Here is a 72,089-nt window from a genome sequence, read left to right as displayed (position 1 = left end):
GAACAGCTCAGCAGGGGAGGCTGGAATAGCCTGGACCTGGGAAGGAGCTGGACAGGGCCTAGTGTGTCCCTCCCAGTGCTGAGCAGGGAGCAGTCTCACAAAGGATATGGCCACCTTCCCAACCTTGCTGGGCTGTAAGAATTGCATGCAGCAATTGAGATGACTGACTTCAGGAAAACACAAAGAACCTTAATTTCAGAGATCTCAAAAGTAAGCACTGGGAACTGGGGCTCAGGGAGAGGGGTAAGAGCCCACCTGAGATGCAGAAGGCAGCACAGGATAGCTGGAGGCCGGAATCTGGGTGATGTTGGTGTGGACTGCAGGACATATCCATAAATTCAGTGGGAGACAATTTCAGCCCAGGCAAGGAAGAAGGATGGTGAGTCCAGCAAGTGTGGAGCTGCCAGCAGAGCTGGGCAGTGTCAGGTGGCAGGAGGAGAGCTGTGCTGCCTGCTCCCAGCAGCTCTACCCTCAATAGCTGGATGTGCAGCATCCTGTCATACATCTATCTCTAAATTAACTCAATTAAATGGGCCTAATGATACAAATTGGCATATGGCTCTATTTCTGTTTCTGTTCTCAGTCCAAGTAAAACACGTTATTACATTTCAGGGAAGGTTTTGACTTTAACCTCTAGAAATCAGAATTGTAAGGATTTCCAGCTACTGTAGCCTTGTCTTTCTCAAGAGCTGTACAGGAAGGTTTTCTGTGCCATCAGGTTTAAGAAAATGTACATGCAGGAACTGAGCAGCAGTGCTTGCACAGGAGAGCTGTGGATGTTTGGGGACATGGCGAAGGTGACAAGTGCAGCCAACACCTGTCATGGTGAACACATCCGTGCTTCCTACATTTCAGCACTTTTACTTAGAAATGAAGACATTTTTAGGAGTTTACTTTAGATATGACCACAGGGTAAGAGCAAGATCTTCCCTCCTCACTGAGACCAGGCAAATTCTGTCATTTTGCCATGATAATTATGTATTAGCTGTGTTAGATGAAAGCACTCAGCCTAGTAGGAAGGACAGGATTTCTGACATTTCCATATATGAGGTTACATCCTTCAGCCTTCCAAAAACTATTTGTGCAAGCCTGGTGGAAGCCTTGTTCAGCTGGAGATTGTAAATATCGTGTAAGGGAAAATGATGTCTAACTGAAAAATAGTGGAAGCGAAGAGTGAAAGTTAAAAAAATCCCATATACACTTGCATCATCCTACTCTAATTTATCTAATATGTGTCTGCCAAAACTGTCTTTCTCAGCTGTCAGTCTAAACTCATCTCCATGAATATTAGTTTCCTCTCAACATTCTGTTATATTCAACTTTTTTTTCCCTTTCACCAGTGCAGCACAGCTCTTCTCTGTGGATGTTTCCTATTCTACAGATATTCTTTGTAAGTAAAATATGCTGGTCTTGCTCTTCAATTCCCTAGCTGCCATAACTCCTTTTTGTCCATTTTGATGGAGAAATACCTTAGAACTCCAGGTCACAAAGTTGTTTGTGCCTCAGTTAGTCTTCCATAACATCAAAGAAAAACACATTTTAAATGTCAGAGGAGATGTTTTTATGTCTATGCTCAGATATATGTCTGTATCTAAATGGAACAAATCTTTCTCCCCCAAAACAAGTGCATTTTATCTTCTTTTGGACATAAGCCACTTAGGGAAGAAAGTGCTATTGTGACACAGACCAGAGAGTGTTACTAAGGGAAGATAAATCCTAAGTAATAAATGAATAATATAAAGATAGGGATATGAAATTGTGGTACCTGAAAAAGCCTTTTTTCCACCCAATGAATGCTTTTCCTTCAATACACACTCGTTACTTCTTTCAGATAAAACCAGGAAAATAGATTTGAAGTTAAATAGTGAAACCAGAATATTTTTCCTTACAGAGTACCCATAAACTAATTTGGAATGTATAATTTTACAGTTTTTTAGTTCTATAGCAATTTATGTTAAACTTTCTAATGAAAATTGTTTAAATCTAAATTGTGAATGTACCTGGAAATGTTTTTTTTTCTACAAGAAAATGTGCAAAGCATAAATATGATGGAAAGTCTGCTTTCTTCCCCTTATAATTAGAAATACAAGTCATCACTCTTGATGCATCTCTCTTGATGATTTTTGAGCATTCTTTGGAATCCAGAGCAGTCCAGCTGATTGGAAGCTGGCAAACATTGTCCAGATTTTCAAGAAGGGCAAGAAGGAGGAGCCCAGAAACTGCAGAACTGTCAGTCTTACTTCAGTGCCTGGCAAAGTTAAAGAAAATATTATTCTGAGAGATATTGAAAGCACCAGGAAGACAATGCAGTCATAGGTCACATCCAGCATGGCTTCATGGGAGGAAAGTCCTGGTATCAAACCTGATTTCCTTTCATGTCAGGTAACTCACCTAGTTGATTAAGGGAAGCCAATTGTTGTAATCTTTTTGGATTCCAGTAAAGCTTCAGCATTCCTGTCTCTCACAGGATCCTTCTGGACAAAATGTCCAGCCCACAGCTGGACAAAGACATCGTGGGATGGGTGAGCAACTGCTGATGGGTCAGGCATAAAAGGTTGTAGTGAATGAGGTGACATCAAACTGGCAACCTGTCACTCAGGCTCTGTGCTCTTCAGCATCTTCATCAATGGCTTGGACACGGGACTGCAAGGGGCACGGAGCAAGTTCCCAGATGATACAAAACTGGGAGGGGCTGTTGGCTCCCTCAGAGGCAGGGAGGTCCTGCAGAGAGACCGTGACAAATTAGAGGGCTGGGCAGTCCCAAACAATGTGAAGTTCAGTAAGGGCAAGTGTCAGATCCTGCACCTGGCACGGGGCAGCCCTGGCTGTGTGTACAGACTGGGGAATGAGAGGCTGGAGAGCAGAGCCATGGAAAGGGACCTGGGGGTCCTGGTGGATGGCAAGTTGGACATGAGCCAGCAGTGCCCTGGCAGCCAGGAGGGCCAACCCTGTCCTGGGGGGCATCAGGGGCAGCATCACCAGCCAGGCAAGGGAGGGGATTGTCCTGCTCTGCTCTGGGGCAGCCTCACTAAATGTGAGGCTGTTCTGGGTGACACAATTTAAGATATTAAGCTATTAGAGAGCATCCAAAGCATTCTTCACTCAGAGGATGGCTGGGCACTGGGACAGGCTCCCCAGGGCAGCGGTCACAGCACCAAGCCTGACAAAGCTCAAGAAGCATTTGGACAATGCTCTCAGGTGCATGGTGTGACTCTTGGGGATGGAGCTGTGCAGAGCCAGGAGTTGGACTACTGGTGGGGGTCCTTGTGGGTCCCTTCCAACTCAGCATATTCTTTGATTCTGTTTGCTGGGGAAGAAGGTTGACTATGGCTGAGAGGACAATGAAGCACAGTTTCAATTGCAGTATCCAATGGGAACACAATAACTTCAGTGCTTTATCTCTCCATTCCCTGAAATTTATGGCATCTTGGGTATTTCAGCTTGTGCTGGGTGAAGAGGTTCAGCTGAGTTAATAAACGCTACCCTCTCTTTCTTCAAACAGTGCATTGAAATTTACTTCCCCAAAGCACATCAGGTGTGATGAACAGATCTGCTGTTTCTAATGACCTTGTTTAAAGGAATAAAATGGTTCTCAGAAAATTTACATTTTCCATGCTAGGCCTGTTGTTGCATGAAAAAGATCTCAGTGCTAAAAGGAGGCAGGCAAGGTGCAGGGCTAGTCTGCACAATTCAGTAGTTCTTGCTTCCCCCAGTCCCTCTGTGTGAGCTGCCCCCTGTGGCACCAGCCAGTGCTAATAAGGTGGAGGGAATGTTTCTCTGTGTCTGCAAGAGCTGCTTACTTGCACCAGCAGAGTAAGCTGAGGTGGTGCCCTGGCATCACCTCAGCAGCCACACAGAGACCATTTCAACACCATCTCTGATCTACAGAAATGTCCTATTACACCCAGGCATTCCTGCCCACTGCTGGGAAAACAGATGCCTTTGAGAGGCTTCTCTTTCTCCATGGCTCTCAGAGGGTCTCTGGCAGGCAGCTGCAGAGTGGGGTGTTCCCAGTTCCACACTGCATGGTGTGGGGCACCCCATCCTGCCCCCAGGGGCATCAGCACTTCCCTTTGCTCACTGGGAGTCTTTTGAGTTTGTCAGGTTTTCAAATCAAGGTTAAGTAAAATGGACAAACCCCCTCCCTGGCCAGCAAGACAGCTCTGAAAAAGGTGGAAATATGTATCTCCAAGCGCTTGGCTCTGAAAGATTTGTTTGCTTCTGGGGCTGAGGCCACATTTGTTCATTAGTTTCATTTTGTGCTTATCGTTATCCCAACGTTCCTCTGAGAGGAGGAAGAAGGGTTGGAAACAACCTGTCTCAGTGGTGAGGAACAAAATGTTCATTCAATGAATCTTGTTGATTGCAATCTACTGGTTAACTTCTGCACATTTTACTTTTAATTAACTACTATACATTTCCTTGGGATTAGTGACTTGTCAGCATTTTTGAAGTTGGTGCTAGGAATTTTAAATAATAACAGCATTTATCTTCTGCATGGACACATTGCGGTTAGGCTGATTAAAATAGGTGAGGAGTTACAACAAGTTTTTTTCAGTCCAGAAGTGAAAGGTGGAAGAAGTTTGGGGTATTTTTATAAATATAATTTCAATTTACAATGATATTCCTTGTATTATTGGACATAAAAGAATGTAGTATCTTTCTCATAAGTAAATATTATGAAATAAGTTTTCTGTCCATCCAGGCTTTTCCCTGATGAATCCTGGCCTTAGCTGCTGACCAAACTCCTCATGTCTTCAGACACAGGCACTCTGGTGCAGAGAGGAAGAATTTAAGTTGCTATCTAGGCAGGCACATCAGTACCTAGTGAAGTTTATTCCTGTTTAAGGCCAAATTTACACCCATCCTCTCAGCAGGCTCCAAAAGACTCTTAAATCCCACAGAAAGATGCTTTACCAGGAAATAGACTAGTTCAAATTAAAAACAAGGTGCCCCTCTAGCCCTTGCCAAACCATAAATAATAACAGCACTGGTTAGGAGTCATTGTGGCAACTGCTCTTTCCCACATTAAACCTCTCGCTCTTTCTGGGGCATCTCTCTGGAAGTGACAGTGCTGGCTCACAGCACTGGTGAGGTGACACTGTGCTCAGGCTGGAAACTGATGCTGGCGTGATGGAAGTCACCCAGACTCAGCAGCTCTGAAGATTTGTTGCTGCAGTTCTAGTTGTGACTGATGAGTATGTAAATGAGGTTGGGTTTTTTAATACAAAACCAATTTCTACAGATTTTTCTGTGTGCTAATCTCTGAGATAATGGGGACAAAAGTCTTACCATAGCTCTCAGAGATGGGTACTGAGCCCCTGGGTCTGGAGGACAGCTGCATCCAAATGCTGAGTGGCACCATGTTCCCTGAGCAGTGCTTGCAGACCCAGTCCTCAGTGAAAGTCAGGATTCCTTTGAAGTTGTGCTGCTTTATCCCATTGGAGAGACGGGCACTGAAGTGGGCAAGATTCTTTGTCTGCAAATAAAAATCAACACTGGAAAATGTTTTTAAACAAACAGCTGCATTAAACTTGCCTACATTTCTAGACTGAAATGATTTCCATTAGCTTTCAGTCCTTGTAGCTGATCATTGTTTGAAAATGTGGGGAGAGAAGGGGACTTCTCTTCAAGCATTAAAGAAAACCATGTCTCTGTGTGCCAGTGAGATTTGGTAGGTGAGGAAATAAAGCAGAATAGCTTCATTCAAATTTGAATGTTAACCTTATTTTTTAATATTTTCATATTTTTAAAAAATACATAGACATTTCTACATTGTATTTAACAGGCTTCTCTTTTAACAAGGGATGTTGATGCACAGATTTTTTTTTTGAGAAATTATTGCAATTAAACTGTTGCCCAAAGAACTGCAAAGGAAAATACTCTTTCTCAGTATTTTTTTAAAAGCCTGCTAGAATAGCAGTTTTCTTGATTACCGTCTCTTTCCAACAATGAAACAAATGCAGCACTCTGTCCTTTTTCGGTACTCTGGCAGCACCTAGAGGCTCTTGACAGAGATGTCACCTCATTTCACTGCTCAGCACTGCAGACACACAAATAGAACTTAATAGCCATTGTCACAAGCACCTAAATTTTTAAACACTTGCATCAGATGGTGTGACACTTCTTAGGACTTCCCTGAAGAGAAAGTTTCCTGAAATTGTCATTAATCTATCTCTTTGGTAATAAATGGTTATTAAGTGCTTATTGTTATTTGATATTAATGGCTGATTCCTTTGTATCAAGGAACTGACACAATTACAGAACTTGAATAAACAGCAGCTGGTATGGCTTGAAATGGTGGATAATAAATTATTTATAACGAAAACAACTAAGAGTATATATTTTCTGCCTGGCAGCAAACACAGACAGCTTACCAAGTACATTGTTTTTGACTTTCAACAGAAACAATATGATCATTGTGGTGTCAGATGCAGTGCACCTGTACCTGAGTTCCTCTGTTCTCTAAGACTTAGACATCCTTCTCTGAGAGAAGCCACAGCACTTTTAATGGCTGAGTTCACTCTATTTGTCCATATTCCTTTTGATAATGTCTAGAAGAAGAAACTTTGCTGCATGTTGCTCTTGAATGTGGCAGATTCAGAAAAGAAATCACTAAGCTCTCTAAGATGAAACTCATTTTTTCTAGCTTTAAATTCAGCACTGAAGGATACAGCTTTGTCAAGGTTAACCTAGCCCTGCACAGTGATTTGGATGGATTGGGATGTAAATCTTTAGGAGTTAGCAAAGATCTGAGCACAGACACAGAGGCAGTAAAATAGTCAATATGAAACAGTGCCAGTATTTGTAACCTTGTCTCCTCCTGCCCTGTGCTCCTGTGATGTGATCACCAATGGAGCAGGGGAAGGACCATCAAACAGATCCTGACACTGGTAACTAACACTGAGTCCAATTTTTGATTTGAACAACAGCAGAACTAGAACTGCATCTAAGAAGTACTGAGTTGTCATGTGGTGAATGCATATTAAACAGATTTATAGCGTTTTTCCTCCAGCTGTTATTAGTAAGAAAATAAAGGCAAGATTGCCTAAATACAAAAGAGAAATTTAATCTTCATCTAACCATAGTGATGCATGGCAGGGAGAAACACAATCCATCTGTGCTTTCTCTGACAATGCTTTCCACAATTTGTTTTAGAGAAAGACATAAAGTTCTCATAATGCATCTGGATAGCTATGAAATACTCTTGCTACCGTGAGAGAGAGAAGGCATTTCTTTCTGAGTTCTGTCAGCAATGCTTCTCGAAACATGAAGATTATCTCTTGTAATCATTATCCTGCCAAGGACAGCTGCAGAGTCCATGTTCAGTCAGGGACTGTATGTGCTTAAAACCTGGAATAGCTGCACTGGGTAATGGAATTACTGCAGATTTTTCAGGAGGGGAAAGCCTTGACCCCAAATTAGCTAATTTTTTTGAGACTGCACTGTGCTTTTTCTTCATATCTCAAAATTTTGGCCACAGTATAGGGTAGATTCAGTGAGAATTCCCTTTTGCTCACTCCAGATAAGTTGCCTCTGACTTTCTTGGCAGGTTATCTCCCTTGTTTTGACATAAAATGGTAAAATGCTGTGGCCTGCTCCATGCATCCATGGTGATACTCCTCTTACACTTCTCACTTTCATGTAAAGATAAACCCAGGAGCAGGCTCAGAGGTCAGCTGAGACACCCTATCTGCTCAGTGTTGGGGGACTGTGCAATACAGCTGGCCTGTGTGGCCCCAATTCAGCCTCAAGAGTGGAGGTACAACTCTCAGTGAAGGGAATTTCCTGAGGGGAATGCCAGTGGCATCCCATTCCTGATTGCCATTTCTAGTTCAGGGGCTGGACACATCACAGGGCCGTGTCCCTGTCTCCTCTGTCTGGTTGGTTCTATCAGGGCACCCTGCAGGGAGCATCAGCTGAAAGCCCCTTTAGTCTGAACTCTTTTGGTGACTTCCTGAACATCTACTGGGCAGATAAACCCTTCCACAAGTGTTTCAAAACCTGTACCTTTTGGGAGGAGAACTCAGAAGCAGACTTGAGGATTATATAGAAGAATGAGAAAACAATTAAGAGTCCAAATTTGGGTTGACACTGCCATGTTTAATAGAAATTTTTGCTTTCTGAACAATCTAAGGGCTGCTCCCTTGCAGGTTTAACTTCAATTAGTCTCTTAACCTATGCACATAATTAGTGTCCTTTAGCTAAACAATGTATATGCAAATACTGGATTGTTTTAATTATTATTCTAACAAAGAGCTATAACCTGAACTTGCTATTTCAAATCAGGAGAGGAAATTAAAGGTAAGTACAAAATGTCTTCAAGTAATGATCAAAGAGAATCCTTTGTGATTTTCTCCTAGTGTTAATTAATACTGCTTAGTTGGTCTGGTTTGCACTGACAATTTCATTTTTCGGAACATCGGGGCTTGCAAAAGATTAAAGGCTAATTTTAAACATACTTGGATTAAACCAGGCATGTACAGCTATTGCATAATGCAGAAGGCTAGTTCTAAGTCACTAGGGATATCCACCTTGATTTACAGCATGAAAAACTATGCTGGCCATCTTGCAGTGGGAGCTTCCCTTCCCCTGGGTAACTTGTATGGATGAGAGTCCCACAGCAAAGATGAGGCAGGTCTGGAAAGGTTTGCTCAGGAGAGGAGGAGCACATGGCTTTAGTGGTTCCTGTAGAGTCCTCAGTAAGAACCTTCAGCCTTTTTTCCCCCTGTCCTCTCTCTTTTTGCATGTCATCTCCTGGCAGCATCAAACTGGAAGAGAACCCAACCCAGACTCACAGGATGAGAATTATTTGATACAGGCAAGAGTGGCAGAGTTGATCTTCAAAGGAGCAGCACAGAGGTCTTCAGAGTCTCTTTGTAGATAAGAAATTACAGAGGGAGATAAAAGCAAAATCCAAGCAAAGTAAAAATCCTATGAGAGAGGCACTTGATCAGCCCTTGACCTGCTCCTAAAGCCAAACCTGTACATGAAAAAGGAGAGTAAGGGATCAGAGTAGTGCTCAGTGTGGGGAGCAAAGACCAGGTAGAGGATGCTCCTGTGTCTACTTTGCTTTGCTGAGAGTGAGATAATTCTGCCAGAACAAATAACATGTATTTCATTTGGTGTCTTCACTCCTTTACTGTTTTCATTCAGTGAGTAGACAGCTGAAATACTGCCGATGAAAGAAAACAGATTTTATGATGAATAGTCCTGTCCCATGAAAAATGAGATTAGAGGAATGCCTAAACTAATTTCAAGTTATTGCATTACAATCTTCATTTTGGACTAATTCTCAGTAGTTTTATTCCAGGTTTATGGACAGAAATTTAAAGACAGTACATTTTATCATCTGTATCATTCAGTCCTTTTTTCTTTTTTTTTTTAAACTGAAGATTTGCAGTGTTCTCTTTAATTTCCAGGAGAATGAATTTCACCTTTTATAACATTCAGAGACAATTATGCTGTCTTTATGATGAATGATGTCACTCTGATCCCAGCAATAAAAGAGAATGTACTAATGCCAATAAATATATTAACTGTATCAATCATTCTCCTGATTTTTTTTTACTTCGTTGTTCAGAAGAAATAGCATGCAACCTTGAGCTTTTAATTGGTTAACACTTCCATAAACACCATAATGACTCTTTAAATCTTTCTTTTTGTCATGAGAATGAGGAAAACATAATGAATAAATAATTGAATACCACAGCAGAGCTCAGCACTGATCTATGGGTCATTCAGGAGGTGAACTTGATCTAAAGATTTATTCAAACTCCACAAGCTGAGCGGTTTGTGCTGGAAGCAGCTGTATAATACAATGTATTTTTACACGCCCTTCTAATTACAGAAGAGTTCCTCAATGAAATGCAACATTGCAGTTGAACAGTGGTATAAAAACACGGGCTGAATTCCACTGCAGTCAATGGACGTGGGTCCTCTCTGACAGAGTAATTAAATGAGAAGTAGAATTTAAATGCAGAGATTAAACCGGCCGTGCATCCCCGGCAGGCACAGGCGGGGCGGCCGCGGCTGAGATCGGCGCTGCAGCCGCTCCCTCGCTCCCTCCATGGGAGCCGCAGCTCCCGGGGCGCTCACAGCGGGAACCGTCCCCGACTTCCACTCGTATTTATCCTGTACGGGCCACTGACGAGCAGCGAGCTCCTGAGAGCTCCGGTTTGAAGCTGAGCAGCTTTCCCGAGTGGGATTTTCATTTTCCCTCTCACCGCATCACACTGAAGTGACACGTCTGGCTGCAGCAGAGCTCGAAGCGAGGGCGAACCTGGCCCGGTTCTGTTCCCAGCGCACGGACAAGTTAAGCGCAGACCGAGGGAGAAAGGCCTGTTTCTCCCCTCTTTATCGCAACACCAGTTTTCACAAAATGGCTGGAAAATGAGGTGCAGAGCACCTTGACAGAACAAACGGCAGCGGCGGGCCCGCGGCAGGGAGAACGGAGCTGCCGAACGCGGGCCGCTGCTGCCCCCTGGTGGCGCCGAGCGGGACCGGGCCGGGCTCCGGCACAGCCCGGCCGAAGGCGGCGGGGCCGGCCCGCCCAGAGCTCCCGGCACAGCCCGGCCGAGGGCGGCGGGACCTGCCCGCCCAGAGCTCCCGGCACAGCCCGGCCGAGGGCGGCGGGGTCTGCCCGCCCAGAGCTCCCGGCACAGTCCGGCCGAGGGCGGCGGGGTCTGCTCGCCCTGTGCTCCGACTCTGCCCCTGCCCGCCCAGAGCTCCCGGCACAGCCCGGCTGAGGGCGGCGGGGTCTGCCCGCCCTGAGCTCCGCCTCTGCCCCTTCCCGCTCCAAGGCTGGCCGGGTATGGACGGCTGCATTCCTGGCCACGGGCAGCTGCTCAGACAGCGAGGACACGGTGGAGCGGAGCGAAAGGGCGATGGAAGGGAAAGGGTCTTGTTAGCCAAACGTGAGCCGCGCAGGGAGGGCAATGGCAGTCTTGTGAGGGGCGCTTTGCTTCTCTGAGCATTTTCAATAACGCGAGCAATGCCCCAGGTGCCAAAACTCCTTTACTTCATAGAGTCACACAGCTGTTTGGTGGGAAGACACCTTAAGGATCATCTCGTTCCAGCCCCGTGCCATGCCTTACACCAGCCCAAGTTGCTCAAAGCCCCATCCCAGCTGGCCTTGAACACTTCCAGGGATCATCAACAACGACCATGGACAACCTGTTCTACTACCTTACCACTCCTGTAGAAAATAATTTCTTCCGTATATCTAATCTAAACCTACTCTCTATCAATTTGTCCTTGTCCTTTCACAGCGCACACACTTGTCAAAAGTTCCTTTCTGGCTTTTTTGTAGGCCACTTTAGGCACTAGAATGCTTCTATAAGCTCAGCCTGGAGCCTTCTCCAGGCTGAACAACCCCAACTCTCTCAAGCTGTCTTCACAAGAGAGGTGCTCCATCCCTCTGATCATGGGATCATGAGGGCCTCATGGCCCTTATCTGTACTCACTCCAACAGGTTCAAGTCCCCTTAGCATCTCAGAATTGGATGCAGCACTCCAGGTGAGGTCTCAGGAGAGCAGAGCAGAGGAGAGAGTTTCCATCACTGACCTTCTGACCACACCGCTTTTGATGCAGCCCAGGACATATTTGACTTTTGGGATTGCAAGCACACATTGCTGGGTCGTGTCAAGCTTCTCATCAACCAACACCCCAAGCCTTTCTCCTCAGTCTGTTCTCTGCTCAGCCTGTATTTTTGCTTGGGATTGACTTGAAACCATTCTCCAGTGGTTTATGCCATTAAGGTTGAAGGAGGGAGGCTGTGCATTTCACACAGCCACCAAGCATGCCAGCTGGCTCGTGCTTCTGTGACACATGGGCTGCTGCAGCAGCAGCTGGCTCAGCCAGGTCCCAGTGCACTCCCTCAGCCAGGCAGGACATCCCCCAGCAGGCTAACAGCACCAGGGCAGGGGCACAGCCCAGTCAGACAGGCAAACTGGTGCTGGCACTGGGAACACTCACCCTGCTCTCTCTCCATTCAGAGCATCAGGCAGCTTTTCACACACATCCCTCTGCCCTGCTTACCAGTCACACCGTTTGGTTGCTCCCATTGCAGCCCTTGAGCTGTAAGGTTATTTAGAGCAGAAACCTTGTTCCTCTGCAGTTCTGCAAAGTGCCAGGCACAATGCTAATTGTGATGACAGTCTAAATTTTGAGAGCATAATTGATGTATGTAATAGGACTAAACAATTTAAATAGAACTGGAGAAATACTGAATTATCTCTTAGCTGTAAGAGAGCCCTCATATTCCCTCCTCTAAATATGGGAAAACAGTGCTAAGTAACTGAAACCCATACTGAGTTTTTTTTATGGCAATCAATGTATCTGTGGCAAGTGGCCCATGCATGATCTTTCCTTAGAGAAGATAAGAAGCAGCAATTATCTACTGGCAAAACCTAACAAAATGCTGCAAATATGCACAGAATAAACAGTCTGCTTGCCTAATAACTGGGCTCTGAAACAAGCTGACAGTTGCTATGGATAATCACCTTATAACTAACCATTGCAAGTTTTGACTGCACATCTACAAGCATGTTGATTTTACAGTCTGTATAGGAGTTCCTATCAATTTTTACAATAATGGTGATAAAGTAAAAGCAAAAAAAAGACAACTTGGAAAACAGCACATCAGTAAGAGCTACAAACAGGGTACAGAATGTTCTGTGCTTCTTGGTGCAGGGAAATAAGTTGTAAAGAGACAAGAATAAGGATGGAAAGTCTTGGAAAGCAGAGAAGAAGGATTATGGATATGCTTAACTATATGTGTATTTCCTAAAAGAAAACTGCTTCTGCAAATTAAAAAAAAAAAGAAATTGGATAGGGCAGCACAAAGAATAATTGTTCAATGAATTCCCATACCTATGGTATTTAGGAGAGTGCAGAAAGCTTTGGGCAAAATGCAATACTCTGAGATAAATCTTGAATTAAAAAAAAAAAAAAGGAAGGGCACATGGCTTACAATTTTTTTTTTTTTTCTGGAGACTAATAAATCTCTGGGTAGGTTTTTATGAAATATTTCTTGGTTTCTTATAGGAGCAGCTGAAGGGTGAGTCACACATATTGATATTACAAGGTATGTGTGTGGGAGGTAAGCCTGGCTCTCAACTCACACTGTGTGCTGTAATATAAAGCACGGAGAATATAAAAATTATTCACCTGCAGCACAGATAGTTTTTTGCAGTCAAAGTATGGAGGTGAATTAACTGTGTGTGGGCATCCTCCCTGCACTCTGCTAATACAAGAAAATGTGAGAAAGCAGAGCTGACCACTGATGGGGTTTGCCTTGGCCATCAGGCATCCCCTTTGCGGTGTTATATGTTGCTGGTTTCCATCTCCAGATGATGACTGTCAGACTTGGTGCAAGCCTTACTTCTGGAGCCAGCAGCCATGGTACCTGTGAGGTTTTGTGTCAGTTATGAGCAATTAGTCAAATGGGTTATGATTTTAGGTACATATATTAGGATTGGATCTCGCTTTTGAAACCTGTGAAACTCCTTGCCCCCATGTGTGACGAGGAATTTGTGTGCTTGCTTCAAAGGGCTAGTCCATGAAATCCACTAAAAAGACTAATCTGTCAAAGTGCTGGCTGGGGTCCATTAAGATTGATTGGATACTCTCTGTGCTCATTAATGTCAGTCTGCTGTCTGACTGTGAGCTCTCCAGACCTGAGTTTCCTCAGTTTCCTTTCCCCTTATTTTTAGAGTATGAAGTTAATTTCATAGCCTATATTAAAATACAGCTTAGTCTCCCTCCTCTGGTGGTTTCTCTGGTCTCCTTGGTGGGTCTCTAGGTGGACTTTCACCTATGTCCAGAGACCTCTGGCTCTCCCCCTCAGTGAATGGAAGTGTCATGGAAAAGGCTGCTTCCCACCTTCCCACCTCTTGGCTGCTTTGGAGTCCTACTTGTGTTCCCCTCAGGGATCTCAGTGCACTATTCTCACCAGTGTCTCATCTTTCCAGCTTATCCACACCACTACAGAGTGTTATGAATATTATAGCCAAGCCTTTTGATTCTTAGTGAACATCCATGGGATGATGCTTCTGCAATGAAGACTGAACTGGCTGTCCATATCAGATCCAATCATTTCTGTTTCCTGACTCTTCTTTTTCCTGTTGTATTCTCCAGTTGGTTCCTTTTGCAAACATTGACTGAATACAGCAGCCCTTGACTGAAAAGTGAGTGTACCCTTGGCAGAAGTGATATTTGTCGAGCTGGGATTTCACAATATTGCACAGGACCTGACAGTACTTTTCTGCTGCTCATTACATGACTCTGTGTACACCTGACACTGGCCTGTGCACACTCTTGGGCCATTCATTCCTGAGCAGCAGCTGATCTCTGGTGTATCTCTGTGTGTTAAAATCAGTTCAACAAGCACTGAAAGCCAGCAGAGCTGCTAAAAGAGATTGTATTGTCCCTTCTCATCCCTACTCAACCACACTTCTGCTTCCACGTTTTCCTGGACTGTATCAGGAATAGTTCGGCCAGCAGGACTAGGGAAGTGATTCTTCCCCTTAGCACTACACCTTGAGGTGGCTACACCTTGAGGACTGCATTCATTTCTGGGCCTCTTAATTTCGGAGGGATGTTGAGGTGCTGGAGAGTATCCAGAGAAGGGCAACAAGGCTGGTGAAGGGTCAGGAATACAAATCCTTTGAAGAATGGCTGAGGGAACTGGGGTTGTTCTTCTGGAGAAGGCTCAGAGGAGACCTTAATGTTCTCTACAGCTCCCTGAAAGGAGGTTGTAGCCAGCTGAGGGTCAGTCTCTTCTTCCAGACATCCAGCAATAGGAACCAGAGACACAGTCTAAAGCTGTGCCAGGAAAGGTTTAGATTGGACATTAGAAGGGATTTCTTCACAGACAGGGTGATTTGGCATCAGAATGGGTTGCCCAGAGTCACTGTCTCTGGAGGTGTTTAAGGAAAGACTGGATGTGGCACTTAGTGCCATGGTCTAGTTGACAAGTTGGTGTTTGTTCATAAATTGGAATTGGTGATCTCAAAGGTATTTTCCAACCTAGCTGAGTCTGTGATTCTGTGGTTATCTCCTTCCCTGTGTTCAGTTCCAGCCCCAAGCCATCCAGCTGCATTCAGGTGTGATTTTGCTGTTAGTGATGGAGAATGACACAGGTAACCACAGATGACTCTGTGGCACCCCAAAGAAACCAGCCAGTTACAGCTTTTATGCCTTTTATTCCATCTTCCAAGTCTGTTTTTCAGGTGCTCCAGGCTATGTGTGTCTTGCTGAGGCACCTGATGTCACCTCTCCCTGTGCCACGGGGACTCTTGACATCCAGAGAGGGACCTTCTCTCCTTAAGGTGCTTTGAAAGAGACTTAATCTGAAAAATAGGAGAAGTACAATATGAAAATGGGTTTTGATGCTGTTCCAACCAAATAATCCTCGGGGCTCACTAATGCAGACATATATTAAAATATTGTGCTATTTCTCTTTTCTGGAGGAAGATGCTCAGTTCTCTGAGAGGAGACAAATAAAATCACCAGCTACACAGTGTGGGCAAACTACTTGAAACTTCCTTCAAGCTCTGGCACTGCTCCCTTCTGATAAGAAGCTGTGTAACACTGAGAGTAGGGGGACAGGTGGGCCCATTCTCCCCATAAAATCATTTAAATTCACCTGTAGACCCTAGCCAATGAAGAAAACTAAGGGTTTCAAGTGTTCACGCAACTCAGAGAACATTTATTCTGAAAGTTCATCCCTAGGAGTGTAACCTGAATTTTCTGCCGAGGTCACGTTGACTCTGAAGACACAGGAGCTGTGTGGCACGTTTTCAGTTGCACAGTGGCTGCTGCCCATCACTGCTTTTTTAATTCAGTAGACAGCTGAAGTGCCAAGGTTCTTCATCAGCCATATATACATGACCCTTGGAAAGCAGCAGCATGATCTCTTCCACACCATTACTTTTTATTGCATTCACTGTTATCTCTCTGTGAAACACGGAGACAAAATACCCACAGAGCTATTTTCATTCTTTGACAGAACAAGTCTGTTAAGCCTCATGTGTGACGTGAAGAACATCAGTCATTTAGAGCCAAACTGCAGTTGAAAAGGTCACAGTCACTGTGGCAGAGTAAATGAAATGTTTAATTCAAATAGAATATCAGTTACAGTTGCAGTGGTGTTTGAAGTCACTTGCGTTTTCTTTTCTTTTCTTTTTAAAGCTCCTCAGAGTATGATTCAGCACCAGCTATAGGCATCCTTGTGTTAAAGAGCCCTTCCAGAATGTACTTTCTTTTTATTTTAGAGGTTCTATAAACTGAACAGCAGGTTGCAGCTGCAGAACCCTGCCTTGTCTCCATGGGTCACAGAGGAAGAGAACTGGGGAAAAGAGGGAATGTATTTGTATATTTTTGTACATATAGTAGCATCACTCACAGACCCAATTTTGGATATTTTTTTTCAGTGAAAACTATGTTCTTTAGAAAATGTGAGTTATTTAATTTTTTTTTTTTTTAATGCAGGTTGTTTATGGGAAATAAAAAAAGTTTTGGCTGGAGATCTCATCCCTGTCCTACAGCTAGGCTCTCTGCTCAAGGCCCTGGCCAGCACAGCTGTAGACTAGCCTGGCCCCACCAGCAGGTACTCTGGGGTAGACTTGAGGCTTCCATGCACATGGGCACTTAAGCCTCTCACTTTTCCCCTCTTTATTGTGGGGATTTGTCTCTATCACAGCCAAATTCAGCAGCAGCCACTCTATTTATGTATTCATATGGTTGAGTGGAGAATTTTGTGTTCCATGTTCCTGGGGAAGCTCACCACCATAACCTGTCTCAGCTACAGCCACGTCCTGCATTCAGGTCAGTGCTTAAAACTACCATGGGCATCAGACTCAAGTGCTGGGGCTTCATCTTAGTTCTTAACCTAGCAAAAATACCTCATCCTGATATGTTAACTCCAGATAGCACCAACAGGATACACTGTCTTTTTGAAAATTTATCAAGTGCATCGTGACTGTCAGCCTGACAGAAGAGGCCTGGGAAGGCTCAGCAGCATTAGTGCTTTCTTGACTTGCCAGAGCTTTTATTTAAATGAGAACTGGAAGAGCAGAAGAGGGTGACATTCCCTGGGACCAGGAAAGTTCACTGCACTGGCCTTTGCTATGGGCTTAGACACCAGTCAAGCTGCCAAGTGTCTGTGGATGATGCAGAGTCAACAGGCAAAAAAAAATTATGCCCAAAGCTGGGTCACCAAGGAAAAATGCCCAATAAAATGATGCCAATTTCATATGTGAATTAGGAGATGGTGAAGAAGAGATTGATGCTGCTGTTCATGTAATGTTTAGTAATGATTTATAAAGCACACAGAGCAGTGCTGGCTCCTTTGGAGCCAGTGTGGCTCTCTTGGCTGCTGTTGGCTTGGACAGTGCCCAGTCTGGTTAAGTCACTCACAGGTGCTCCAGCCTTTGCTCCAGCTCTGCACAGCCCAACACTTTGCTGGTGGAGCTGAGCTGTGTTAGCTCATGCTCGCTGAGGGCTCAGGGAATGCAAACACCTGAGCCACAGCATCTCTGTGAGCCCTGGAAATGTGGCCATGAGTTTCACCAAACCCTGCCCTGGAGCCTGGAGTTTGCTGCCTAAATCTGTAATGAAGCTGCACAGCCTGTAGTCCAGAGCCTAGTTCAAGAGAAGCATTCATGAAGAGGGCAGGAAGAAGGGCTCTGCCTCCTGGGAGTCTCTAATTTTTCTCTAATTGACTTTGAACCTCAGTATAAAGCTCTGTGATTTTAACACTGGCTGGTTATCCATGCTTCTCATTTTTGACATGCTGAGACTGTACATTTCCTGAAAAAAAAAAAAAAGACTGAGGGAAGCAGACTTGCAGAAGGCATTTGGAGGTTCAGTGATTCGCACACAAAAATCTCTCTTCTCCCAGGCATTCCTGCCAAGTTCCCCATTTTCAACCTCTGATGCCTTTACTATTAAATTACAGCCACTGAAGCAGATTCTGAGTTGGTTCTCCCAAAGACAACAGCAGTTTCTTTGCTGAATGGCAGGAGGCCTAATAGCAGCCTCAGCAATCACAGGAACAGCAATATCTGTGTTGCCTCTTTGTGGATATCTTCTTGATTTAGGCTCCAAATTTCACTGCTGTAGAGAGTTCCTTGTTTGGTGTTTCTGCCCGCTAATATACTTATAAAACCAGTTCCTTTCCTTTCTCTTCATGCTACACCTATTTCACAACTTCCCACTTATAACTAGATTTTGTGTGGCTTTTTTTACAGGGTGCTTGTTGGCTTGAGTATAAAAAGAGCTCTGGTGCAATTGGGAATGTTTACTGTGAGCTTTGCGTGGGACCGCTCCGAGCAGAGCATTTGGGTAAAGAGAGGGCTTAGATAATTAACCCGCAGTGTGGGAGTGTGTAAGGAGCTAGAAAGATCTTGCAATTACACAGCACAAGGAAATCATCCAAACAGAGCTGGAGAGCACTTGGAGCAGGACAGGCTGGTGGGAGCTGCCTGGAGCCTCTGCAATGCGGTGAGCTGCAGCTCTGCCCCCAGAAAATCCCATCCTGGCTCACAGGGGGCCTTCTGACATCAGCCCTGATTACTGCTCACCGTGGTTCTCCCAGCCAAGATCAAACATTATTGGGGTCACAGTTAATTCCATCCTCTCTATTTCTTTATTGCTTTGACAAGGCTGGAGAAAGGCTGTAAATAATTTCTTATGTGAAATATGACCTGTTGTCTATGGACTCCGGTATTCCTGGGGAGTATCTCCTAATTAGCAGCATCTTCTCAGTGCAAACATTTCCCAAAGTCCTTAAATGCTGTTTGGTTTCTGTCCTTCATTTTCCCAAGCATCTCTGTCACTGAATATTGTTGGGACACTCATTGCCCCAGCATGCTGCAGCACACCTTAATAAAGAAATCTTTTTTGTGCCAGGTTCCTGTGACTATCTGCAGCTGTACATCAGAATAGGGTCCCTAGGAATTTTATCCATAAATACAAGACAAATATAAATGCACATTTGTTTCTTCTTGATGTGACAAACACTTGGAAATATTAATCATTCTGCAGTTCTTCCATGAGTGAAAAATGAACTGGTTGCAAATCATAGCTAGAAATAGAGCTCCAAGTTATGCACTGAGGGCAAGGCCATGTTATATGCTCACAAGGCAAATATATTTGAGAGAAAGTTCATCACCCAGCACTCAGCCCCTTTTAGCTACTGTCCCACAGGAATGATTCAGGCCAATTCTGAGCACCTCTGGCAGCCTCACAGCCTTCATATCATGCTCCACCCTCTGGTATTTGTTTTTATTTTCATGATTTTTTTTTGAAAAGCCCCAAATAGCAGTCAGATAAATCCTGGATGCAGCATTGCTTGGAAAACTGCACACAGGTGTGCCTGCAGCAAGGCTCTGCTACTTGCTGCTGGGTGATGGTGACCATGTCATATAAACATATAAACATATGTGGGTTTTATTTCTTTCTGTTGCCTCAAAAGCTATCACATTCTTAGTTAAGTGTTTTGAAGTGCAATGATATAAATGGGTAAAAAGCAATATTCAGATAAATTCACAGAATCATGGAATGGTTTGAACTGGAAGAGACCTTCAGAGGTTATCTGTGATGGTGGTCACAGGGGTCTCAGGCTGTGGGAAGAGACGAGAATTTGACTCCATATTTCAGAAGGCTTGATTTATTATTTTATGATATATATTACATTAAAACTGCACTAAAAGAATAGAAGAAAAGGTTTCATCTCAGAAGGCTAGCTCAGCTAAGAATAGAAAGGAATGAATAACAAAGGTCTGTGGCTCAGACAGAGAGAGAGACAGCTGTGCCATGATTGGCCAATTATTAGAAACATCGACATGAGACCAATCACAGATCCACCTGTTGCATTCCACAGCAGCAGATAACCATTGTTTACATTTTATTTCTGAGGCCTCTCAGCTTCTCAGAAGGAAAAAAATCTTAAGAAAGGATTTTTAATGAAAAGATGTCTGTGACAGTTATCTAGCTCCAACCCTCCTGCAATGAGCAGGGACATCTTCAACTGGATCAAGTTACTCAGAGCCCAGTCCAGCCTGACCCAGAATGTTTTCAGGGATGGGGCTTCTACAGCCTCTCTGGGCACCCTGTGCCAGGGTTTTACCATCCTCATTGTAAAAAATGTCTTCCTTATATCTAGCCTGAGCTGTCCCTCTTTTAGGTTGAAACCATTATCTCTTGCCCTAGTGTAACAGGCTCTGTTAAAAAGTTTGTACTCATCTTTCTTATAAGCCTCCTTTGAGTATTGAAAGCTGTGAGTTTTGATTAAGCTGTAGGCTGTACATTAACAAATCCAAAACTGTCTTTGCATCAAAACTAAAACAAGTGATGTGTAAAGTAGCTATGAGTAACAGCAATATAGAAAGCTGAAGAAATCCATCTGCGGCAGACATGTGCAAGCAGTCTGTCCTCATGTAAATCTTTCTCAGGAGATTCTCTGACTCAGTAGAAGGCTAGAGCTCTTGTCATCATGCTTTATCTAGTAAAAAAGACAAAAGTGCTGAACCTAGAGCTTTGAAGTCTGTGAATCTAGTCTATAGACTTAAGGAAACCAAGTCCGGTAATAGCATTTTTGTCTCTCAAATAATAAATCCACTGCTCTATGATAACAGCCTGAAAGTGATGGCATGGTTCTGTTGTATAAAATGCTAGTCTTTTGTAAATCTACATAGTTTCCTTCCTTAGAGCAGGAACTTTGGTGTGTACCTAGGTAAAACCAATCTTCAGGGTGACACCAAATGATATTGTTTTTCTTGCTCTCAAAACAGTTCTGGATTTGCTTGAAAGATATTTGTACTTTTCCTCAAAAACACAATACATGTCAGAAGTTGTTTTTATAACAGATTTGTATTTACTTACCTTAATCTTCCTGATTAAATGGAAGTCAGTGGTAAATGTCTGCCTTTGGTAGATCCTTTAAGAACATTTATCTCCTGTGACAATGACACTTTGTCTGAGTTACATACAACCATGTAATTTTTGGATGCCAGCATCAGAGCAGAATACCACCACACTCTACACCAGGAACACTGATGGGCAAAGTACTGAAGTTGAATTCCAGTTAGGAATTTAGTTTGAGGCTTGGTATATGTTGGTATTACTCAGATTTGAAGACAAGTTATAAACCCTAAAATAGGCAATAGGGATGAAAATATTGTATATACTAGATAAGAAAATTTATCTTTTAGTAGGCAGCAGCCTTCCACTAGATTATCAACCTAGCATCTGACAATGCAGAATGAGCTATCATACTAATATGAATATGTCAAAAATATTATTGCTTTGAGAGTGTTGCTTCCATTTTCAAATCCCTTTCAAATTTCTCCCCAATTTATCTCCAATTATTGTTAGTGGTACATCTGGATGAAAATCCATGGGTTTATTGTTGTTCTCTAGGAAATAGTGACTTCCCTGTCATTATTCTCAATTCTAAATGAAAACTTAGAGCCAGCTTGGTGAAACTTCCCATTCAGTGAAATTTCAGTTAGTTTAAGTTAAAAACAGCAAAACCTTTAAATTGTGATAATGCCACGTATTAGGAAAAAAGTTTCCTACAATGCACAATATCTAATTTATTGAATAAATTTTAAACAGAAATACAAAAAGCATTTTAACACTGTCAGAACAAGGCAGCTGGACTTTTTCCCTCTGAAAAATGCAATCAAATTGTCCTCTAAACATTTAATACAAATGCATTTACCAATCGAAGAACTGTTTCGTCAGCTGTCTCTAGCTTAAAGATTCTGATCCTGCAAATGGGTATACTAAAAATTGACTGCAATCAAACTGGGTTAGAGTTGCAGAGCTTTGGTCAAACTCTCTCTCTGAGTTTAATTCTTGTAGAGTGATTAATCTCTGGTACAGGGTCCTGGCTGATGGAAGCCAGTAACCAGACTGACTTCTTTGATCCCTGTAACACCAATGCCAGATTAGAGCCACCAACTTCCTCAGCTTTAGCTCTTGGTCCAGAGAACAGGAGTATGCTGACCCACAAGAGCCCTGTTAGTGTCCCACAGCAAAAACCTTGTCATAATTTTTCACTTTTCTAAACTGCAGCAAGAAGATGGTGAAAATCAGATTTCTTTTATTACTTGTGGAAACCAGGAATGGATGTAAATAATTTACTCAGCAAAGCATTTCCGGTCTTGAAGAGCTCTTGCAGTGATCATTTCTTCCCAAATCTGATATGGTTTAAATCCATTGCTTGCTTGGTTGTAGTCTCTTTTCTCCCCAGAAATTTTAACAAGCCAAAGTAATTCTTACAGTGATGTTTTTCCCTTAAAATGTCACTAGCTGGTTTTGTACCTAGTCTTACTTTCAGACCTAACACAGATTCCTTTTTTTTTACTTTAGAGATTCTGAAGTTTGGGGTAAAAAAAAAGAAAGAAAGGAAAAAGAAGGAAAAAGAAGAAAAAAGAAGAAAAAAAAAAAGAAGAAAAAAAGGTGCCTTTCCATTAATTCTCCCACATTTTCTGCTCTCCATCTTCCCTCTCTGAAGTAGGATTGATCCTCCCCTGCCTAGGATGCATAATGAGCTGAATGCTCCTGGATCTCCACTCAGCAAGGTCCTCCTGAAAAGACACGGCAGGTCAGTGTCCTTGTGTTGTTAATCCATTGAACTAACAACTGAAACATGGGAGGATTTTTAGCCAATTATGAAAGAGCAAGTTCTTAATGATTAAAGTTACTCAAGTGTGACTTTGTATTCTTCGCCTCAACCCTGCTCCCTTTCAAATAGTGTCATCATCAGATAAAGAAAAACCCTGATATTGAAATGTTCTTTTGCTCAAATACATTGACAGAAAGTTAGCAAAAAATCTAATGCTAACTGACTCTCTGTTATGTAGAAGTTGAATTGTTTTTAGAGCAACTTGGTACCTGATAAATGAACCTCACCTGAGATGAATCCAGGTGAAGATTGCCTTGTTATTTTCCCTCATGCTGCTACAAACAAAGAGAAAATGAAATTCCTATCCTCAGAGGTGGATAAGCACAGCAAGGTCAAGGGGTTTACATTGCATTTCTCACCTAAAAAATATGTTTGCTGCTCACTGAACTGCTCTAGACATCTTACAGCAATCAGGTCAGCCCTAAGTGGGTGGTTGTTCCTGGTGTGAAGTGACCTGAGTGATGCTCTCCTAACCCCTGAGCATGGTACACTGGCCAGAAGGACACACCATCAGGGGACTACTGTTTTACTATCCTCCTTCAGGCATTTCATGGATTTTTCACTTCTCACAAAACTTGAGCAGCTTCACAGCCATTTTAGCTATCATTTAAGCTCATGGTCTTATTTCATGGTGAATTAAGTTTTAGGTTTTTCCAGCAGAAGGAAAGCAGCAATCATATACGATTTGCTCACAGCTATCCCAGGCAAGTAATAGCTGAAATGCACTTGAGAGGAGAGATCTTGGTCAATGTAAGGAGTTTTAATACACCTTACCTATGTTACAGGCTTAGTTTGTGGCTCCCCATGTAGTCAAGGGAAAGTGCATCCTGACACCAATTCAGAGCAGGAGCCTAAACTGGATTAAATTTCAGATGTCCATCCTTTTAATCCTTCCCTCCTAGTGGCAGCCCAGTTTCCCAGACTAACTTTGGCTTGAGATTCTTTCTGTCAATATTTACCTCTGAAGTGTAATTCACTGCAGCTTTTTCTCACCACTGTCCATGACTATGGGCAGATGACAGGGCATATGATATAAATTTTTTTTTTGAGAGAGATCTGTACTACTGTAAGTAAAAACATTATGGAAAGCAACCTAAGTCATAAAAATCACTACAAACCAGCACCTCAGCTAAAGATACCTTCCTGTCATTGCTCAAGAGAGTGTGGGCACAAGTAGCACAGATTTTCTTTTTGCTGTTTTCTACCTCTTGGGTCTGCAAGGATTTTCATGAAATCTTCCCACATCCTAAAGGAAATCCTGATGTTTTGTTTATATTGCAGAAATAAAGTTCAACACCAAGCATAAATATTTTATGCTGTATTTTACCTGTGGCACATTGAAGTCCAGCTAAGCCAAGAAAAACAAAACAGAACTGCAGGGAAACATCTGCCATTTCCTCCTCTTTCTGATGTGTCCCATAAGCAAATCTGATAAGTAACTTCTGCAAAATGTTGTTTGAAAGATGACATTTTAATGAATGCCATGGAAAGTGGTAGAAGTAATTCCTAATGCACAGATCTCTTTTGTTCTATTATGCATTGATGAGAGAATTTGCATGATCATTAGGGGATGACTGGAGTCTGGAATCTTTTTAATGAATATTGCATTCCCATCTATTAATGGGAGGAATGACAGTAAATTCTTCTTGTAGCAAATTTCTGCCATGTGTGTAACTTTTACCTAGAGCATTACTAGGAACCAAGTCGAAGAAGGCACCTAAATAGTGCAAAGGAAGGAACTTCAGCAAAGACAGACCTCACCAGGTTTCCATGTTGCTGGTCCCTTCTCTCTGTGGAACTTTGCTTTTGTCTTTTCTTCATTGTCTTTCTTTCTCTTTTTTCTTTTTAAGTTTGCAAACTGACCTATGCTCCGTAAAGTTCATCTGACCTGTCCTCCTGCTCTTTTTGTGTGAACTTTTGAAATATCATCAGACATACAGACTTCTTTTATTATATTTACTGAAGCATATTTGACAGAAAAGTTGGCATCAATAAGTAGATGTAAAAAAAATTAGATTCTACAGTTTTCCATTATTTACAGTTTAATTCAAGGAAAATCAGATAGGCTTGACTAAAATTTGCCTAGTTTTCGAGTAAGGATTTATATTCAACCAGAGTTTCATGTATATGCAAGAAACTAAGTGAAGACATATTTTAAAGAGATAACAAGTCTTGATTAAGAGGTGTCTGAGCAACAGATACTTAATCATGCGCTTATTCAGCTAGCATGTACTAACTAAAGTTGTTTAAAAAATGTTTCCCTCCCTTTTAATTATTTTGAATCCTGAAATCAGTGTAATTGATTCTCAGAAGAATGCTTCTGAAAACAACTCCAAACACAGGAGGTGTGATTCTCTCAAACTCACCATAATCAAATCTGATTAATTTCCATACTTTGGTATACTTGTCTCTCCCTTTCTTGTTGAGAAGCCATATACATCATGAGACCTTTTTGCAACAGGCCATAATAAGAAATGTAATGTTCATGCCAGCAGGGCAACATGCCAGTAAAAGTTGAACCATGGAACAGCAAATTTGTACTGAAAATAAATAAAAAAACATCCACATTTCCACAGAGAAAACTTTTGGTTGCAAAGTCATTTATCTGGAAAACAAATGGAATTGCTCTATTTTCAATTATTTTAGCTGGCAGTTTAATTAATTCTTCAATTTATTTTCAAACTTCAGCCTTCAGCTATTTGATATTGTTGTTAAGGAATGACCTGCTATTTCTTTTAAAATCATGCTGTTATCTGATATCCTCCTCTTATAGACACTTTTAACCACTCTGCAATATTCTTTGGCTTTCAAAGACTAAGTAAGTTCACCTCCTTTCGTTTTCTCTCTTCAGGTCACAAACCTTCCCTACAGTTTCCCTCAATTCTTTTTAACTTTCAGAATTCCTTATGGACTATTTTCTGTGAAAGTTTTAAAAAACTTGTGTTCCTTTTTCAAGCACACTCCTAACACTCTTTCTTCTAATGTCATTGTGCAGGTTCAAGAAGACAGGAATACATCTGACTACTTACTTAAAATGTCTCACCACCCCCTCATGTACCAGAAGTAGCTCTCCTCCTAAGGTCTGATATCAAAACCACACCAAGCCCGTCTGTTCCTTGGGCCTCTGAAAATATCTGAAGTTTCAAATCCTTGTTATTGAAAGGATGAGATCTAAGCAGGACCATGAAGCAGGTTCACCAGGTGCCCATCAATAGGTACGGTGGGAGGTGGACAGTGCTCCTCAGACAACAAAAGAGCTCCACAGTGTGGGGGCATGGAGCTCACGTCACTCATGCCATGGCCGAGAGACCTGTGAAGATCGTCTGAAAATGTGCTGCACACTCCCACACGACATGTTTCTCATCTGTTTGGCTACTTTCCATCTTCTTGAAGTGTGAGAGAAGGCAGTGAGCTTTGTGTGACCTTGCTTTTCCTGTTTCATGGAGCAACCATGACTCCTACTGGAGATTTTCTACTCACCAAACGCTTTCAACACACATTGCATAAATGCACATATTGGCTCACCATACATTAAGGAGAAATATGCTTGTGTTTCATTCATACACAGAGAGGCATGACTGCTCAGATACTGTTTGCAATGTTCCTACCACAAAACCTTCTGGGAAGAAAAGGTACCTTTCCTTCAGCTGCTCTTTCTGCTGAGGAGAACTGGTCACCTTGACCTCCTCATTTGGGTCAGGGTTACTCTTGGGAAACAAGTGAAGCAGCAGGTTAAGTAAAGGAAGTAGTTGCTAGTTTTTTCATTCTTTTTCTGGTGAAGAAGGCTGAAGACACGATTATGATTTCTGATTCTGGAGTCAAGACAACCTCAACAACCCATGCCAGTAGAGAGTTGGTTCACTGCAACTTCTCAGCTCTCAGGTGGAGAAAAGATCCTGGGTGAAGTCTGTAACCACAGCCAGGCTGAAACTTGGGTTCTGCTGTCTTTGGGGACTTACCAAGATTTAAAACAGAGCTCAGGAGAAGAAATCAGGGTAAAGATAAGATACTTAAAGCAGTAAAAATGGTTTGACAATTCAACAGATCCAGTGCATTTCCGTGTCCATCTGAGCCATGACCCAGTAGAGGGTCAGTACTGAATTGTACCTTCAAAATGTTTATTCATAGGGCAATTGTCTATCTTGCCACTTCTAGGAATCCAAGACGTGTCTTTTTTCTGTTTCCATGGTAGTATTTTATGGAGACCAGTAAGGATAGAATCATTTAGGCTGAAGTACCTGAATCATATGTAGTCAAAATCAATGAAGTAATTTTCAGAGATGGTAGTTATCTCTCAGTTTCTGTGGCAAAAAAGAAGCTTCTATTTGTTTGGGATTTGAATAGACCTTTTCTATTTTTTATTCATTTTGCTTCAGTAAACCTTTATTCACTGAGAATATGTGGGTTGCTAGCTGTTAATTATTATGCTAACAGTATTCTGCTAAAGGTACTCTGAAAACCTGTTTTCCCACTTACTGATTCATCTAATTTGAAAAAATGCATTAAGACTGTTTAAAATAACTGCAACAGTGATACTTTATCTAATTCCCAGTTTAACAGAAGCAGTCAGTATCTTTGTGTGAGCAGATGAAACTGTATATAGCCACTCTAATTCTCCAGTTCTGCAATTGGATTTCTTTAGCATCTTAAGCTTACCAACAGCACTTTCCACATGGAAAGATTTAGTATCCATAAAGGTCCTCCCCATAATGTGGTACTACAGAAGGGGTCTCTACCTCCCTCTGAGGAACATGTGATTCTTACAGACTTCTTTAGTGATTAAAGGTAACTCAGATTCAAAAATCCTCTGCAGTGCAGGCATTTAGCTCAAGACCGACACATCTAAATTAAGATGTCTAAATGTAGGATCTTGATTCAGGTGCCTAAACATAGGTGCCTAGTGCTTTTCAAGACACCCTTGTGAATTTGTTGAGATGCTCATTTGGCCTTCAGCTGCAATTCTAGAAGCAGATGTGTCTCCTGCAGGTCATGGCTGTGTCTGCCAGCTGTGTGGGTGTCCTAGGTCATCTGAAATGGCACATGTTCACTAACTGAATAGAACCCTAACTGCTCTTAGATTGAGGAACATAGAGAGAGTCAGTAGAGAGATTCAGCTCTCACCAGGTTGGCAGCTTGATCTGTCTACGCTTCCCTGAGGGTACTGATTATAGCAGTGATTTGGGCACCAAGTTCACATGCAGACATTTATTTGAAAACACCTAATTTTGGGTGTCTTCATCCCAAACTAAGACCAGCCCATGACATGTCTGTTGCAACAAAGGATGAATTCAGAAATGGAAGGCAGAACATGCTGATGAGAGGAAACTGCTATGTGAATGCCTTTGCAAGGGCTCAACAGGCACTCCAAATATCAGCTGGCACCAGCCCCCTTCCGGATGTTTCAGTGGATGCCATGTCTAGGACAAAGGTGACTACAAAAAGACAATTTTCTCTTTCTACCTTCCACTGCTTGAGGTTAAACAGTGCCTCTTCTATGGAAGACTTACTTCAGTGAGCAGCTGTAGGCCAAAGCTGCTCCAAATACAAGGACAGTTTTTTTCATAATTGTCCTGCTCTTTTAGTAACACAATTGCTTTAAGCACCAACCACTGCATTAAAAATAATCTGAACTTGATTGTGCCCTTTTGTTTCAGTCAGGAGTATCTACCACATGATTGACAAAAAGGGATAATATTCAATGGCAGAATATTTTAAATGCTTCCAAAATTAGCCTTCCTGTTTCTTACACTATTAAAAACAATTCTCTCCTGCTACTCAGTGCAATTTACAGGAGGTGCTTGGAAGAAAACAACCTTGAATTTTCTTACGACACTAACTTCCATCATGATAAATCTCAAGGTGAGAGTAAACAGGAAGATATGAGCATCTTTTACAACCATGTTTCTGAATGACATTATAGTCAGAGGTGTTCTTTATAGTCTCTGCTGAAAAAATGCACTGAATTTTATTGGCAGCATTTCTCTGACAGATGCCACTACTGTCCTTGTTTAAACCAGCATTAAAACATTAAATATAACTTGAAGAAAAAACCTAAGAATTTTAAGAGTTTAAAGTTATAAGAGTTTGCATTTACTGAAATACAAAGGTAAAAGAAAAAATTACCCATAAATTAAAAATGAAAGTCAAATTTGATAAATAAAAATTCTACATTAAATGTATGTTGTGTGAGGTGCTTAATTGCAGAAATTAATACAAATATACATAAAATGGAATAGTTTGCAAAATTGACAAAATTTCTAATTGTGCATGCCAAAACCCACTTTCTGTCTTAACCATTCAGTGAGTTTAACCTTTTTGTTATCTACTTTTAGCACTGTTCTTTAGAAGTAGAGACAACTATTTAGAAACACTTTTACAAGACAGTGCCATACCAATAATATGAAATATAACTTAAGAGCTCCTTCCTAAGTATTAAAATGCTGCAAACAGCAAATATATTCTTCCTTTTAAGAGCATAAAATTGTGTTCTATTTGGTTTGTCACCTCTGCATTTATTGAGATAATTATCAGAGGTTATTCTATGGTTTGGTCAGAAATCAAAAAGTTCCCTGGTACATGTGTCCAGCCAAGCATTAATTAGACTGAGTGCCTCAGATCCTTGCTTTACTTTCTGTATTCACTCTTCCTGTGATTGCCTAAGTGAGATTTTCTGTGGTGATGTGCTGGATCCTCCACAAGTCTGATTTTAGCTTTCTGAGGCATCACCCTGCAGTCAGGACCTCTCACACAGATTGCACCAACAGCAGAACTTGTGGACAAGTAGTGAGAAGCTCTGGAAATTTCTGTAGGGCTGCCACTGAGGAGCTCTCTTCTGTGAAAGATAAGAGGCTTCTAGAAATCCCAAATCAGGGACCTGAATAGGAATGGCTTTAGATATCACAGACCCACTTACTGCCTTATGTGATCTGATGGAAAATTCTGTGATGTTGGTGGAATTTTGCAGTTCAACAGGAGCCACTTGTGGCCATGAAAGTGCTTGTCCCACTTATAATGCTGCCAGTAACAATGAATCCCAGCACTGAACATGATAGGCACAGAGTAGGGTATATTATTTGTGTTACATTTTTGTAGCACGTTTATAGTGACATGCTTACTCATTATGAACAAAAACACTTAGGGAATGGACCTACAATTCTAAGTGTTTTGACCTCCACCATCTTGGTAGGTATTCAGTAAATCTGTACTGAACTAGAATCAAGAAAGGTATGCCAGACCTTAACTCTCACCAAGAAATATTTCTCCTGATACTGCATTAAAAAGCTTTATATAAGTACCTCTAAGGCAGTAAGAGATAGAAAGCAACTGCTTACATCAATAAGTCATTAGCAGCAATTAGGACAGAAGAAAATTGGCATCTGGCTATTCCAGATAATGATAGAAGAGATGTATATTTGTAAAATACATGAAAATGTAAAAGAGGTACTGGAAATCCATACTCAGTGAACTAACACAGGCAGCCTGAGCACAGACTGCAAAAGTCACTGGAATTTGACAAGCCTTTTTGAGCAACACAGTTCTGAAAGCAGAGAAAAGGCATATGAAGTGTGAAATAGCCTGTAAGTTAATAGCTGATAGACTGCCTGGTCTTTTCCCAAGTTCCCTTATGAGGTCTAAATAATCAGCAGCAAAGTGAATGTAAACACAGCCTGTTTCCTCTTGCACTGGAGTTACTGTGCTGATGTCAAGTGAGTAGCATTTTGTTAATAAGAATAAAATTTGGTTTACAGTGAGAAAATAAGGCACAAATGAAACACCCCTGACTAAATACAACTAATCAAGTGACACAGTGGTGTTGATCCAGCTCACAAGTGCAAGCAGGTAGGAGCTTCAGGAGATGGGACAGGTACCCAGCATACTTCAGTTCAAATTAATAATGCAGTTCAATACACTGCATTTGGGTACCTTCTCACTAGGAATCATTTGCAATAATTCAGGCTGATTTAGACACCCATCCATGAGTGTGTAGATCTCGTGCATGTGTCCTTCTTGCATGAAATAGCCAAAATCCTCCTTAAATCTGGAAATTCAGTTGCTGTTCATGGGGTATTTATTACCCCTTTACTAGCTGTGGAAAACAACATGACTTTTTCCTGCTATGTAAGTAACAACACTTTTGTTGTATTTTTGCACTTAAAAAAGTCTAGTGGCTTTTCATGTGCAGAAAATCACCTGTATTTTTCCAGCTAGCATCCCAAATACTCTGAAAATCCACAGAAGCGACTGCTGAAAAATATGGCTTTAAGAGGTCTAATATTTCAGTTTCTGTTTCTATAGTACCCAGTCCTGCTGCTGTGACTGCCCCTGATGGGTTGGAAGGCAGATGCCTGTGTGGCTGGAGGCACCTTCAGGGGCTTTCCTGCAGGCCATTAACCCCTTTCCTGTCCACCCTTATGGGAACTACCAGCATCTATCTGTCACATATTGCAAGGACTTTTTTATTTAATTGATTTATTCAAGAGATTTTTTTTATTTATAGCATCATGTGAGGCATAAAACGCTGCCAATCCAGTGTGAGGACCAAACAGTGGTGTAACAAAGGAGGAATGCTTCGACTCAAGCAGCCTGTGCCCCTGTGCTCTGATTTGAAGGCCACTGAAATAGTATGGTCATTTCCAGTGAGCTTTGGAGCTCTCTTCTGGTTGTATCTGTGAAGTCCTGAGTATGAAGCAGAGTGGCATTTTTGGGGTTCTTTGCGTTTATGATTATAAATATAATCCTTCATTCAGATGGTGTGATGCTGAAAGCTGTAGAAATCCCCTAGTCTCATATAAAGAGTAAGTCTGTTTGGTAAAAAGGAGATTCTTTTCCCCTTAAAATACTGCAAAAATATGTTACTTCCATTTATTTGAAAGCAGCTTTCCACAGCCAGTGGATATTTATATGGCTGGAGTATCCACTGAAGTATGGCAATTTCCTGATTCCAAATTGGTTTTTCTCCTACAATGCTATCAGGTTGCTTTTATCTCAAAATGTTTTCCTGAGAAGACCCGTGACATTTTTTTGGCTTTTACAGCTACAGAAACTCAAATCCTCAGAATTTCATCTCCATGAGCTATCCTGGTATATTTCAGTTCCAAAATTCTTAGCCATGCACCCCTGTGTTCACTGGACTTCCCAGTGGATGGCTATGAAATGAACTTCTTTAGGAATTAGCTCTTCTGAAGAGCTGTCACTGATGTTTCTGAAGACATGATGTGACCAGCAGGGTGAGGGACGGGATTCTCCTCTCCACTCTGCTCTCCTGAGACCCCACCTGCAGTGCTGCATCCAGCTCTGGGGCCCTGAGAGAGAAGGACATGGACCTGTTGGAGTGAGTACAGATAAGGAGCATGAAAATGATCAGAGGGATGGAGCATCTCTTCTGTAGAAACAGGCTGTGAGAGCTGGGATTGCTCAGCCTGAAGAAGAGAATGCTCCAGGAAGATCTTATAGCACCTCCCAGCACCTAAAGGTCTCCTGCCAACAGGAGACATGAAATGTCAGGACAAGGGGAAATGGCCTCAAACAGAAAGAAGCAGGTTTAGATTAGGCATCGGGAAGAAATTCTGTACTGTGAGGTTGTGAGGCACTGACAGAGGCTGTCCAGAGATGTTGTGCTCCCTCCCTGGCAGTGTTCAAGGCAAGGTTGGATGTGGCTCTGAGCTACCTGGTCTGGTGGAAGATGCCCATGGCAGTGCCCATGGCAAGAGGGCTGGAACCAAATTATAGATAAGGTTTCTTCCAACCCAAATGAGTCTATGATTTATGATTATATGATATCTGACCTCAAACTATTAACAGATTCACACCTCTACATCCAAGAGGGGACTTGGATTCTGGTTTGTAAATGAAAAATTAATTCCAGGAAAGTTATTCCACTATTTAGTTTGCTGTCTAACTAGGAAAAAAATTAAGAAATTAGCTATCTTATTTTATGTACAAAGCCAAACACTTGACCTTTGATTCTCTGAATTTTTCTCGGTGTGAATCTCCTTCCTTCTTCCAAAGCTCCCACTCTGTGTCTAGGCAAGAACTGGAGAATATGTTTCAGACCCAAAAACCTACAATTACCTCCTCAAAGAAGACAATCCTTTATTTTCTAACAAAATGGCAAATTTCTTATCTCCCCATCTTGAAATACCTTTCCTCCTATCTTTTTCCCATCCAAATCTCCAAACTACAGTGTGGCCCTTTATTTTGAAACTACCAGTCATGATGTGAAACCATTTCATTTGCAGGTAATTAAATTCATTTAACTTAATTGCGCAGATAATGCTAAGAAAAGTATCAAAGCTCTCACATGGCTGGTGGAGTTGCAGAGTAGGAGTTGCAATGTTTTGAACTGAATTTTGTACCATCATTGTCCTACCTACACTACATATGTAGGAAAAGTCATGGGGAAAGAACCTTCAAGGATGTATTAAAGTCTGCATTCTGAGAAATGTGTACAAGGATTAAATACAAGTAGGGCTTTGTGCTTGTTAATGACAGACATCATTTTTGGGTCAGGACGTTTGGTTTGCATAAAGGAGATGAAAGGTCTCATCTACCAACTGTGAAACAGTGATTTAAACTAAACAATTCTATCACTTCCTGATGCAGTCAAGCCATTATTAATTTGCTATCTTATCAGTTTTATGTACTTCTACATATGTCCATCGAGTGAAGATTTTAATAAAGAGCTTCAGTTTTACCATGGCAAGTAGTGAAAGCATAGAGAATGTGTTCTTTTGCCTTGGGAATTAATGAGGTGATAATTGGTGCAGAAGATGCTCAGCATACCCAGGGCTCCACTCAAGCTTAGCTGTGCCCTTTGCCCTGTGAGTATATGTGGAGTAAAAGCCATGGAACTTCAGTCAAACACAACACCTAAATTTGAAATTCAAGTTTTCCTACTGTAAGCTCTAAGTGTGGTGTAGCTGGGGATTGAGGACTGGCCTGAGTGTGCAGCACTTCACCCTTAATTCCTGGTCCCAGAGCTGCTGCATGCATGAAACAAGGGAATGTTCCAAGACAAAACACTGCCTTGTAAGGAAGGCATTGCCTGAGCTCCAGCCCCTGCACAGCAGAGCTGTTGGGCACCTGCTGCAGGAGCCATCCACAAGTGTCAGACTGGCCTGGAGATTCCCTGGGCAGCTTCTGCTGTGCCTGGATGGACTGACAGGCAATATTTATGTATTAGATATGTTGATTATCCTGGCCAGGAACCTGGCCATCCAAATGACTCACCCAGGCAGTTTCTGATACAGAAGTGACCAGACTGTGCATAGGTAAGATACTTGTAAACAGTGGAAGGTGTGCAGATGCAGAAATTGGCATACAGCTCAGCATTTGGTACAAAGTTGAGATACATATTTTGTGCATAATTTAATATTATCAGTAGAAACAGACCATACATGTGCTGGAGTGGTCATGCAGGACCAATGCCCAGATGGATCATAAAATGTGAGCAGAAGTTTGGGGAGACGCACCAGGTCCAGCTGAAGATGCTGTTGAAAGGACTCTCACAGCAAACTCCCATCACCATCTGCACAGTAAACAACCATGCTGTTTGAGGGACTGGAGCATTACCCCATGGAAACAACACCTTAAATCTGTTTAGTTTCAACAAGTGCTCCGTGAGCGTCCCTGTAACAGTGGTGCAATGCTCCTGGGGCACTGGCAGAACTTGCATAGTGCAGCCCCCAACACAACACAAAGAAAAAGAAACATGATTTCACCTCTGTTTGAGCAGCTGTCCTTTTCATAGAAAGCAAAGATAGCCTCCTTCTTACTCCTGATACTCCTGTTTTGAACTTCAGGTCTTGTGCTAGTGCATATTTATTTACTTTACTGGAAGTGGGATCTGTAAGAAATATTTTCTGCCAGCTTATAGGTATTATGTGGTGATTAAACAGTCTCCCAACAGGGGGAATTGAATAAAATCTTATCATGGATAATTAAACATGTATCCTTCATATCTCAGGAGTCCATCTTTGTAACTTTGGGTAAGATCTCTTGCAATCTTCTCTGCCATCTTGCTTGGGACTCCTCTTACTAATGAGACTCTACTTAAGAGCTAGGAGGGCATGTCTCCCCTGGTAGGGTGCATTTTGAAGGGGAAATTAATACCAGTTTTAAACTCTTCTCAAAACTTTTGGTGATGGAAGGTTTGTGCCCTTGGTTACCTGTTCCATTGAATAACTATTCCTCTAACTAGACAGTTTCTTGCTCAGCTTTCTCTTTTGCTGCACATTGTCCTAATCTGCTGCTTGTCCTTGTTCTCTGCACACCCTCTGCAAAATCACCTTTCTTCTGCCTCTCTACCAGTCGGCTAATCTAAGTCAAACCTATTCTATTTCAGTCATGCTCTACAGAAAATATTTTCAAAGTGCTGCTTTTCTTAACATCAAGCCAAAGGTCTTTATCTCTGAATGTGTGACATCTAAACCAGGACATGGCACTCCTTGTCAAGGTTCAGAAGTGCTGATGAGAGGAGAGCTACTGTCCATTTTCCAGGTTTTAAGGTGCCTTTCTGGCAACAGCATGGCATAATTTATGTTTACATTACAACTCCCTCTAGCTATCTTTTCTGCTATGTTGCTGCCCAGTTGTTTTTCCTTTTAAATTTTTTTCCTTTCCAAGTGTAGTAGTTTTTGCTCTTGGCTATGCCACTCTTCATCTTCCTGACTTCAGATCACTTCTCCAAAGTATTGTTTTAAATTCTAACACTCTCAAGTGCTTTTAGTTCCCATTTGTTCATTATTTTCACATTTGAGGACATCTGTGCTTTTTTGTTATCCAGATTGCTAATGGGGGTATGGCACAGCACACACAACTGTGTAGGATACAGCCTGTGTGAGTTATTGAAAATTGAGTGCAATCTTACAGCAATTACTACATTCACCTTTATAGTGTTTGATTACACTAAATTCATACTCATTTCATAAACTTCATTGAAAAAACAGAGCTATACAGGCCAGACAGGTAAAAACAAAGTGCGATGTGAGAACTGGATGGCCAAAGTACCTATTTGGTCAGATTTTCAGCAACAAAATCTCACCAAATCCTTGGCAAAAGCTCAAGTTTCAGCAGTGCAAAATCTATTGGAAAATGGGGCTGATCTCTTCATACTTTACTAACACTTTATGCCTGAAAAGCTATTACTTGCTATCACTGCTACAGTTACATTTTGAACTCTCCAGAATGTATTTTACTTTTCATGTATTTTCGTAAGATCTACTACAGTTGAGCATCTCTCTTGACATCAGTGTAACAGAAAGAACTGTTATCCACATACTTCTGTGAATAATTCAGGAAAACTTGCCTTAGTAAAATCTGGGATTCTGGTGACTGTTAGTTATTGCTGGCTCAGGCTACTAAATTTTTTGACTCCTTGATAAGTCATTTGAAACATAAGCTTTCCAGACTGTTTCAGTTTATTACTCTTTTTAAGTGAGCAGATCTAAATTAGAATCTCCTCAGATCAATAGCTCATTTTTATCACAAGACATTTGAACTGTACCATATAGATCAGATAAATAATCTTTCACTGCACTCAAAAGTTTTAAACTGCGGATCTGTGGTGTAGAACTGCTGTAGTTTGGGTGCTAGGAAAATGATGTATTACAATTGTTTTTCCCTACCTATGGCTCTTCCTGAGTAAGTGCCATGTTCCAGCACAGTGATTATTTTAATTGCAGATGTTTCCTCAAACTGCATGATGTATTTCTCTCTCTCAAAGCAGGCTGTTTACTTTTACATTGCAACCAGTGTTGCCTCAGTAGTTGCTGCTCAGACAATTTACACCATGAAAAACACTCAGTAATGTATTTGACTCCATGCGATCCCGACCAAAAGGAATGAGGAGATCCTAAGTGGAAGTTAAAATCACAGCCATGTCTTGGGCAGTGTACAGCTCACAGGATCATGAAAAGTTCATGCTGGAAGGAACCTAAGGATCTCTCTGCCCTGTCCTCCTGCTCATATCCAGACTGAATTTCTCTTTCTTTTTTTTTCATTTTATGGTTATTATCTCTCATCCTCCCACAAGGCACCCAGCTGTGCAAAGTTTCATCTCTTTGATGAACTTGAGGGCATCAGGAGCTACTTTTAGGTATATCCCAAGTTGTCTCTTCCTTGGGATGAGCCTGTCCTCACATCCTTACAGGGCGAGTGCTCCCACCCTGAGCATCTTGGTGGCCCTCAGCTGAACTCCCTCCTATTCCTTTGGATGCCTTCCAAAGGTGATTGCTCTTTGATTTTGACACTGCTGCCCTTCATGTACTAAGCCATTATATGTTGTTTGCTGATCAAGAACAGCCAAAGTCATTACAGGGGTTTCAGAGGCAGATGACATGACATTGCATAGAACCACTTGAACGTTTTTCTGAAACACTTTTTTTCTAAGGTAAAACAAACCTTTTCACAGGAATTTCTCATTTGTTTTCTTTTACCTCTTTCAACAGAAAAAGTTCTTGAGTGCATATGAGATGTTTTCCTTTATTTTGCCTAATTCATGATATATAAAAATAAATAAAGGATTCTTGATCTCATTTTAAAGTGCAATTCTTTTGAAACAAATCAAATTCTTTGCATACCATGTATATAAAGTGAGGAGTCCTGTGAGTTTCAGGGAGAAGGAAGCCTGATACAAAGAGGGTCCTGCAGAGCCACACGAGCAGAAACATGTACTCAGCACTCAGCAGGTTACTGGTGTGGAACTGCAGCACCAAATCTCCACAATTAACCCCCTCTCAAGGCCTTGATCTGATTCTTTCCATGTGACAAATGTGAATGGCAAACTCTCAGAAAAATAACAGATGCAGACCAATATTCCCCCATTTTCTTGGGCACAGGTGTTAAAAATTAAGTCCTCAGGCCTTTTTCCAGGACACCATCTATTATCCTGGTCAAAACATGGTTCCAGGAAAGCATTTAGACTCCTGTTAGAAAATAAAGGTAACCTTTTTATTGCAATGTGCTATCATTCCTTCTGTTGGACTTGCAGCTCTATATTACAGCATCACCATAGTGACCACAGGTAGGCATCCCCATCTGTGAGTTCTGTGCTAAATCAATTGCACATTGTGTACACATGCACTTAAATTCATTAAGCCAGGGTTTCATTGTGGTCTGTCCTTCACCAGCATCATTCAGGATTTTCATTATTGCTAAGAACAGAGACACAGAGGATGTGTTTATTAATTTTTCAGATGACCCCAGTCTGGAAAGTGTTCCCTGAAGGACTGAAAAATAGGATTGGAATTCAGAATACTTTTCACAAATTGAATAAAAAATTAAAACAAAAAAAAAAAATAGAAGGTGAAAATAGATTGAATGAAAAGTATTTATACACAGGTAGTGGCAATTGTCTCCTCAAATATGCAATAGCCAAAACAGAATAAGCACCAGTATGAAAGGAGAAGACCTGTCTGGGTAGAAAGGGCACTTAGTAAATCACAAGATGTAACAAGGTAAGTAACATTATACTGTTTCCAGAGAAGTGTCCATTGTCTTGAGTTTTATAAGCAGGATTTTGTCTATGTGAGACGTGGTGGAAATCTTTCTTCTTTCAGCACTGGCATGGCCCCAGCTGGAACTTGTGCCCAGCTACTGATGCTCAGAAGCAATACAGCCTCTGGTGAGTGTCCAGGGCAGAACAGTCCAAAACAACAGCCCAAAGGAACTGGAGCTGCTTGCTAAAAGAAAAAAGAGAGGCATGACTGCAGCTTCTAACATATAAAAGGTAGCTATAGGAAGGGAAGGAATTAATTCTCCATTATGAAATAAAGGCTTAAATTACAGTGAGGTTTAAGTTAGGCATTTGGAAAAGCTTGCTAATAGCAAAAGTAATTAAGCACAGAAATAGACTGCATGAGGAATATCCATCACTGCAGGCTTAAAGAGAAGGCTGTGTAAGCTGGAAATGAATGGGCTGCCCAGCCTTGGGGCTGAAAAGGGGAAACGGTTCTTCTGATTTGGGTGCTAGCAAGAGGAGAATATTTACATTTTCCAAATGCAAATCTCATGTCTATAACACGCTGCTGTCTGTACAGCACTAGCACAAGATGACCTGGAGCAATTAATTTGTGTGCAAACCCTAACAGAAGGCCTGTTTTTACAGATGGCCCCCCAGAATGTTGAAACACACAAACAGGGCATCAAAGCAAATCCTCTGATTCAGCCCTTGGTATGAGGTCAGCCCAGATGCTCTGCAGGAATTGGAGTCCAGCTGATGCTGCAGTGTTCTAGTATTGATATGCCAGAAAAAGCCAAAAAGCCTAGCAGGTGAGTGCCACCAGCCTTTGTAATAATCAGCATGCTCTTACTTAGATGCCTTCCTAACAGATTTTGCTTAGATCAAATTTTTATTTGTGTTTGAAAACCCCAGACAGTGGGGGACAGTAGAGGAAGGCTGGCAAAGAAGTTTGTTCCAGTAGGGACACAAACTTGTATTTTACCAAATCAGCTCATACATCGGTATCTTACAGAAACCTACAAGACCCAAATACTTTTAAAGAGAAAACGAGATCCAAATTTATCAACAGAGTTTTAATATTAGAAAAAAGCAGGAGCCAGAGTCTTTAAACATTATATTAAATGCAAACTTATCCATATTCACCAGCTTGATGCTACCCCTGATATCATCAGGTAGCTCAGGGACTTGATTACAGTCATCATGACAATGCTATAATAAAAGATTATGAATAGCTTGTTACTGACTTGGGAGCAATCTGGAAATCTCATATCATAAAACCAGCTTTCAGTCTCTTTAAATTTATTATATTAAAAAAGTTATAAAAACTCTCTGCGTAATTTTTACTGTGCTCCATACACAAGAGAACCATTATTTAACTCTTCATTTAATTTCCAGATGCTTCATATGCACCACATAAAAGGTATCCAGAGAATCCAGGCAGGAAACAGACTTATGGTAGGCAGCTCAAAGGTATGCATGTGTGGAAAATGCCATTAAAGTTATAGCTTATCTAGTGTGCTTTGCTTCCCTAAACTAGAAGCGTTTCAACTCTTTCCACAGGGTTAGCTTCAGGCTGCAAGGCTGATGTCCCTTCAAGTTTTCTGGGAGTGCAGGCGGCCACTGCCTGGGGATCACAGATGTGCTGCCCTCTGAGATCCCAGACGCAGAATCCCTGTGTGTTCTCTGCCTTGAAAGACAGCCTGTGTGTCCCATTTGGATCCCTTTCCTCATGGGTACATTGCTGCTTGCCACCATGCAGGGCAAGAGTGCCAGTCTTTGAAATCCCAGCCCTGAACTTATACTGGACTTTTCAGTTTTTCTTTAGCAGAAAAGAGAGAGGAAATATGTGGCTGCAAAGAAAATCTTACCCAGCAGCAATTTCCAGGAGACAAAGCAAAGAGGGCTACCTGCCTCCCAGCAGGAATTTTCAGGTGTGCCATCCCCGTGCCATGGCTCAGGTGTGCCTGGGGAGCCCTCACACTGCAGCTCAGCTGTCCTGGCCCTGGGCCCTGAGTGCATTGTACATACTCAGAAACTGGAAAGGGGGTAGGCAAAAAACATCTCATTTCTTCAAAGTTTCAGTGTTCTTGAACATTTGAATTGTGAGCCCTGTCTTTCTTCTTCCCAGAAATACACATTATTGCAAGGAAAATTTCAGAAGTCTTGGAAAAAGAAAAAGTGTTTGAGCAATGGCCAGTATGGCCCAGGCAAGAGGGATGTGAGCACTGTTTCAGCACCCACTGCAATTCAACAGGCTTGAGAAATCCTGATTGCTGGGAAGCACAACACAAATTGTCCCTGCAACTGCTTTTACCAGGTTGTTCTGTCCTTTTCCTAATTCAAACTGCAATTATAAAGATGATAAAATGGAAAATAAATATATATGCAGCAGCTGAGAAAAACCAATTAGTTTTGCACCGGTGAGAAATAATGCAGGACTCCTTGTGTTTTTAACAAACTGGCCCTCAATGTATTGTAATGTATCTTTGTGACCCAAATATACTTAGGAAGAGCATGACAATGAAATGTATGTTGGAAGTGTAATAAAGGAACTAATGCAGTAAAGTTACTATATTTTATGAGTAGAAGAAAACAATTAAAATGATATCCAGGTAGTAACTTAGGAGCCAAATGTCATAGCTGTCTCTTTTGCTGCCGAAATATGTGTACTCTCTTCCTAACAGTCTCTTTCCCCAAGGAAGAATAAATGTATCTAAGAAATACTTGTTAGCAATACAATTACAGGCTTAATTCCCCAACCAGCTTCAGACATCATAAAAATAAAACCAAGCAGAAGCCCTTTGCAATTGCAGTGGAAAAGAGACAGAAAACCACTAGGTGTTCAGAGAAAGATAATATATTTTTATAACAAAAGCTGACACAGTCTTTGACAGTAACATTTGAGATGACATTGGCATTAGTTTTTCAACTGCACTGTCTTTTTCTTTTCAGCTACAGAATGAAGAACTTCTAAGGTTTGGCTGTGCTTCTCCTGGACAGGCCTTTTGGGATACTCAGACAGCAAAATACCTTGCCATACTCCCAGAAAAGCGGAGTAGCTTTGTATCAAAACAACATTTCTTGGTGCTATTTACTTCTGAAGGCCTGGTCCCTCCAAGGAACTTAATGACAGCTGGGTTATTTGTACAATGGGGGTTCATCCTTGAGACCTGATACACTGGGAAGATAATTCTGAGCACTTGTGAAATGTTGGCCTAAGAAAGTGAGATCAAGATAAAAGTTTGAATAAATAAGATAAAAAGGACAAAAAATGCTAAAGGTTGCTTTCCCTCCTTCCCCCATCCCACCGTACAGATTAGACCCATATTCATATCACAGCTTGGAGGAAAAAACCTTCAGGAGGCCTTGCATGGGCCAGAGGAAGTTTGTAGCTGTGCAAGAGTCATGTTTGTGGTGTGAATCCTTCGGGATTCCCATGCTGGTTCTAGATTCCTCCCTATCTCCTCCATCTATTTCCCAGTGCTCCCTGCCCAGCCTGGGCACCCTGGGCTCTCTCACCACCCATAGCAAGGCCTTGAGCTCCTCCAGAGACTCCTGTCTTGCGAGGGGCTGTCTCATACCACCACTGGCTTCACCAGGAGAAATTCTGCATGCTCTGGAAACTCTGGTCATGTGAGGAGTAGGTGTCCTGGCCTGAAGCTCCAGGCTCTGCAGAAGGATTTCTACTTGATTTGGTAGCAGCATATACTTTTACTGTTGGAAGGAAAGGTGTATAACCCAGAGTAGTACCCTGTTCCTGCTAGATCCTCACTCCCAATGCAAGTTTGAATTTCTTTGGCAAGGTCCTCAAAAATCTTTTTCTCCTCAATGACTTTGTGCAATCTAAAATATCCATCTAAAACATTGCAGATGACTTTTACCCCTCAGTCAGTTACTGTCAAAAGTCTCCATTCTTTTGAAAAATTGGCAGCAAACCCAAAATAAAAATATTGATGTTTAAAAATTTAGTATTTTAAATTATTGAAAATTAACATCCTTTTAATGATTTTTTAAATTGGATCGAAATCGGGGTAGATATTTTCCTTTTGACACTCACTTATAATGGGTTACTGCATTGATGGGTTCACAAGAAGAGGAAAGTGGATTTTCTTGAAATCTGTCTTGCTTCCAGCCTTGGATCCCAAAATGACAGATGGCTGGAAGGCACTGGAGCTTCACTGGGTGGAAAAAGCATATTCTCACTACAAATGTGAAAACTGTAATAACCAAGCCCCAGAAATCACAAATGCCTGGATCCCCAGGTTGCTGGTGATGCAGTACAGAGCTACTAATGCTGATGCCAGAGAAAGGTAGAGAAACTCTTTGCAGATGATCCTCAAGATGTCTCATGGCTCATAAAAATGATCTACTTCAGTGGCATTTTCAATTAATAGATGCACTGATTTTTCCTCTGTACATTTAAGCTGTCAGTATCTGCTCCCATACTGACACGATGAGAGGGATTGGATTTTCTTCGTGTTTAAAGTGTAGCTGATTAAAGTTGAAATGGGATCAAGGATATGCTTTTTTACTAATGGAGATTTTGGATAATAATGACAAAGGGCTTTCAATTGCAAAAGCCAGTGTGATGCCTCACGTGTCTGTATTGGATGAAAATCTTGAGAAATGTCCTTGACTAGGGTCATTAAAACTGGTATGATTGGATTTGTGGCATTTTTAATGTAGGCTCAGAAACAAACTGCATTATTATTGAAAGCCTGAGATGAATTTATTGAGATGATCTGAATAATTTTTCTGAAACAGAACTTCCACAGACAACTGCTGTCTGTCTCTTAATGAGTTTCAGAGTCTGATAAAGAGGAAACCCAAGTCTTTGTGGATAGCTCAGAAGGGATTTCTTTCTATCCTGCCTCACAGCCTGTCTCCTGAGAAGCACAGCCATCAGTACTGACAATAATAAACACAAAACAGAAGTCTAGATTAAATGCTGTGAATGATCTATGGCTTCGTTTTGCTGGTATGCACCTGAGGCTCAAGATCCTCTTGCAAAATGATGGAAGCTCATCTATCTCACTAATAAAAGTTACATGCCTACAGTGATTCGAAACAGAAACTGGCTTTACCTGTAATCTTCTGAAGTGGATTTTAAATTTTCCTTAATTGAAGGTGCTTAGACTTGATACTTTGGCTTAGCACCCTAGAAAAGCTGAGATCCACTGCAAATCAGGTTCCAGGTCAGGTTTATTTTTCTGATATCCTGAGTCTGCAAAAGGATGTTGCTATTTGGTAATTTCTGAAGGAAAGATAAGTTGAGATGCTTACAGAGACATTGCAATAATGGTGACACTTATGGGATGGGGAGCCAGGAGAATCTCTCACTGGGTGTGAGTTATAAGGCTGTGTCAGGTTCTGGGGTGCCCAGCTGGAAAGGCCACCTTCATTTTCCTCCCTTACACCCTCTTGGCAGCAGAATAAAGTTGCTCCTTGGTGGGGTGACAAGAAATGTGGTACTTCTGTTTTGTAAGATTTCTGCAAATGCCCTGGGTCCATACTACACATCCTTGGACCTGAGTCTCTTCTCAAACCAGCCTTGCTGGACAAAAACATTTTCAGGTCCAGTATGTGGCATCAACTTTAAAAAACATTAAAGAGCAACATTTTACAGTTCCAATGAAGATAGGAAGTTCCAGGAATGAGTCATGAAATCAATCTCTTCCACCTAATAAGAGTGCATAAGCAGGCATTTGAGCAGCAAAGATGACAGCGCATTGTGGAAAAAAAATGCATTTCTGCTGTGGCTGTTCAGAAAAATGCCTGATATACAGTCAGCTCCTTGGCTCACAGGTTCCAGGGAAATGTTTGCACAGCTCACATGTGGGAGGCAACATGTGGATCTCTGATGGCATAAGCCCAATTATTTACTTTTGTATGTACAAATGCGCCACCTGTTCCCATGAATTTCAGAGTATGCACTCTGAGAGCTGAGGGAAGGAAGGGGCAATCCCAGTTCATCATAATCATATTAGAGTACCATTGGTAAAAAAAGATATTTTTATTGCAGAATTTAAGTTCAGCCTCCCACTGCCTTGTTCTCATCTCTCCCACGAAAGCAGTGCACAGGTAGGGCTCTCACTCACAGTCTGCTTCTGCCATAATAATAATATGGTAAAACACAACCAGCACCTGTGAGAGATTTCCCATTAGTGCTGAAGAAAATGTCTGTGGTCAGGCTGTGAGAGAGGTGAGGCTGGAGGGCTTCTCCTCCCCTCCAGGGACTGCAGCTGTTGATAGAACTAACAAACCGAATAAAGCAGAAATAACAACCTGCAGTCCTTCCTGCTGAAATGAAGATTTCAATAACCTGTGCTGCAAATGGCAATAATAAGCAGCCTCTTCTGTTTCGAACCATTAGGAGAGAAGATGCCAGGGGAAAAAATCAGTCCTTGGAGTGATTGCTCAGATTAAAAGGCTTGCACAAAGCTGGAGTGAGGGAGGTTGACTTTCCTCCCAAGCCAAGCATGCAGAGAGGCAAACAGGGGTTTGGCTGTTTCCAGGCAAATCAGGCAGTTTTAATGACCTTGGTTCTCTCTTTCAGTGCATCCACGCGAGCTCCTTTGCGCACGTCCGCATGTGCCGCACCCTGGGCCTGGGAGAGCACGCACCCCCTGCGTGACCAAAGAGCAGATCCAGCATCAAACATGGAAGGAAAAAAAAAGAAAAACTGGGAGGGAGGCCCAAAGTCTCCAATGTGACATGCTCAGCAAGTTACTGGTTGGCATGGGAGTGACGCCACCAGCACTAGGAGAAAAGCTTTCCCTCGCAGCTTCTCTCGGGTTTATTGGGAAGATTATTCAAACATTTTCATTTTAAAATATTTGGCAGAGACTTCTGCATAAGTCAAGAGAACATTTCTGCCCATATTGCTTCAGATAGAGAAAAGAGAGTTTAAAGGGAAAAAACAAGCAAAAACCCATTGACTTTCTTCATGGCTACTGAAAGGGGTCTTGAAAGAACTTGCCTTGTGAGTGAGAAGGACACCAAGAAGTACTCCTTGGCCCTAGACAGGTAACACAACTCTTTGTTTCCTTCACTGACATTTCTGTGTCAGAGCAATGTGAGAGCACCAATCTGCCAACCGGCTGCAGGAGTCAAAGTCTGGAGAGTTTCACCATGCATACATTTTACTATTTTCAAAATGTTTTGTTCAATTTTTTTCTTCCAAAACTTTCTTATTAGATTTTTGAAGCATTTACTAGACAGCAGTCTGATATGTCTGTGTCTGTGATGGATTGAACCAATCTACTGTTGAAGCAAGTGTCTCTTGCTATGTATTTTATAAGCTTAGTAGATTTATTGTAGGATGCAAAACCTCATGGATTATGCTGCAATTTTAGGCTGAATTATAATTGTGCTATTGACACCATGTTTGGTTCAAGGCTCCTTCATGCTTGAATGTCTCAATTATCCATTTGGTTTGAAAGAAAGGCAATGCTTTATTCTTGTGGATTGTCTATTGAGCTTAGAGTTAATGTAACTCTTGTATGCCAGAGGTCTGGTGAGTAAATGTTGGCTTGAGTGAGGAAAGATCTTCTGAAAACATAAGATACTGTAGATGGGGTTAAAAAAAGAGTATAAATGTCCATCACAAAATAGTTTTGTAGTTTAACCTTTTTTCATTCTTCCTCTTAACTCAGACTAGCAAGTATTTTTAAAAGAAAATAGCTGCTCAGTTACAGCTTAGCACCTCTTGACATTTCCATTATCTCATTGGTTTTCAGGTTATTTATTGCTTGGCTCTCTTAAAACGTGTGGGACAGAAACTTGGCGTAAACACTGTCAGTTCAAATGGAAATCTGTCTCTTCATGTTCTTACACTGGGGTCAGTGCCATCGTATTTTAGTCATTTGAACGTCTGGGTTATTATTTAAATATTGCTTCATGGCTCCATAAATATAGATGGCACTGTCCAAAATGACTTCTGTGGTAATATTTATATTTCAAAAAGATCCCATATGATTCTGCAGTTCATTTTAGTTATTTGGGACAGTGGTTTTTTTAAAGTTTGCAATTTTGTGTGCACAGCTTCAGTGCTTGAGGTCCTTAGGCCCCTTGCAACCTCTGGACACAGAGGACAAAACTGGGCAAACCCTTTATATGGTCCCCTGAGACAGGGACAGCTGTTAGGCTGCCTGGTAAGGAAGCATTTTTCCCCTGGATCACTGGTAATGGGGAATATCCTTGCTAAGCATAAGGCCAGGATGCACACTGGGGGGCAAGAATCCCTGGCCTCTGATCCTCCCATCTGAGAACTGACACATCTTCTGGAGTCAATTGTTTTCTGATAATTATTTCTTAATTTAGGATTGAAATTAGTTGGGATGAATTGCTGCAGCAATTGCAGTTTTTGGACTGATGCAGCAGCTACATGCAATAGCCCCTGAGCTGGAGGCTGGTCCCAGGAGGGCTCTGCAGTGGTGGTCCTGAGATGGCTGAATGATGGAGGAGGTAGCTCTCCAAAATGAAGAGGACTTGTCATCCAGCCATGTGGCTTTTGTGCTGCTTCTCCATTTTGCTTTTTCTGCCAGATGAAATTTGATTAAGTGCACAATTAATTACTCTTTCCAGAAATTACCAGAAATGAGGACTGAGAGCCAGTCTTCCTCCCTCCTGCTGGAAAGAGCTGGTAGCACAGGGGAAGCCCTTGCCCTGCTTCCCATTGCACCCAGCAGCTTGAGGTGCCAGTCCAGTGACCTAGAGTACCAGCCCAGTGACACAGGGTGCCAGCTCAGTGACACAGGGTGCCAGCCCAGTGACACAGGGTGCCAGCTCAGTGACCCAGGGTGCCAGCCCAGTGACACAGGGTGCCAGCTCAGTGACCCAGGGTGCCAGCCTGTGAGCCACAGCCAGCCCAGTGACCCAGGGTACCAGCCCAGTGACCCAGAGTACCAGCCCAGTGACCCAGAGTACCAGCTCAGTGATCCAGGGTGCCAGCCCAGTGACCCAGGGTACCAGCCCAGTGACCCAGAGTACCAGCTCAGTGACCCAGAGTACCAGCTCAGTGATCCAGGGTGCCAGCCCAGTGACACAGGGTGCCAGCCTGTGAGCCACAGCCAGCCCAGTGACCCAGGGTACCAGCCCATGAGCCGCAGCCAGCCCATGAGGGGATGCAGCCCTCTGGGCCCGGGCTCACACAGCAGCTGCCTTAAGCCAACAGTAGCAATAGGCTCATCTTAGCCTTTGGTATAAATTACCACATTTTTCTGTCCCCCATGTGTAGCCTTAATGAGCAGCTCTAATGCTTTCAACAGAATTTATTTTGCACACAGATTGCCTATTTCCTTGCCATCCCCCAGCCTCTTTCCTTTTAATAAATGCCATCATTGCAGTCCCCCAGCCTCTTTCTGTTTAATGAATGCCATCATTACAATACACAGGGAACAAAACTAGTTTTATCTTGACCATGTGAGTAGGAAGCCTGAAAGCTGACCCCTTTCCCTGCACTCGGGGTTGTGGAGGAGAGTGTTTTGCACATGCTAGACCTGTCTGTAGTCACTAGATGGTTTGGATGCATTAAGGCTTCCCATGTCAAACTTGAAATGCTTAAAAGTGGGTGGGCTTCAACTGAGCCCTCTGAAAGTCAGATCAGTTGTAGGTTTATAGTACAATTCATATTGGGAGGGACCTTAACAATGTCTCTGGTCCAAGCAAGAGATTGAATAATGTTGCTCAGGGTTGTCTCCAGCCTAGTCTTGAAAAAATCTCTCAGGATAGAAACTCCACAGCCTTCCTGGGCAATCTGCTTCAATAGGCTATTAACTTCACAATCTTTTCTTCCCCCCTCATATTCAATTGGAACTTGTTTCAATTTATGACCAATGACCTCATCCTTCCTCCATGTAGAGCAATAAAACTCCATCTTCTCAATAGCCTCCTCAGGAATATTGGCAGGTTGCATCTGGGTGCTCACAAAAATCCAGTCCCCCAGAAGTGCTCCAGCCTTTAATTGTCCAGGTCACCCTCTGCTAAACCTGCTCTGATTTACTGATCTTTCCTGTGCTAAGGACTCCAAAGCTGGACATGATATTGTAGATATGGTCTCACAAATCTGTCTGTCCCAGGTGCAGGACTTTATATTTGTTCTTGTGAAATTGAACAGCTCCTGTTGAGCTCTTCCTCCAGACTCCTCATGGCAGCCTTGCCCTCCAATCTGTCAGCTGCACCTCCAGGTTGGCATCATCTGCCACCATGATCAGGGTGCCCTACACCTCCTGCTCCAGGAAACAGAGGAAGGCATCACACAGGATGGGTCTCAGGAAACAGAGGAAGGCATCACACAGGATGGGTCTCAGGGCAGGACACCACTTCCCACCAGGCTTGAGGAAGGTTATGAACCATGGTGGTTACAGCTGAAGCTGAGCACTCAGAACCTCCTGCTTCATGCAAAACGTGTTGTCCGTAAGTCATACAGCATCTGCTTTAAATTAGGTGTGAACTAGGTCTCTGAGATAGTTTTGTATGGCCTTTTCACAGTCAATGGTGGTATTAAAAGAGAATAAGTTCTTCTAATGACTAATCATTCATATTCTATTTTTTTTTCTATTTGTTATCACCTATATAGTGATCTAGATAATCCTTTATCATGGTCTAGGTAATGGCTTGACCAATTCCTCAAGTTTCCATGAATGAAGACAGGCAAGAGTTTTTTATTTCTTGCTGGCAACAGATCACTGTAAATTGACCAGAAATATTCAATATTCCACTTCATAAATCAGTGGATTTGCATCTGATTGTGCCAGCTATGCTATGAGCTAGATTTTGGGTTGATCCAGCATGGATTTGTTAGTATGTTCTTTATCTGTCTTTATACTGAGATTTTGAATGCCATCACACAAGTGAAACTCAAGGCTTTAAGTCTCAAAGTTTTGGTTTTTATTTTGTCTCTGAGACAAGAGACAAGGTGGGGAAAAACCCAGGGGTGGGCAATGCTGATAGCAGGAACGTTGTGTGGAAAAGTTAGGGTTTGTGTTCATGCAAAAGTTTTAAACATAGGGCATTTACCTGTAGATTTTCTTGTCTATAGGCCTTGGACTCCTAACTGGTGCCTGTCTGCCAGGCCCATACCAGCAAGCAAAAAGTTTGAAGTGAACCTGGGAGATGATTTCTTCAGATGAAGAGTGATTTTCTATAGCAAGCACATAAGAAATATTTTGTTCTTTATCTCCTTTCCTGCAGGTGATATGAAAACTCTTACAAGATCAAAGAGTCTTCATCAAAAATAGGCTTTCCACCACTCCTTATCCTTTACAGAATCAATGCTCAGGAAGATGATGAGAGTTTTTTTGTGATCTCTGCACTGTTTTAGCTGAGGGCCATGTGGTTGCCTCCTTTGCACTGGCTTGCCAGCTGTCCCAGTAGCACACAGCAACTCAGCAGACCCAGCACACCCAAACCCAGTGCCTGTGCCTCCCTGCAGGTGACACCAGCACCCTGCAGAATGGGCTGTGGCTTCCCAGCACTGGCCATATGCCATCTCCATCGTGCCCAATTCAGTTTTGCCCACTTCATCTCAGAAAGAAAATTAGAACCAAGGCAGTGAGTTACATGAAACAGAAATTAGATAGCTAGGTCATCAGCTCAGAAAATTGATGGTTCAGAGGTATAACAATGATACATAAAATCATGAATGGTGGGAGGCAGGTAAACAGGGAATAGTCAGTCATTTCTAACAGTATTAGAACTAATTAAAATAGCAGGCAGACAGCTCCAGAGTGACAAAAGGCACATTATTTTTACACACATCATAATTAAACTGTGGAACTCAATACTTTCAAGCCAGCTGTGTTTGTGGAATAAAGATCTGTAAAGAGATGTTGGACAGGAGCTCTGGTTCAGAACTGGGGAGCAGTAACTCTCTGGGAATGTTCCTCTTTGGTACTTTGACCTTATGTATTCCTTCATGTTAATGACAGAATTTGAATACTTGTCTACCAGCACCTCTGGTCTGTCTCCAGGCAGCTATTGTTATAGGAGAAGGAAAACTCTTCAGGCCTGTATTGTTATAGTGTTATGGAGAAGGAAAACTTTTGACTATGCATTTATGCATACAGGGCCAGGCCCTCAAAATGACACACATAGATAACTAAGGCATGAATTCCTATCTACTGGAGATCTAAAAGTATGCAAGCATATAAATATTTGCCTTTATTTTGTGCCCACAGTAAGGAAAAGGAGAAACTGGATGGCCAGGTTATTAACAGGGTCTTAAATACCTTGAAAATATTCAAGATTGGTACAACAACTGAAATCAGAATGGTGCCAGCATAAGGGAGGTGACTATGGCTTTGATAAATTTTTCTCTGAAGGTAGTTTCATTATCCTTTTAGGCACCAGAAAATTACTATTTTCTCTCATGAAGGAGATAATCTCCTGTGGAAAGAGCAGTGATTCCACATTTTCCTCTTGTGGCTGGGGAACTCATAATGGTCTAGGAGGATAGCAATTATTCCCACAAGCCTGCAGATCAAGGCACCCAGCTGACCAAGTGAAAATAAACAGAAAGGAAGTTGTAATAAAAAGCTTTTGCTAATGATTTGTGTGAAATCTGCAATATGTATTAATATTCTCTGCTTCTCCCTTCTGGCCATGACTCAGTAGGAGCCTTTCAGTGACATTCCCCTGACTATCTTTTTTACAAAGAAAAGAGAATTTGAAATGGAGAAAAGATTATTTTTTATCTGTGACTCTGCAATATGCTGGCACAGAGACCTGAAGCTCAAAGGCTACATCTTGCTCTAAAACACTGTGAAGGAGTTTCTGGTCTAACAGAGCTGATCTTTGCACCTTAAGCTTTTGATTCACACTTTTATAAAACTGCCTCCTAGATTCTTAGATTCTTTTAATTAGTGGCAGGCAGCTTTTGAAAGAGAAAAATAATAGTTACATACAGGAGCTGGCAGGAGTTTTCCCAATCATCAGGCCAGATGCTGTTCTGGAAGTTCAAAGGGAGCAGTGAATGCTCACCACCTCTGGCAACCAGGGCACTTCTATTTAGGTACCCTTTAGACAGAAAAATGTGACATTTGTGGGTTTATACAGTCTCTGTTTGCTTTTGCATCTGTCCAGCAAGATCTGGGGACAGAGCTTTCCTGCCCCTCAGTGAGGCTCTGAGGCTTTGTTAGTTGACAGAGACACTGAAAGACAAAAAACAAAACAGAGTGAGATCACAGAGCGACCTATTTTGTTAACAACAGGGAAAGGACTTGGTGGCTCAGAATATGCAGTGGTAATTTTGGCATTCCTGCCTGAGAGATTGTTGAGCTGATCATGACTCATGTCATTAAGATGATTTTAATGTTCAATGCCAGCTGATGAAAATTGAGGTAAGGGGAAATTAATTTTACATGAAAACGATAGAAAAGCATTGGAAGTTAACTCCAGAGAGAGATCATGAGAAAGAAAACCTTGCCTGTCCTGATCTCCAGGGGAGAGTAAGAGAACTACAGCATTTTATTCAGCCATCTGGAAGGAATTAATTTGTGGTACCTTCTGTGTCTAATTCATCAGTAAAATATTGTACAAAAATGACACAGTGAACCCGATAAATGGAAAACTAAAGGACTGGAGAAGGACTGGCTGGTGGGGACCCCAGCTGCCAGATGGGCAGCCCATTCCCTAGACAGTCCAACTCCATTTGTTTGTTGATGTGAGGAAAATAGAGGAAAATGCTGACAAAAGGACTCAGAAAATTCCCTGTCTCCAAGCATCAGACATTAAATGTGACCAGTTGCTGTTTCACACAAGCTCCTCACGTACAGGGGGATCAGCCACCTCCACGGAGCAAACAGAGACCACATGCTGACCTGGCTGGGAAATTGGCTGACTCAGGGGAACGCGGCACCCTTGGCACATCTCAATATTTACAGAACCAAATCCACATTGATTATCTGCACTTGCAGGGCTCGGCTGCCAAGGTGGGTCAGCTCTTCTTTCGTCAGTACCTCTGTGATGTTGATGAGCACAAAAGGCCGAGACATCAGCTCTGCAGGTGCCTTTGCCTCTTGCCCACCAGTGTGGGGCATCTGGCAGGACTTCAAACCTGCTGAGCAGCTGCAGCCCCCTCAGGCCACCCAAAAGAAGCAGCTGGAAAAAGCTTGTGATTTCAGTACAGTTTTTTTTCTGGACAGACTACTGCAGGTTGGCAGCCACCAGCTAATTTCTTTCCAGTGAGAATTCAGGCATCTTGACACTTCTACAAACAGTGCAGAAACACTAGAGAAAGTCACCAGGACTCGTGTTACTTCCTGGAGCACAGGTTTCCTTCAGCTGAAGAAACAATTCTTCCTAATTCCAGAGGAAAGTCTGAAGTCAAAATGGGGGAAAGCCACTGTTGTCACTGGGGCAACTAAGCCCAGTCCCACATCCTGTCCCCAGGCTAATTTGGAAAAAAAGCAGTGGAGTTTGCTGTGTTCCTGGGTAGCCCCTGCACACACAGACCCCAAATAGCTGCACCATGTGGTTTAGGGACTGTGCATGTGCATCTTGGCAGAATTCTCCTCCTGGTGCCACAGGCCCAGTGCACTCGTCACATCAGGCGCAGCTCTGGCAACAAGTGTTGTATTGGGAGAGACAGAATGGTTTTGAGTCCCCCTGGGAGGGGGTTTAGAGGGTTTTTTTGCAATTTGGGCTCTTTTCTGTTGAGAGAAAAGGAGAAGGGAACATCCTTGCTCAGCAAACCACCTTGGGGCCTCCCAGGGGGAGTCTCTTGGTTGCTCTGCTGAGAGCACCAAACATTGTGGTCATCCAGGAGCTTCCACAGCTGCTGTGCAATGAGCTTGGGCCCACACCTCTGTACCCCCACCCTGTGGTTCCTGTGCAGGAACCCTGAGAGGCACAATACTGAGGGTTTGTGGCAGAGCAGACTTGGCTGAAAAATCACTTTGTGATGGAGCAATGCTCAAAGAGCCATTTCTGCTAGACTTCTCACCTTACCATGAACTCAGTGGCATAAAGGGTTGTTCTATGTGTACTATGGGTTATATGTACTATGGAGAGTGATTTTTGAATGAAAACTATGATTTTTGATGAAAACTATGAACTATGATTTTTTAATACCTTTGAGATTTTTTGACGAGTATTTTCAATGCTCAGACTCTTCTGGAATATTGGTAGATTTTGTACATATGTGGAAATTTGAGATTAAATAGTTCTATGTGCAAAGAGAGGAGAGAAATATTTTCAGCTGATTATATTTAAGAAAAAGAAGTTTGAGGTGTTTTTTTGACTAGTTTTCCTGACAAAGCTGTTGGGAATAAAATCCTTAGTATTTTTTAGTAGAATTTTTCCATGTTGTGCTGAACTTGGTAGCTATTTGCATGAGGTACAATTTCTTTAAAGTCACGTGGTGTGTGCGAGATACACAGCCTCAGAAAGCCACCCTATGCTTCATAAACTGCTAAATGATGTAGGAGAGCCCAAAGAGCTGGGAAACACAGCCAGAACACTCATTTCATGTGCAGCTCCCTCCCACAGAGCCTTGCTTGTGTGAGCAAGCCTCTTCTGTGACCTGCTCTGCTGTTCCCAATGCTGCTTTTGTCCTTTGAAAGCATTAATTACATCATTTCTGGGGCTGTAGGGCAAGATGCCTGAATAACCATGGTTTTTCTTTTTAACCTCCCATTTCTTTCTATCCCAAAGGATGAGCTGGCATCAGAAGAATTCAAATGAAGAGAGGCAGCAGCAGGAAGCAGAAGTTACAGGAGCTAATCCAGCATATCACTGTCACAGCTACTCCCAGGCCTATGAGAACAGACAGAGGGAGCAGCATCAAGCCAGGAGGAAGCTCTGTGTAGCATCAGTAATTTGCACCTTCTTCATGATTGCTGAGATAACAGGGAAGTATGTGTGCTCAAAAAGAGCCCAGTCTGGTGCCCAGCACAGGCACATCCCTGCCTTGAGTGCACACTGACTGCAGGGACCATGGCAGGGGTGAACCCACCTGGCACTAAACAACTCTCCTTTGTCCCTGGTCATTAAAAGAACTGGGGGGAGGAGAGGGTTTAAGTGAAATTATCAAAATATTTTAATATTGTCACTCAAGGATTTCATCTGGGTAGGAATACAAAGATCAGTTAATGGTCTGAACTGTTCTTCCAGGTCTTTAAGCTTGACTGATGCATGTCTTGGCATCACAAAGGTTTTCTAATAAATTGAGCTATATCCTTTAAAAAGATTAAAAGATTTTACATATTTATCTAGGCCAATGAGACCTCAGCACTGATAGAGGCTGCTAGCAGTATCATCTGAAAATAAATGCAAGAGTCTTTTCAAAATCCAGGGAAATCCAGGGCCAGATTCACCATCTGTTTTTCTACAGCTAAGTCAATGCATTTATATCAGGGCATGTTCATCTTTTAAATTGGCCTGCTGGTGTGCCTTTGGATCAATGGAAGATTATTCCCCTACCTAATTAGCTTTCATTTCTGGACCCACCCTACAACATCCAATATAAGTATTTGGCTTGCTCATAGAGTATTGGCTTTCATTTTGTCTCACTGCTCTGTTCTCTCCATGGATTCTGTGATATTTATATCCACCTGATAGCTCCTGGCTCTTTAATTTGCCCTTCCCTGCAGTGAGCTGAGGTAAGCGAGACATGGGGAATCCCACAGACTTTTGCCATATGTGTTCCAGCAGATGTAACAAAAATCAGCCAGGAAAGCCTCTGAAACTCATATTTTCCCAGCTCAGACATCTCTGGAGCCCCATGAAAGTGAAACAGAAAGGCTTTGTCTTCCTTGCAAGTGAGAAGCGGAGGCACTGAAAGAGTTGCTGCATTTCTGCCTTCTCCTCTGGCTGCTAAACCCAGCAGGGACTTCTCCATCTCTTCCTTCCCACGTGCTCCCTCTGCATGGAGCCCTGTTGTTTGTGGGTCACCTGCATTTCCTCCAGGAAAACCAGCGCATGCTGCTAATCCCCATGCAGTAATTCCCAGGGCCAGAAGTAATGCATTATTAACAAAACCATCTAATCAGTAGGCTTAAGTTTGGTGAATGTGGCTGTGCTAGAGGGTAATTGGAAGGAGAGATGATATGTTAACTAAATGTTTCGTTTTGCCTAATGAATCATGCAGCTTTTTTGCAGTGACAGCTTAAGTAACAGCCTTGAAGACCGTTTTGCTTCAGACCATTAAACTTTGACAAACCAGTTATTAACTGCAGTTACAGACAGCTCTCTGTGGAGATTTTTGTAATTATGAACCATATATTTAATATTTTTAATCATTAGGCAAGACTGCTGTGCCTGATGATTGACCATTGAGTGACTGACAATTTCTGCTGCTTGTGGTCTATAAATCTATAAACATCCATTATAGGGAATGGTGAGTCTTAAAGGCCACTTGTAGGGAGTATTGATAAAAAGCTGTAAAAGCCTTTAACTATGACACTTATTTTACTCCTGAAGATAAAGAGTATCTTCCCCTCCCTTCCTTGCCCTCTGAGGGCAAACAGCTTCCGTGGACATTATTCTGCTAAACAGAAGAAACAAAGCTGCATCACTCTCAGAGAGGTTGAAAAGTTGTTCTTCTTTGAATGCCTAGACCTTCCCATGATATTTTTCTCAAACCATCTGTGCTGGCCATTTCTGCTTTCCCAAATGGGGCACTGCTGGTTGAGCCTGACACACTACCAACTCTTTGAAAGACAATTACCTTCTGTTCTTCTAAGGCAGTTCCATCACAATCTCCACAGATCTGAAGATAACAGTCACACCAGTGCTACCCAGTGTGGAGCCCAGATATAAAAGTGCTTTCCAATGATTTTTGGTGATTAAGAACCAATGGATTTCAAAGCACTTCCACTTGGGCAGTAGAAAGAGAGATGAACACTGCATGTGGTCTCATGTCAGAGCAGGACAGAAAAACTTGATCAGTGAGACAAGTTGCTCAGTTAAGCAGACTGAGATCTCTGAAACTCACCCAAGGCATTAGTTATGCCAGCAGTACATAAAATAATAATTTGCAAACATTTTTCAAAGGCAGTAGGCTAGCAGCAAGCTTTTGAGATGCTGTCCCACAGAAATAGAAACAGAAAATAGAAATGGAAATAGAGTATATAAAATGAAATAGGGTTTTGCCCACAGCTTGTGATCTACGTATTTGTTTGCTGAAAGAAACCTGATGCCTGGGTTATTAACATCTGGGCACTGCCAGACAAGCCTTCCTCCCCCTGCTCAGCAGAACCACATCCCTCTTGAGATACAGTTATCCTGAAAACAGTGGAAGTCTAAGACATGTGCCACAACCAAAATCTATGTGTGCATTTTCACTTGAACATGCTCTGGGAAATACTTACTCAGATGAATTTTTCATTTTACCACAAGGAATGAGATGCCCCCAAATTCTGCAGCCATGTTTTCTCCCTTTTGGGAAGTAACTTTGAGCAAAATTCTGTGCTGAAAAAACTTATGGTGTTAGGTATTCTAATCTAAAATATGCATAGAGGAGGAAATTAAACAGAGAGTCCATCCTGCTGGCATGAAAAAGTTCCAGCTATAAGGAAACAAGAGATATAGCTACATGTCCTTTTGGCAGTGGTATGCTGCCAAAGATTTGAATGAGGCATTTTATGATGTTTTTCAGGATTCATTAATTCTCATTCAGGTTGTGGCCAGGAGAAATGAGTGAGCTGAAATTAATTAAATGACTGGAGAATGAAAATGCATTGGCAAATGCAGAAGCTAAGTGTTTTGGCTTTGTTATTTCACATCCACTTTTTTACATTTGTGCTTTGATGAAAAGATTCCTCTGCTGTAATGTGTTGGAAGGACAGTGTCCTGCCTGGGATCCTTGTCTTCTGCAGCCACAAGGAGCTGGGGCTGTTTAATGTAAACTTTCAGTTTATTTGGATTAGACTTTACCCCTGAGATATGGCTAGTAGAATTTGGCAAAATAATGATATTTGGCTTACTGAGTAAAAGAAATGAGAATTAAAATAACCCAAAAATATTTTAATTTGGTGTGTTTTTCCTTCAGAATCCACTTAAATCCAAACTTTCACAGAGTAAAATGATATTCAGCCACATTTTTGAGCTCTAGCAGGAAAGTTAAGTCATGCATTACAGATTCAAAATGATAGATTGGTTCTGAGAACAGAACATTTTTCTCTATGCCCTCACTAAAATGGCTGATTGCTTATCGCAGTTCTTCTATAGGGATCTTTCCATGTATTCCTGTTTTAGTGTTGCCTGTGACAGATAAACAGTCAGGCAGCAGGAAGAACATGCATATTTTCCTGCAACAAATAGGAAATTAATCCCATAAGCTAGGTCTCTGAACTGTTGTACATACATAAAAATATCAGTGTTCTGTGAAAAGATAGTGGGAGGATACTGGAAATGTGATGTTTAATATGGAATTTCACAAAAATATGGCTTTTCACAAAAAAAATTCTGATATTAAAATAGTCAAACGGTACAATAGCAATGTAACTACAGAACTAATGTATCACAACTCTCATTTTTCTTAGGTCTCTAACTCATTTTTCTTAGGTCTCTCTCTAACTAAGAAATTTGGCTTATGTATTTCTATTAATTCATCCCTTTCACTGCATGAACAAGGTACAAAATGAAATTATCTTTGAAGAGGTTTGGGTCTTGTGTATGATGGCTGAAAATTGAGTGTTCCCTTTGATTCTCAGCAGAACAGGCCTTGAGCTGGCTCTGGCTGGCTCAGACCCGTGAGCAGAGCCGTGACCCAGCGGGTGTTTGTTTCACACAGGCGGGCACATCGCGGGCAGCCTGGCCGTGCTCAGCGACGCGGCGCACATCCTGGTGGACCTCACCAGCTTCCTCATCAGCCTCCTCTCGCTGTGCCTCACCTCCAAACCTCCCACCAAACAGTGCACCTTTGGCTGGCACCGAGCAGGTAGCAAACATGTCCTGTTATGAACGTGTGGAATGGGAAAAGGAAGCTATCCCAGCCAGGGACTGGAGAACGTGTTGAGGTCCAACATGGGTCTGCAGGCATTTAGAGACAGTGTGCTAATGCTCCCACAGATCTCAGGACATGAAACACAGTAAAACAGTGAATTTCAAAGAAGTAAAGGGTCACTCTTTATCTAAAAGCATGTCTTTCAGTTCATTATTTACCACAGTTTTGGGTTGGTGCTAACTTTGGTTGAAATAACAGCAACTTCTCTCAGTGACTTGAGTATGTGGAGGACTGGGCTCTCAACTTGTTATGAAACAGGTTTCTATAAAAGCAACAATAACCATAAAAATTAGGGTTTTCTCCATTTCTAAAGCAAATGATTAAATAATTTTTAAAAGTTCACAATGTTACATTTGTAGAAAAGTGAGATCCTTTAACATTTCCCCTTTTCTAGATTTTCTCCTTTCATATCTCTTTATCACTGTTGGGTTTTTTAGATGCAAACAGGTTTTTAAAGTACTCTGTCCTTGACCTAAACCACCCATTTTACAGATGATACCTAACACCAAAAGCCTGACAATCAAACACAAGTGTTTTTACAAAAGACAAGACACTAGCAAAATACTAACCATGAGAATAATTTTCTGGGAGTGTGAGTCTGTTCAAGATTTAGACACCTAAATATCTATGCCTACATGCACATGAGCACCTTTAAGCACGGGGTCCAAGTCTCTGATATATTCAACAGAAATCTTGGTTTAGGCATGGGAATGGCAGCTGTTGCACAAGACCTGAAGGAGCCTGCACAAGGTGCCAAGCATAAAATCAGGGCCTGTCAAATGTGACCAGACACTCATGGCTAAAAACCAGTCAGTGTTCCCAGTCAGCCAGTGAAGGAGGGAGCTGTGTCAATCACCATTAATTTGATGTCCACAGAGGGAGCTTAGACACTTTAGGTAGTGCCTACAGATAGGCCATTTAGTTGTCTCTATCCGAAAATAAGTCTCATGTTGGATGTCTCAGAGCTCAGTTTTGTTGCTTATATATAATGATTTGTGCCATTTGAAATCCAGTTGTCACTCTGGAAGTCTGTGGGTCAATGATACACCTTGTGTCAGGCCATGCATGGAGGTGTCAGTGTGCCTCAAATGACTCCAGACACCTGTGCCCCAGAACCAAGGACTCAGATGATAAATGCTTCGAGGGTGTTCAGCAGCAAAGGCCAGAAACAGCTTCTGACTCAGATGTCTGTAGGCCAGGGTTGGTTGTAGCTGCACAGGGTACCAGGCATGTGGCACCCTCATCCTGCCTTTCTGCAGCTCCCTAAGTGTATCCTACCTGCTCTGCTGGGTGACTGGGAGGTTCAGCATGGCCCAAGCATGGCTGGCATTATGGAGACAACACACAGCTGAATTTTGCAGGCTTAGTAACCTACAACTTAACATCAGTTGATTTACCATTACCTTTCACATTTATTATATCTTATCCTGGGGGGAGAAAAGTGAAAGAGATACCTCTCTTGATGATGTAGACAGGCTCAGCCACTTCATGTAACTTCATCCTCAGTCTGAACTAAATTATTTTTATTTTGTTATTGCAATGCAGAACTTCAAAACCAATCCTTTATTGCCCTTTTTATCCTGGTAACGAAAAGAGCCTTGCATCAAATGTTAGAAGTTATTTAATTGCATTCCACGATTGTTATCCTGTTTCTTGCTTATTTTCCCAGCTATATTCTCAGTTTAATATGCAGGTGGGCACCTTAACAGAGCAGCTGAGGGCAGTCAGGTGGCAAAGTCACTCTCCACTGACTAGCAAGGTCTTTCAGGTGCAGCCCTCCATGACACTGGAAGATGTTTCTTCACTGCTTCTCTCAGACTGATAGATATTGTCATGAAAAAACTCTTCATGGCAGTGCTCAGGTTTAGCCATCTGAATGCCTCCTGCCCTCCATGCCAAAGCAGTGCAGCTACTTCCACAAACACAGAAACACAGTATTGAATAAGATTGATAGTGTGAGCCAAACTATTTTCAGATACAAACCTCTCCTGTACCTTAATTCTCCTCAGCTGTACTCAGAGATTCCTACCCAATCCTACACTATTGTTTGCTGTGCTCTGTTAGTGCCAGTAGTTCTGAGAAAAAGAAACTGAGAACATCTCAAGTGAAGTATTTAGTGCTGCTGAACTGATCTGTAAGCTTAACTAAATATGTAAATATGATCACTAACATGTTCTGTTATTGAAGATATGCATAAGTCCACACAGGTGGATACATGTGTTCACAAGAGCTCTTGGATGCTTTCATGCCAATGATAGCACAGCCATCAACACCGTCAGCTGGGCCAAGTTTGCAGGGGTTCAACCTGCAACCTGCAGAAAAAAAATTGTATGACTTATGTCTGCTTCTATCTAAATTTAAGCAAAACTAAATTCCCCTGTCAGTGCATTTTGATTTATTATTTTCCAGTTTTAGGCAAAACAGTCATTTGATAAGCTTTTGCAGCCTGCAAAAGAGGGGATCCCCATAAAATTATATAAAAAAATCATAAGCTGTTTTAATGGCTTGTCAGTGGAGGTCTGTGCAAATGCTTTCTGGCTGTCTACTGCCTTTCACTTTACTGTGAGCTTGCATTTTCTTTGGTATTGTCTCAGTTGTTCTCATTTACCCATTCAAGTCACATGGCAATTACTAGTCCCATATCCTATTAAAAGCATGCTGCATGTTCATATGCACTTCCCCGGACCTCTCCCATAACAGTGCAATAAAAGCTGGCCTTGGGGACTGGATTTATTTGAGCTCAACTCAAAGCCAATAGAGACAAAATTAAATTTTGCTACCCCGGGGAAAAAATAACTTCTTTTGTTCTTGTCACAGCTGGTGGCACAAAAATGACTTTATGGCATTGGCAGAATGAGTTCCAGGATAAGTTTCGCTGACAGGACCTGGTTGGGAGCTGCTACTGTCTCTCTGAAAGGTGAAGTGGTGAGAGGTGTGCAGGAACAGGGGAGGCTGTGCCTCTCTCCTTCCTTCAAACCTCTGCTCCTGTGATAATCTTGTTGGGAGAGGAGGGCTGGTCTTTATGGGTTTCACACCACAGACAAACTCCTTTTGCACCTCCCAGAACTCCCCAAATGATCTTTTACATCTCTCCAATTTCTTAGAATGTTGCATGAACTCAGCACTGGAAAGGGGACAGAAGTAGGGGCAGCTAGAACAGGGTTAGGCCGCCACATGCACAGGGTTACCCTGGACAGCCACTGGATTTGCTGTGGTCAGAAAGGAGCTTGGCCCATTCTTTGTGAGCTTTAAGGCTGCCAGCATACAAGAAGCAGCTCTCCTGACTATAAAGCTCATACACCTGGAACTATTATCATCAACCTCTTAAAATTTTTTGCTTTCCTATTCTGACTGCTAAAATCAGATTTTTTTCATTCCTAGAAATTCTGGGAGCTTTGATGTCTATGATCATAGTTTGGATGGTGACTGGTGTGTTGATATATTTGGCTTGCATGAGGCTGCTACACCCGGATTATGAGATTGATGCTACAGTGATGCTCATTACCTCTGCTTGTGCTGTGCTCACCAACATCCTGTAAGTTCTTTTGTTCTCCTCTCATATGACACTGGAACCTTGAACCTGCTGCTGTAATTCAATTTAAAAAACTATAGAGAGATAATGGCCTCAAAAATATTAAGTGTTTATGAGCTCCATGAGGATATGGAAGGGGGTCCAAAAGAGAGGTCCTGCTTCTCATTGGAAGTTGCAGTTGTTCTCCTCCTTTCTGTTAGCTGCCACACTGGGAAGGAAAATTATGAATCTACAAACCCCAGGAGAAGATTATTCTCCGTCTCACTTTTTATTAGATGTCAGAATATTCAAGAACTCTCTAGAAAATGAGGCCTCATTAATTACCCCATTCACAGACTTTCTTGATTATGCAAATCACTGAAAACCTAGGAACTGTCTGCTCAGCCACCTCTGCATTTCTACTTAATGTGTCAGATTTTACTGTTCAGCATTCAGAAGTGACAGGGGTGGTGATGTGTATGGCCTCACTGCTTTCAGAGATGCAGTGAATCCTCTGATATTTGCAGCTTTCCATCTCTTGCAGGCTAAGCCTGATTCTGCACCAGACTGGCCATGGGCACAGCCACGGGGCACAAGGCAGGGAAGGCACCTCAGCCCCTCTGGAGCCAGCTCTGAGCAATGCCAGCCTGCAGGCAGCCTTTGTGCATGCCATTGGAGATCTATTCCAGAGCATTAGTGTGCTAATTAGTGCACTTATCATCTTCTTTAAGGTTGGTTTTATTCGTTCATATGCCTGCCTTGCAATCAGGGATAAGTGCTATTTTCACAGCGTTGTGACAGTAGGTACTAGGTAAATATTTCCTCTGTCTTAATCATACACACTGTAATTGTATTAAAGAAAATTATTCTTGGGAACTGAAATAACTGTTGAGAGAGTAACCCTTGCTTCTTGCTGTTTCAACTGGATACTTTGGTGTCTCCCTTTCTTCATCTGTAGCACCTTCATTCCCTGCACTGAGGCTCCCTAACTGGCAAAGAGGGCCAGCACTCATTCTGTACTAGATAAATGCAATTTATTATTCTTTCATGCTGATTAAAAATGACAATAACCAACAAGAATGAAATTAACAAAGTGGTGTGTTCATATTTTTCTAGCCACAGTACAAAATAGCCGACCCAATCTGCACATTTGTGTTTTCCATCTTTGTTTTGGCAACTACCATCACTATTTTAAGGGATATTTTAACTATATTAATGGAAGGTAGGACCTGATTTCAGAATTAATACTTGCATTTTGATTTTTTTCTGTTGCTTTATCCATAATGCTTATATATGTTTGAAAAAAAGTATAATAGTACATTTCTGTATCAGTTTCCAATAGTCTCATAATTCTGATCATACTTTAAACCTACTTCTAATTTTAATCAAAATTGTTTTCTATCATTACATTACGCTTACATATATGCCAGTTTTTGTAAAAACCTTTGTACTGGTATTTTGCTAATGAGCTCTGAGTTGCTTTTGTTTGCCATATGTGTAGCATTTCTTTCTATCACCCCTTTGGCATATGAGATGCCTACTCACCTTGTTCATTGTTTACTTCCTTTACCCATGTGAAACATAAATCTTTGCCAAGAGAAAGTGTTTTGACTGTGCTTTGAACTGTGTCTGTGAAATAGGCTGAGTACAAGAGACAAAAGTTTAAAAGACTTTTTAGTCACCTGAGTCCAGAAAAGCAAGCTGTTGGAGCTTTCCAGTTGCATTCCAGGGCATGGGAATAGACAATTCTCAGCACAGCAGCAGCAAGAAGAACCAGGCTTAGCAATCTTTAATCCTGTCAGGTATGGGCCTGAATATTTGATTTGCAAGGCCAAATGACTTGAGCAGTCACAGATGCATGTTTCTGCCTTACCCACATTGAATAATATAATGCAACCTCTCTCTCAGCTGTGAAGACATGAGGATTAAAAGGAAAAGTAGCTCTAAAAGTGCAGGTTTTATATGAGTACTCAATGTGACTGCCTGTGTGGCTATTTCTCCTCTCTTTCACTTGCACCTACTGCTGTTTCAAGAAATAAAATATCCATTAAAAATAAAAATAAAATATCCATTATAAAACATTGTTACCGTAGTTTCATTTGAGGGTTGGTTTGCTTTCAGTGATTGTGAGATAGAGATACTTCCATGTAGCAGCGTACCTAGGCAAGAGCATGGCAACTGACTCTATTTTGGCTGCCAAAAAGCAGATCTCTTGGTTACTGAAAAAAAAAAAAAAAATCAAACTACCAGGAAGGGGGAGCAACCCCTGACACTCAGGAGTCTCTTTGCTAAAGCAGTGACTCCCAGCTTCTGTAAGCAGTGCTGACATGCCACAGTCAGCAGTGCCTGTTCCCCTCTGCACCAAGGCCACTCTCCTCCTGGGAACTCTCTGGGGAGTGTCCTATCTCCTAAGTACAATATTCTGCCCAGAATTTGCTGAAAAGAAATTGGATGCTGGAGCTGCAGTTTCAGGTTACTGATCCAAGTGGAACAGGATGAGTTCATGCTGTTCACATGGACATAGGGATGCACTCACAAAAGATGTTGGTGCAAAACTGTGACATGATCTGGCTAAACAGCTCACTACCTGTGTAAACTGGACATTCAGACTGTCCCCTAAAACAAGCATGAGTCTCAACCCTCCACGGAGAAGTTTAAACCAAGGGATGAGATTATATAGTACAGTGAACTCTGAAATAGATGGGCTTCCCAAAGCATTGAATACTTGTATAAAAATGATACATCTAAGTGAATAAAGGTTCATAATTAATTTTCCTCTATTGATCAAAATTCTTATCCCTTAAAAATATTGTTTTTCCATCAATTTCTTCTTTTCAGGAACATCAAAAGGATTTGCTTATGATGCTGTAAAAGCAAGAATTTTAACAGTTGAAAAAGTGGAGTCTGTTCACGACCTTCATGTTTGGGCTCTGACAATGAATCAAACTGCTCTCTCTGCTCACATTGCCACAGGTCAGTAAATTTCTGTAAGCAGGGAGTGACTATTCAGCTGCTGTCTAGTAAAGGTCAGTCTTTCTTGATTCAGATTAAGCTGACTGTATATCTGTTACTTGTTTAAAAAAATCATCATAATTTTGTTGGAAAATCAAAATTAACAATAATAACAAATAAAGCTCTCAGATCCTCCTCCCAGAAACCTTGTCTAAACAACAGGGACCTCTACTTAGCCCAAAACTTGAAAACTTAAGAGTCTGTGGGACAACAAAGTAAATTACAATATATTTAAAATAAATTAAAAGAATTAGACTAAAACCGGATTTTTATCACACTTCTGTCAAACTTGAAAACTGTTGATCTCTACAAGAAGATCTTACAGGGCCATTATGCATTTCTGATGTATCTTCAGAAGGAAAACAATCTTTAAAACTGGATGGAGCTTAGAGGTAGCTCCAGTTCATCTTTTAAAATATTATTTTAAATTGTAGCTCTTATCCCTTTTGACAAACTGTCCACTACGCAGGTCAATTTTCTTATCTGTCTGTCAGCTATTTACGTATTAAGAAAAAAAAAGCCAGCTGTGTTTGGCCAAGGACAGGGCTAGAGGTGAAGTTCTCCACAGAGTCCCCACTTCCCAAAAACAGAGTGTCTATCAGCCACCCAAATCACTTGGCGCTGCTGCTACTCCCTGACTGGATGAACTAATCTTTATTAAGTATTTCTGCTTTCCTCCGGTCTTCTGCCAATCTGAATTTCTATGGTGATTTCTTAGCTTAACTTTTGCCAAAATTGCATATTCCAACCACATTTGAATGAACAAAGTTTGCTGACATGGAGGTTCCTGAAAGGAGGATAAAAAGGACAAGAAACACTTTTCAAACAATGTTCTTGTTAAAAGTTTCTCTTCTAGGAGTACACAATATCTATATTAGATATCAATGCCTATATTGGAAGTATACAATATTTTAAAGTATTATCAAGATGTATGTTTTGATTACTTTCTGCTTGCTCTCTGCAGCAGACTCAACAGACAGCCAGAAGATTTTGAGAGATGTCACCCAAGCCCTGTTTGAGCAGTACAGCTTCCACTCCATCACCATTCAGATTGAATCCGGGGAGGATCAGAAACCAGACTGTGTCTTCTGCCAAGAGCCCAGGGATTAAAGGGAGCACTGTGCTGTGCCAAATAATCACCACCCCTCTTACAGGTCAATGGAGGCTGTATGTGCTGATTGAGTGTGATTGATTAACAGCAAATGGTAATTAGCTGACATAGCAAGCCCTGCCATTGCAAGCAGAGCATGGGCCTTTCTTTGTTGGTATCATCTACCATGAGAGAACAAGGATTAAATCCAGCCATTTGCTAGATTGCCTGTCCATCAGCTGTTTCTTTCAATTACAGGAGAAATATCCAAATTATTCTTGACTAGACCAGCAGATTGGCAGTAAAGCAACATTCAGAGTGACTGTCTGTAATTACAGGTAACAAAAAACTAATCAACCTTCAAATTACCAACAGACAAATTATCACAGCTGCAATGAAATATGAGTTTGGTGTTAGCAAACTCAGCACTCACTCAGGATGAAAGAGAAAATTTAAATTACTACAGGAGTTGAAGAAATCTGGGGAAGAAAGTGGTGATGTTTTCCCTGCCTTCTGGCAGACACTCTTCTTCCTGCCTACTAAGGGAAGTATCAGACAGGTACCATGGATCACAAGAGAATGGATGTCAAGAGAATGGCTCACAAGAGAGTTTATTCCATTCATATTTGGCAAACAGATCTTTGTTTTTTAGCTAGCCCTATTTATGTTTTCAGCCTTCAGGCAAGCTCTTTTCTGCCAGGCATAAGCAGTACTCTGAACTATTAACCCATAGCACCATGAGAGAAGGGTTGAGATGGATTTCTGTGTCCATGTCACAAGGTACCACTGAGTCATGGCAATAAAACAGACCAGGTGCTCTTAGAAATGGAAAAATAATTAGGGCAAGGGAAAACTGGGATCCATTGTGAACATCCTGTCTGGTGTCACAGCTCAGAGTGGCCTGTGGGCTGTTACCCAGTGACACCCCAATCCCTGAAGTTATACCAGGTAATTAAAAAAACCCTTTGGCATATCACACTGCCATTCGCTATAAAGGGAAGTGACATGCCTCTCCTTCAGGTAACTAATTCCCACATTTCCTAACAAGATGTGAGTCGTGGCTTCCCCAGCTGAGTGTTTCCACCAAAACCACCCCAAACCACTCCCACATTCCCCCTCCCCTTCCTCTGTGGTGGACTGGAGGAGAATTGGAGGCACAAAAGGGAAAGGTTATGGGCTGGGATAAGAACCATTTACTGGAAACAGCAATGAAGTAGGAAAATGAACAGTAACTGCAGCAATAGCAATGACAGAGTATACAAGAGGCAAATATTTCACATGTGAGTGCTCACCCCTGGCAATTCCCCATCCTGCTGCCACACTACTGACTCCTTTCCCCATCCCTGGGAGTGATAGGAGGTGGTATAGAATAACCTCCGGCTCCTGGCCATGCCCCCTCCTGGCCTGCTGCAAAAATTAACCCTGCCCTGGCCAGAACCAGGAGAATGTATTAAATCATCCTCTTTTACATACATGGCAATGCTTACAGCAGAACTGAGAACAAAGAGTCAGGTCTTTCTGCAATCCCTCTATTTTTGTCCAACCAACTGAATTAAACTCTCACCTCCTGGCAAAAGCAAGGCCTGCACTTCAAAATGCATGCTCCAGTGCTCCAAAAAACAACTTCAATTCTGCCCCTGGCACTAACAGTGCTTACCATGCAGAACTAGACATAATGTTTTCCCACTCCACAGTTCTCTCTCCAACAGCTGTAGGGCTTACTTTACTAGCAGGTTTGTTAGAACAAAATAAATTATGTGATACCAAGTGGTACTGACTTTCCAGACTGATAGATAGGAGGACCATTGTATTATTAAGGTATAAATGGCCCTTGCTTTTTAGGAAATTCAGTTTTATTAGCGATAGATTCACATTAGTTTTCTCCTTTATCATTCTAAGGAGATTAGAATTTTTTTATTGGGGCTTTTGACTACAGATAAGACATAACTACGTGATGATGGATTAATGTATTAAGCTGGCATTTGTTACCTGGTAGGGGGAACAAGAAATTATTCTGCTTAGTGGAAGATCTTACTCAGGTAAACCTCCCACTGAAATCAGATGAGGTATTAAAACAAAACACCCGCTAGGAATTTCATGAGTATCTCATTATTTATCAGCTTGAAAGAGCTGAAGTTATGCCAGTGATATCACAGTACAGTGATAAAGACAATTCTTGCCCTTCACAGCTGAAGCTCCAGAAGATAAGACACAAATAAATCAAAGCACAGTTAGAAATTCTAAATGACGAAGTTCACTTGTATTTCAGCCAGTTTCTCTGCTGGTGTAATTTAGCATAGTTGCTTCCTTCCAAAGGCAACTCAGCTGTGCTTGTCAGGTAACCTGAGTATTCTTTTCATTACTTAGAGAGGACAAGTTAATAGTGTGACCTTCATATGAAAGAAAATGTCTTTCCAAGTGTTTGGAATAAAATGAGGACATAAACCTGAATATAATAGGGAATTCTGAGGAAGAGTTTTGTGGTCAAGGACAGTATAAAAGATAACATGTGGGTGACAGAAACATCCATATAGGACCTGGATTTAGTTCTGAGATTAAGGCTGAGGTAGGGAAAAAGACCAGAATTTTAAGAGCAAGATTGGATTTTGGAAAGGATTTAAATGGGCAAGTGATATGGTCCACTAAGAAAGTTATGCTGAGTAGTAGAGCTGTGAAAAACCTGGATGGAAGCAACAAAAGAGGGGCTGGGAAAAAGAAGATTCGGCAGTCAGCACAGGACTGCTGAGGGCATCAGGCAAATTAATTGAAAGGGAAAGTGGGAAAGTGTTTCATTATGCTTTGGAAAAAGGAGCAGTGAAATACAGGGATGTAAGGAAAGGAGTTCACATGAAATAATGATCTGAAATGAAAGAGAGTGAGGGGAAAGTGGTAAAAAAGTTTTAAGTAGGACATGAGGCAGCAGCTTCCATCCACAGTAGTGTAACCTGGGTATGTGAGTAGCAAAGGGCAGGGCAGGATTAGGGAGGCAGAGGAGAAGTCTGGGTTTGTTAGCAGCAGTAAATATATTTCAAGCAAAAAGAATTTAACCACATGTCTTTAGCTAATGCTAGAGACCTAAGGGAATTTTACCTAAACATGATAGATTGAAGATGAATTTAGAGAAAATATTTACTTGTAGTTATAAATATTGCTATAAGGAGCTGAATTTTTAATGTTCCTGCTATGCATATGCAAATGTAAATTAATGTAAAATGTATGTTTGTTCTCCATTCCTGCCTAGTCTGATCCTCAGGGTTTTGATCTTGGTACAAGGTTGTCTTCAGAATACTGTCTGACTGGGGAGGATTTCTGCAGAAATGCTGCTGAGATATGCAGAGGTCAGAGACAATTTCTAGACTTGTCTGCTTTTATTAATTTTACATCTTTTTGACTGTCAGAAGAATAACTACGCAAAAACTGACCAAAAATTGCTCTATCTAAATTATTCTTGGAGCCGCTGTGAAATGGAAGTGTTTCTTATGTAAGAGGCCTGTTTTCCATGCCTGACTGTTTTCTGATGGAGTTCAGTTCATATGGGCAAGTACAGACTTTACTGAGTAGCCCATACTGAAATTCTATGAAATTCATGTGTATACTCATTTTCCTCTACATTTTAAGGTAGTCATTACGCAGCTTGTAAATTATGTATTTCTCTGATCCCCAAAAATACTCTCTCTTCACTTTCCAGAAGGATAAGGAGCTTGCAGAACTCAAGACATTTTGGAGTAGAAATCTTGAAATAGTCAAATGCAAAGCTAAACTTTCCTCATTCAGCAGTGAAAAAAAGCTCAAACTGCCAATAGTGTGCTGAGATGACCACCAAGCACTGACAGAAGTATTTATAGTTATTCAAACTGGGAACAGTTAAGGAAAAAAATCTATTATTATCACCAATAAAATAGTGTCTTACTGCAACTAAGGTCATAGACATAGTTCTGTGTTCTCCTGAGATGTTATTATGAGAACTGTACATGAAATCAAGGATTATATTGTCCACTTAGTGTGAGAAATTACAACAGTAATTCATCATCTCCAGAGGAAGGCAAACAGATATCCCTGTCCATGGCAGCAAATGGTGGCCTAAGGAACAAGGACTGTGCAGGTCTGCAATGTCTCTTTCCAATGTCAAGAGGTTATATCAACTTTGTCTTGGAGCATTTTCTCCTCTGTTGTAACAGCTAGTGTGCCCCAAGACACATTCCCCAGTGCCTTCCCCTCAGCCAGAGCAGATACATTCTCCTTCCTTTTCCATTCCCTTTGACTATTGTTCCCTTCTGCTTTGCTCTTTGATAATTGCCCATGTCTCTTTTTTCATCAATGCCCCTATTACCCATCTATTCAAATTTCAATGCAAACATGTACTTGGAGCATATCCTTTCTAGTTACAACTCTTCCCATTCCTCTTCAACCTGAGTGGTTAGATAAAAGCCCCTCAGAAAGAAACTGCCTTTTGCTCCATGATTGTTGAAAATGTGGCATAGTGATGCATATTTTTTCACAACAGGAACTTAATAAAAACAAAGAGCAACAGCCATTCCAGACATCACATATTAGCACATGTCCAATATTGCTATATATTTATTTTGTACTAAAGTTATTTAGAATGTTCATAGCAAAAAAATTATCTGAACCCTCTGCAGCTTAAGGTACTCTTTCATGTTCTCAAGCTCTCTGATAATCTCTTTCAGCTAAAAAAAATAAAATCCTTTCTCACTTGAGTACACACAGTTCAAGCAAGAAAGAAATTACAGACTTCCAGTTGCTTAACTGCCTCCTTTGACTTTTCTCTGCTTGGACTTTGTGTCAGACAGTCAGTGTCTAGCAGGAGTGCACTGCAGCAAAGGAAGTTTTGGAGAGCAGCCCAGTGAGAACAGTGTCTGGAACAGAAGCACAACAGAGGGTTTTTAGCATGGTTGCTGTGCACATTCAGGATTTTCCATCCCAGGTGTTATGTTGATGAGAGACATGTCTGCTTTTCACTACAGTCTCAGGGTTTGACTTTGAATTTTTGAAAAAAGGATGAAAAGAAATGAACGAGCAGAAGCTAGAAGGGTTGTATTGTGAAACACTCCTGGTGGCAGCAGAGATTTTACCCCATGGCCTGCAGTCTAACAGCAGGGCTCTGTAGCTTTGCCTCCCAAACTGCACTGCCAGTGCTCTGCCAGCTGTGCTGTCCCTCCTACAAGCTGTGAGCTTCTCACCTACTGGGACTCCTGATGAATTGCAGGGGCAGAGCCATCACCCAGGCTTTGGTGAAGCACCAGCTCCCTTCTTCCTACTGTGGCATTGTATTCTGTGCTCATTTTTTTCTTGGAGGCTGAAGCTGACTGGAGCAGTTCATGTACCTTCTGTCTAAATAAGAAAGAGCAGGAATTCATTAATCATGGCACAACCTGCTAATGCACAAAGAGGCACAAGGCACTGTGGGCTAGCTCCTGGTCTAGGCAGTAATTCTGATATCAAAATGCTTGGAAACAGTGTGCTTCCCAGCAGCAGCCTGCAGCCTGGGTCTTTAACTTTTGGCTCCTGCCCTGCTTTCTCATTTGCTGACAGGCAAGTATTAGCAGTGCTTTGGAAGACATGCTGTGCTTTGAAGGATGTGGTGCACTTTGAAGGAGCAGCACGAACTGCTGATGAGCTGAGGACATGGCATCCAGCTCTCCCCTACCATACAGACAGTTTTTGCAGAAGGAAATCCTTTGTAGGATAGAGGAAAAAATTATAAGGGTATAAATGGGAAACCCCATGGGCTGCAATGTTCTCACAGTACCATGCACCTGGGAAATGGCTGGGAATGAGCTGCAGAGATGTACTCTGCCTGCAAAGGTGCACATTGCCCCTCAATATGCATGAGCAGCAGCAACAATTCCACAGGAGTGCCAACAGGAGAAGAGTCTGAATGTGAAATGAAATTTAAAAACTCCCTTTGCCCTTAACTACACTTACAGAATTAAATGCAGAATCAGGGAGCATAAAAAAATGTTCTCTTAAAAAGAATGGTTTCCACTTTCTCTGGGTACTTTCTGCACTCTGAGTGTTTTCAAGAATTGATCAGGCACACTCATTTCTATGGTGTATTAGCAGAAAATAGCTGGTCATCCATTAGTCTCCTGCTGAGTTTCAATTGCAAAGATATGACTGAAAGCTGGTATTAACTGTGACAGAGGCTTAAGAGTCATACAGGCTTCAGTATGGTATAAAGGACGTGAGTCAATAAGGCTTTTCAATAGCAGTTTAATGTCATTAATTTGTATTCTCCTAGCACACAGAGTTTGTAGTGGGCACAGCTCAGGTTTTTGTGGTCAGAGATGGGCTCTGCCCTGCCAGGGCTGGAGAGACCAGGGACAGGAGAGGGAGCCTGATGAAGGA

At 41.9% G+C, this 72,089-nt stretch overlaps 1 protein-coding gene across 1 annotated transcript; it reads left to right on the top strand.

Moving 5' to 3' along the window:
• Positions 1 to 45,105: 45,105 nt before the first annotated feature.
• On the top strand, positions 45,106 to 67,946 carry SLC30A8 (solute carrier family 30 member 8). Its single transcript, XM_059483406.1, has 10 exons — positions 45,106 to 45,185; positions 53,814 to 54,014; positions 57,875 to 58,041; positions 61,489 to 61,642; positions 62,163 to 62,349; positions 62,735 to 62,840; positions 64,457 to 64,591; positions 65,595 to 65,784; positions 65,979 to 66,058; positions 67,910 to 67,946. Exons 1-8 carry the CDS (start codon positions 45,106 to 45,108, stop codon positions 65,738 to 65,740), a joined length of 1,176 nt encoding a protein of 391 aa, XP_059339389.1. The 3' UTR covers positions 65,741 to 65,784; positions 65,979 to 66,058; positions 67,910 to 67,946.
• Positions 67,947 to 72,089: the final 4,143 nt, after the last annotated feature.

This window comes from Ammospiza nelsoni, chromosome 1, assembly GCF_027579445.1.
Source record: "Ammospiza nelsoni isolate bAmmNel1 chromosome 1, bAmmNel1.pri, whole genome shotgun sequence".
Taxonomy (NCBI): Eukaryota; Metazoa; Chordata; class Aves; order Passeriformes; family Passerellidae; genus Ammospiza; species Ammospiza nelsoni.
Note: the sequence above shows the minus strand (reverse complement) of the source record. Positions and strands in the feature narration are given on the sequence as shown.

Excerpts from the sequence above, each read along its gene's own strand:
- SLC30A8 (XM_059483406.1), top strand. The coding sequence starts at position 45,106 with ATGGCTACTGAAAGGGGTCTTGAAAGAACTTGCCTTGTGAGTGAGAAG. Across the intron at positions 61,643-62,162 it reads GCTGTGCTCACCAACATCCT|GCTAAGCCTGATTCTGCACC; the intron begins GTAAGTTCTTTT and ends CATCTCTTGCAG. Across the intron at positions 62,350-62,734 it reads CACTTATCATCTTCTTTAAG|CCACAGTACAAAATAGCCGA; the intron begins GTTGGTTTTATT and ends ATATTTTTCTAG.